The sequence below is a fragment of the Ahaetulla prasina genome, chromosome 6, assembly GCF_028640845.1.
Source record: "Ahaetulla prasina isolate Xishuangbanna chromosome 6, ASM2864084v1, whole genome shotgun sequence".
In the NCBI taxonomy this organism is placed as follows: domain Eukaryota; kingdom Metazoa; phylum Chordata; class Lepidosauria; order Squamata; family Colubridae; genus Ahaetulla; species Ahaetulla prasina.
In genome coordinates, this window is record NC_080544.1 from 60,038,339 (window position 1) to 60,110,427 (window position 72,089).

General features: G+C 40.6%; 1 protein-coding gene across 1 annotated transcript; it reads left to right on the top strand.

Annotated features, from left to right (window-relative positions):
• Positions 1-35,601: 35,601 nt before the first annotated feature.
• Positions 35,602-53,431, top strand: TLX1 (T cell leukemia homeobox 1). The gene is made up of 3 exons (XM_058189096.1): positions 35,602-36,085; positions 41,088-41,289; positions 53,169-53,431. The coding sequence occupies exons 1-3, from the start codon at positions 35,602-35,604 to the stop codon at positions 53,389-53,391; spliced, it is 909 nt and encodes a 302-aa protein (XP_058045079.1). The 3' UTR covers positions 53,392-53,431.
• The last annotated feature ends 18,658 nt before the right edge of the window (positions 53,432-72,089 follow it).

A 72,089-nucleotide genomic window follows, 5' to 3' on the forward strand; every position in this document is an offset into this window, starting at 1 on the left:
CTTCTCTTTCTGTGTCATTCTCCTCGGTGCCTCCATTCATCACACTGTCACTGTCCGTTCTGGCTTCCCCTGGTGTTTAACTTGCCTCAGAGCTGATGGCACAAATTTAATTTGTTACAGGCAAAGGAGGGGTGATTGGAGCCTTGCCTGGGGCCACCATAGCTATAAATGGTGTCAGGTGGATGTATTGTTCCTTAATGGTGGCTGGCTGGTGAAGATAGAGGTGGCACAAGAACCAAACTGATTAAATTAAACCAAATTGCTTCTTTTTTCATCCTGCAAGTAGGCAGCTTTTGCCAAAAAACAATAACTTTGGAGGCAGATGCTCTTCGGAAGCAGAGGAGCAATTAATATTTATTAAAAAAGCTCAACAGATAAAATGGCGTTCCTGCCCCAGTCTGGTGCCCTCCAGATGTGTGGACTACAACCCTCACCATCCCATCACCAACATGCCTATGAGGAAGCTGGCCTTTGAAGGGCAGCAGGTCAGGAAGGCTGAATGGAAGGATACAGCCATACTTTGGGAATAGGTGGAGCTCTTCGATTACCATTAGCAATGCAATTCTATGCATGTATTCTCAGAAGTGAGTTCCACAGGATTTCCTTGATAAAAGTCCATAGAACTTTTTTAAATTGCCCAATTTTAAATTATACTATGAAGCAGCTGCTCTCTCTGCAATAAGTGATTGGTTTAATTTAACGGAGGAAAGAATTTTGAATATAGAAGGTTATGACTTGCTATATGGATGGCATGCATATTTAATTTATGACAAAAAAGTGGATAAGGCCTTTAAAAATCATGTGTTAAGAATTGCTCTTCTGCGTGTTTGGAAAAAATACTTTTACAAACTAAATTATAAGGTTCCTATATGGGCAAGTCCTAGACATACAATAGAGAATATAAATATAGAACAGAATCAGGAAATGATTACGTATAAAGATCTTTTGTATACTGAAAGAGGTAATTTGCAATTAAAATCGCTGCACGTACTAAAAGAAGAAGGGAAAAATTATACTTGGTTTCAATATGAGCAACTACGTGCTAGATGGAAGGAAGATCAGAAAATTGGTATAGAGCAGAACGAGGGAAATTTGGTAAAGCAAATTAGAAATCAGTCTCAGGAGCATATAAAGAGATTGTATAATGTGTTACTTGAAATAGATTCTGAAAGGGACTTGGTAAAGGACTGTATGATAAAGTGGGCACAAAATTTTCAGGAGCCAATATTATTGGAAACTTGGGGAAAAATTTGGGTTAGAAATGTTAAATTCACGCAGGCACAGAATCTGAGGGAAAATTTTTATAAAATGTTTTATAGATGGCACTTAGATCCTAAGAAATTATCATGTATGTACCCAGATATGCAAGCAAAATGTTGGAGATGTAATTGTGATGATGCTACATATTCTCATATTTGGTGGACTTGTAAGGATATAAAGGCCTTTTGGATAAAAATTTGGTGGATTTTACAAAATGTTTTGAAAAAGAAGATAAAGTTCCTGCCGCAATTTTTTTTGTTGGGAATTATTACGGACTGTACAGTAATTGAGACTAAATTGATTTTAAATCTAATAACAGCAGCAAGATTACTAATAGGACAATACTGGAAGAAAAAAGAAGTACCTACAATAGAAGAATGGATATTGAAAGTTGCCAATTTGGCTGAGATGGCGAAGATATCAGCCTTTTTGAAAGACAATACGCAAGAAAGATACTTAAAGGAATGGAAAAAATGGATTGACTATATTCAAAGTAGATATCAGACTAAGAGTTATCAGACTGTTTTTGAATGATTATGATGTATTATTTTTGATTGTTTTCGGGGGAAGTTAGGAATTGATGATTGTAGGGGTATAATTAAGTTGGGACGAAAATTTTTTAGCATATGTTTGTTTTATTTTTAACTATACCTTGTGCTCGTTCCGGGAAATCGGGGAGGGGTTGTGAAGGAGGGGAGGGAGGTGGGGGAAAGGGGGAAAAAAATTTCTGTAAAACTTTTTGAATAAAAAAAAAAAAAGTCCATAGAACTGTGCCATAATAGTTTCCCTTTTATATTTAACTCTTGTCTATGTGTTAATGCTGGTTTTGAAACTTGGTATTATGCCAAAGCTTCATCAGCTCTCAAAAGTAACTATTTTATTATATTTTATATTGTATTGTTTATATTTTATTGCAGAAAACTCATCTCTATCCTGTTTACGCATTGGTCCATTTTATCTGTTGTTAATTTTAATGTTTTATCTTTTAATACTCAATATTTTAATGTACTTAACCTCTTAATTTTTATATGATTATTTTTGACATTATAAGCCACTGAGAATCACTTGATGCAGAAATAAATGGCATATAAATAAAAATAAAATAAATAAATAAAAATTGCTATTTGGAATAAAGTGTTTTTTTTAAATGGTGCTTGTATCTATGGGAGTAAAACAATATTAGTTTTAAAAATTACATAAACTTTAAAATATACTCACCTTAGGCATATAGGGAGAAATTTTCTCTTTTCCATCACAGAAAATATGTGAGAGGGTACCTTTATTACATGCTGGCAATATCCTAATAGTCAGATGACACTAACGAAGTCTCTGACTTTATTACTAATTTCTTAGATTCCAAATCACATAGATCTGGTCCAGAGCAATATAAGAATGACAACCCCACGATACTCCCTTATTGGGTATAGCTATATTAATTGCAGATAAAATATATAGCAGTAGCAATAGCACCTAGACTTATATACCACTTCACAGTGCTTTACAGCCATCTCTAAGCGGATTACAGAGTCAATATATTGTCCCCAACAATCTGGGTCCTCATTTTACCCACCTCAGAAGAATGGAAGGCTGAGTCAACCTTGAGCCTGGTGAGATTTGAAGTGCCAAACTGCTGGTTGCTGGCAGTTAGCAGAAGTAACATACAGTACTGCATTCTAACCATTGCACCACCACAGCTCTTGATAAGATCCTGGGGGGCTGTAAAGATGAACACATTCATTATAGCATTTGTGTTATTGGACTCTGCCATAATAAACAGATTCAAGTTTAAGATGAACATTCTAACTTGAATGTTTTACCTTCTCATCTGTTGCTCAGAAGGCACATTTGCAAGATTAGGGATGGCCAGATCATCTCCTTAAAAACAGGCCAAAATCAAACCTCCAATTCTCAGACATTGTTTTTAAATTAAAATAGCACCTCTCCATGGCGATTGGAACTATTGAAAATAAACTCCTTTGTCAGTTGACAGGTCAAGTATGTTGTAGACTTTGTAAAAACAGCAGCTTTTGGTTTTTTTTAAATCTATCCAAGTGAAAACTTATTCTAATTCTACTACCATATTGAAATGAATTCATAAATCAGATTTACTGTTTGGAAAAATACAATGACCAGTAAAAGTGGTGTTGCTACCAAAAACCAAATTATCTGTTAACTTTCTAATTTGGAAACTGTAGTTATACAATGCATCCTGAAACCCTTGAAAATCCTGTATAAGTAAGTTACTCTGTTGTTATTTTATTACAGACAGTTGATTATTGACCATTATGTTTTTAACTAAAACAAATTTTAAAAACTGACTTAGCTCAAAGTAGTTCTTTAACATTCTGTAGTGGAGATTAGGCTAACTGGACCAGGTTATTTAGTGAGTTATGTGATAGGGCAAAGTTAAAACTTAACAAATCTTGAAGGACATTCCCTACCTTGGGAAACTTTGGCTTAATTTACTCTATATGGCAGAACTGGGCATTTTACGGCTTGTAAGACACATCCAGCCTATATGCTGTCTCTGTGTAGCCTGTGGCATTGGTGAAATTGATGGTAGCAGCCATAGTGGGGCAGCAGCATTGGGAATCTGCAGGGAGCAGGACAGTGGTAGCAGTGGCCCTCAATGGTCCCAGTTTCTCATGCGGCCCTTTGGGAAAATTGTCCATCTCGCTGTATGTTTTGTTTATATGCTAGTGTTGTGTCCGACCCGGCCATCAGCGGAAGAGTGGAACATGACATCTATTCACTATCATACCCAGTAGTAGATTTCAAACCCCGTTGCTATTAGTTTGCTCATGGGTGCGCTTGCGCACGTGCGTGACACTTCTGCACATGCGCAGAGACATCCGGGCAGGTGGGCAGAGCCTCCCACCACCACTAGCAGTTCGCCTGATCCGTGGCAAACCGGTAGCAAACCACCACTGATCGTACCTCATGAATGTTGGTATGCGGTTTTGCTTTAAGATTCCACAATAGTATATAGAATCTGTGTTCTTTTATATAAATAGCTGAAGTTTTGATTAGACCATACCAAGATGACTTTGTTTGATTAAAACTCAGCTTGTAGATTAAAATCTATCAATCAGATTTTAGTTTGTTGACTCTTTATCAAGTTGTATTTCGAATCTCCCCAAAGAAGGAGGGGAAAAGAAGCCAAAGACCAGTCATTTTGTGCTATTGGTTTCAGCTCAGGGTGACTTGCGTCCTTAATCTTTAAGCATCATTCTGTGCATATAGAACATGATCTTCATTCTATTGAAGAGGTGAAGATATACTGCAGCCTATCCTTTAGATATATGTCCACAGTATATATATATCAACAATAATGTACGGTACTATTTTATATATACTCAAACATTAATTAAGCATCTGTTCTGAAATTAAGTGGCTAGGGAATACTGAAGTAAATGCCTGATGCTTCTTCCCTGCATTCCCAAGAGATGATGACTCTTTTCCCCTACTTTGCTTTTCGTTCGGCCATTATATACTAGTATAGAAGAAGGCCCAATCCTTCTGCTTGCATTTCCCATTCAGTTGTTGTTGTTTTTTTATTTTGTCACAACAGTATACGTAAACATCAACATACAACAACAACACATCATAAAAGAAAAACATATATATATAAGTAAAAGTATGCAATAACTATATTAATTTGATATAATGAAAGGGAACAATAGGACAGGAACGGTAGGCACTTTTGTGCTCTTATGCACACCCCTTATAGTCCTCTTAGGAATGCAGTGAGGTCAATAGTAGACAGTTTTTGGTTGAAGTTTTTGGGATTTTGAGTAGAGACTATAGAGTCAGGTAGTGAGTTCCAAGTGTTAACAACTCTGTTACAGATGTCATATTTTCTGCAATCAAGTTTGAAGCGGTTGACATTAAGTTTGAATCTATTGTTTGCTCTTGTATTATTGCAATTGAAGCTGAAGTAGTCTTTTACAGGAAGGATATTGCAATAGATGATTCTGTGTGTTAAACACAGGTCAGGTTGGAGTTGTTTAGCCACAGGGTAATAGTACCTAAAGTCATCTCCATTCTTATTTATCTAACAAGTATTTGTAATGACATCATTTTCTGTGTGGATTGCACCAAAGCACACTTGCAAAATAATGTTTTCTTAGATTCCATCCCCATAAAGTTTTGATCATTTAGTAACATAGAGAACCAATTAACAATTTGTAACTATAACTAGGGAAAAATGGTGTTTGGTCAGGTTCTTAAAATCATGCGTTTAGTCCCATCTCTTGAGCACAAGGCTCTTTATACTCATTAAGAGCTCCAGAGTGCTAAGTCATTATTATAATAAGGATATATGCTGAATAAAAGGAGCCATGCTTCAGGCTCCATAAATTACAACTGTCAAGAACAGTATTCAAGGGATCCACAGAGCTGGGAATAATTATTTACAGCATGCTTTATAGAGCAATTAAAAATTCCCCAAATGGTGTTAATTGCTTTTAATGTGCAGAAAGCTCTGTCTAGGCTCCAAGAGGATACACTGAAAAAATGTTTCTCTTTTAAACTGTTTATTTTTGAAAAGAAAATATTACTTTCTAAAGTACTAGCTCTTATAATTTCTGTCATTTTAAGCAACTGTGTCATTAGTGCTTGTTAAAACAATATTTTTGTTCTGAATCCACCTTCATCTGGATTTTCTCATTCAAGCAGATTGATCAAACTAATTAACATATCAAATTGAAATTTATAGGAATACAGAGCTTTAGAATTGGAAGAAAACGCCAGGCAATAAAGTTCAAATTTTATTTTTAACACCTGTGTAAAACAGCTATTAATTTGACATATTCTCCTCAGTCATTTCACTAAGGCAACTCTGAAGCTTGACAGTATATTGTTAAAATTCAACATCAGAAACAATTTAGATTTCTAAAAGGAAAAAAAAGGCTTCTCCAGCACTACAAATTATTCTATTTTGTCTTTCCTTATAGTTTTTTCCCTAATAAGGAAAAAGGATAAAAAATTATTGGAAAATATGAGCAAACTATATGGAGTAAGCAATATCACCCAATGTCATTTCTATTGTCAAATAGGAATGGAAATGTCCATTGTCAAATTCTATGGACTTCATGTACTGATAAAATAAACCTGAAATCACAAAATCTTTGTTTTGTTTTCTGAATGAAAATTAACCAAAAAACCGAAGCAAAACTTGGCAGCAGATATGAATATATCAGCAGGTATGAATATTTCAGAGCATAATTTCTACTTGACTAGATTAAGTGATGGGCAAGTTATCTTTGATTTGATTCGGAACTGGCATACAAAATTCTTGCTCACAAAATTCTCAAAACCATGATTTCCAAAAGTTGCATTCCAGTTCACAATTTGGTATAAGCTTGGCTAGTGTCTCCAAGTGGAACTGAATTCTACTCATTAGATAGTCCCAAATTTTGTAAGATCATTTCTTGCTGGACTCATTGAAAAGACTATGTCATGTTCTACATCAACAATAAATCACTTCAAAATCACACAACTTCAATAATCTCCTCCTTCATACATTCTAAAAAATGTTTTTGCAGAATTTGTCTTAAACCCAGCCTTGTAAAGGATGAAAGACTGGCTCAGATTATCCACATCAATAAAGCTACAATACCACCACCATTCATGTGAGCAACACATTGTTCTCTTCTTTATCTGTCAGTCACTAAGCCCTGGCTGTTTTGCCTTTCTGTTGCTAAAGCAGCATTTCTTTCTATACCTTTCCAAGTTAAACTTTGTTCTTTAGAATCTCTTTGTAACCCTTTTCTTCTTTTGTCAATATATGCATACTTGTATGGATGGTTGAAACAAATCGTACATATTCAATCTTCCAAACGAAATCCACACTTTTGGCTTTGGCAAATCACAGTTTTCTTCAAATTGCTTTTTCAGATTAGCAACAATTCACTGTTGGTATTAGCAAAAATCCCTATACACTGTGCCCAAACCTACAAGGATTACTTCTCTATAAATAGGAATTAAGAAAGGAGGTGTTTCCATTGATGAAAATAAATGTATGAAGCAACACTGTACACTATGCTCTGATGTCATTCCAATTAGATAACCTCAGTATATTTGAAGAAATTCAGAAATATCAGTTGATACAAGCTTGGCAGCAAAATTATTAACTATAACCAGTGATGAGTAATAGCAGAATTTAATGATTTCTACTAGTTTCCTGCATGTTTCCATACAATCAAAGACATGTGGCTATCTTAAAAAAAAAAACAAACCTGCTGCTAATATTAGGATCTTTGTGAGACCTGCTCTATTGCTCCTGTGTTTTGAGTTTAGGCAGATGACTATTGTAGACCATTTTTCTTGGGAAATTGATGCTGCAATAATTTCTTTCTAAGCATGTTCAACACTCTTTTAATTTTCAGGTTTTAAATATTCTCTTTAGGGGCTTAGCCTGAATGGTTCTGGTAAGCCATTCATTTGTCACTCATTTAACACAATGCATGTATCGAAAAATGGTTTACAGGCAGAGGTGGGCTGCTGCTGGTTTGCACCGGTTCAGGCGTACCGGTAGTTAAGATTCTTTGCAGTTCGCTGCATTTTGTTCTGGGAAGTCGGGGTGGGGGGGGTGGGGGGTAAGGGGGAGGGGAACTGGGGGGGTTTGAGGGTAGAGATGGAGTGATGGTTAATGTACAGGGATTATTGAAGAATTAATGTAGGGTCGGGTCTGCCCAGTTACCATTTTAGAATGGTGGGGAGGGAGAAAAGAGAGAGTAGGAGGTAGAAAAGAGGAGAAGAGGAAGGAAGAGGGGTAGAAGAGGGAGAAGGAGTGGAGGGTGGAGGGAGGAGAGGATGTAGATAAGAGAAGGAGAGGAAGGTTTGGAAAGTAAAAGAAGGTAGAAGAGGGAAGAGTGTTAAAAAGGGGGGTGGTGACTGGGCAAGCCCGACTAATTGTATATACATTGGATGAATTATTTGATATGATTGTAAAAATAAAACTTTTTTATAAAAAAAAAAAAAAAAGATTCTTTGCAGTTCGCCAAACTGGCAAATGCCACCACCGCCCAGCCTGCCCTTCCCAGTCACTCCTTATCTCGCCTCGCCTGCCTTGGCCTAGAATCACACCCGAGGCATAGCTGCTGCTGCTGCACTCTGGTTCCCTTGCTTGCCTCAACCACGTGGCTAAACTGATCTCTGCCTGGTGAGCCTTCCTTCGCCAATCTCCATTCCTTGTCCAGCTGTCCCCCACGCGGCCCAGCTCTCTCTGCCTGGTAAGTCTTCCTTTGCTCCTCACCCAGCGGCCCAGCCTGTTCACCTGCCTTCCCCACGGCCTACCACGCGGCCCAGCCTACTTGCCTGCCTTCTACGTGGCCTACCACATGGCCCTTGCAGCCCAGCTGACTTACCTTCCTTCCCTGTGGCTTCCAGCGCCGGAGAGGATGGGGAGGGAAAGCGGTCAGGCTTTCATTGGGGCACATGTAGCAAGATGGAGCTCCTCTTGCTGTCTCTTCTCCTCCCCACACCAGGAATGGCAGGGCTTCCTGCCCCTCACTTAGCCACCTGCCCCCTTTTTCAATGCAATTTGGGAGTGTGACAGGTGGAGCTGGGGAGAAAGGGTATTCCTGGCTGACTCTTGGGGCGACTGGCTTCCTCCAGGCAGCTCTTGCTCTGCCTTTTGGTATCATCCATCAAAGATGAGGCTTTTGTGGCAGAAGAGCTTGCCCCACCCACCACTGCCCAGGCCCTCGCTTTCCCCAAGCATTTCTTTGCCTACCTGATTTCCAGCTCCATTTCGTTTCTTGCCATCGTGGGCAGGGAAACAAAGTTTGTGGGACTAAGAAAAAACGTCAATCAATCAAATTCCGACTTCTTGCAAAAAAAAAAAAAAAAAATCTTACGAAGTTGGAATTGATTGATTGAAGGTTTTTTTTAGTCCCACAAACTTGTTCCCTGCACAAGACGGCAAGAAGCACAATGGAACAATGCATTGGAGGGGAAATCAGGTAGGCAAAGAAATGCTTGGGGGAAGCAAGGGCCTGGGCGGTGGTAGGAGGGGTGCTGAAATGGAGAAAAGGGCAACAGAGGAGCCACCATGAGGGAAGGAAACCACTTTTCTTCTTTCCTTGCTGCTTGTCTTTTCTTCATGCCCCTTTCTCATTTGCCTACTGAGCGCAGCGCCCAGGCAGGATCCTCTTTGATAGCAAGGCGGGTGGGGGAGGGACGACAGAGCAGCCAGCATGAGGGAAGGAAGCCACTTTTTCTCCTTGCCTGCTGCTTGTCTTTCCCTAGCTCCAGCAGCTCTCCTTCTCATTTCTCTATTAGTGCAGCGCCCAGGATCCTCTTTGATAGCGGGGGGGCGGGGGACAGATTTAGCAACCGGGCTCACATTGGATGGAGCAAAAACCAGAGGTGAAATTTACTTTACCTTCCCTACCGGTTCAGAAGTGTCACATGTGTCCACCGACCAGGGGTGAAATCTAAAATTTTTCCCTACCGGTTCTGTGGGCGTGGCTTAATTGGTGGGCGTGGCTTGGTGGTCAGGTGACCGGGTGTGGGCATGGCCAATAACAATAAATAATAAAAATAATAAACAAAGTACACAAAACAATAAGAGGTACCAAAAACCAAGTTTCACACTTTACACATACACACACAACACAACACAACTGACTCGCACACAATGTAAAAGCAGCTGCACTTCAGCTAAAATGGCCCCTGCAACAAGCAGGAACCTCACACAGCCACAAAAGCTCAAAAACCAACTTTTACACTTTATACACACACACACACACACACACAACACAACACAACTGACTCACACTCACACACAAAATGCCACATACAGCTTTGTGAGATTTTATGTATTTGTGTAGTTAGAGTGAAACACTACAGAAGCACACCAAATCTCAGAAAGCTGCACAAATATTTTATTTTATTATTTTATTTTATTTATATTTTTAGACAAAAGCAGCTAAATTTAAAACTTCCTTAACTTTAAATTGCTATGTCTAAAAAAAAAAAGCTCGTAAAAAACCCCCAATTAACTATTTTTTTAAAGCTCCCCCCCAAAACCAAACCCCAGTTACTTATCCAATTCAAGGGACAAGGCAGGCAGATTGAATTGCTCACCATGAGATGGATTGCAGGCAGGCAGATTGAGTTGCTAGCTGATGCAATTGATTGCAACAGCCAAAGCAAAGCCGGAATAGTGAGTGAGCCCGAAAGAAGCAACAAGCTGCCAAGCAGGCAAGTGGGGACCAGGCGATTGGGTGGGCATGGGTGGGGGGCCCAGGGATTTTTGCTACCAGTTCTCCGAACTACCTATCCCCATCGCTATCGGATCACCTAATCCGGTCTGAACCAGGAGCATTTCACCCCTGGCACCAACCCTCTGCGCATGCACAAACCCTTCTACACATGCACAGAGGGTAAAAAACAGGTTACTTCCTGGTTAAAACCAGGAAGTAATGACAATCAGGTGGGTGGGCGGAGCCTCAAACTACCAACGCTACAGTTCTCTGAACCACCAGCTATAATCGCTACCGGCTCAGCCAAACCGGTCTGAACCAGGAGCATTTCACCGCTGATAAAAAGGCCCTGATCTTTACACAGGAGGATGATAAAGGAAGGTTTTTTGGAGTAGGAACATGCTTGGCACCCCTTCACTCCCCCTTCTCCACCTGTTTGTGGCCGACCAACTTCTCCCCTCACTGGACATTAGCCAAGGGGAAGCAGCCAGAGTAGAGCATGGCGGGGAAGCCTTGTGCAAAAATGCATGGGCCAGGGAGGTGAGTTGGCAATGGAAGAGGGGTGGTCCAGGAGGATCTCTCTCTCTCTCTCTCTCTCTCTCGCCATCCCCGGTTTATTAGGGAGATGGAAGGGGAAAGAAGCAGGGCAGAGAAGAGAGTGGAGTGGCCGATCTCCTCTTCCATGGTTGGAAGCAGCTGAAGTCTGCTTTCTTTCTTCAGCATCGGCATTCTGCCTGCATTCCAACATCCGGGGGAACTGAGTCCAAGAGAGCTTGGCAGTGCCCTGAAGCGCAAAATCAGTTTTTATTTGTTTGCATGAAAGGGCATCCAGGATGCAGACCTGCTAATGCACAATCCCCAAAGGGCCAGATTGCAGGATGGTTCAGACCTCTAAGCCAAAACGGATGGTTTCCCAATGTTTTTTGAGCTTAGCCTAACATGCGAATACAGGCGTGAAGCTAGATCAGCTGCATATCTGCCTGGCTGCGGTTAGGAAACCAGCCAGGGCTAGCTGTCTGTCCCCAATGGGGTGCCTTCCAGTGGCAAGGAGCAGCTGAAAGGGGCAAGGCCAGGTGAGTGATGTTGAATTGGCCACACCCACCTAGTCACATGACCACCCGGCCCTGCCTGCCCAGCCTATCATTAGAGCAGAGAACCGGTTGTTAAAAAATTTGAAGCCCACCACTGCTTACAGATGGCAGGTTTGATAAGGATGTGACCCCAAAGCTTCCAGTTTGAAAAGAGTCATAGGAAAACAACACTGAAATGTTAAAGAGAAATGAAGACAAGGAAGAAAATAAGCAATCTTGGGAATTTACTGGGTGGAAAATGAAACATACATTTTCTTCCTACTCACATACAAATACAAGTTGTGTCTGTGCTGCTGACATAGCCAGCAGCACAGAGAGAAGGCACCTCTCCCACTACATGCTTGTGGATTTCAGTTTAGGATTTTAGGCAGTCTAACCCACATTTTATCCTCCAAATATACTGAACTTCAACACCATCCTCCTTAAGCAACACAGTTTAGGAAAACAGTATACATCTTCAGACATTAAGTATTTTGGTAAACATGAGTTTTGTTGATGAGAGGAATATGCAGAGTTTGCATTTAATTCACAAAATGGTTTGCTATACCTAACAGAAAAGTTATTGAGGGTTACATGTTAACCTTCAAAAGTCGGATGTGTGTGTGTTTGCCAATCACTTTCTCTCAGCCCTAGGAGGGAAGCAACAGCAAACCAATTCTGAAACACTGCTAAGAAAACTGCAGGGATTTTTCCAGGAAGTCATCAGGGGTCAACTGATGTTGAGAGTGTGGTGGCATATCAGTTACCCCAGTACCTGGATGAATCTGTCTATCTAGACCCGTTCCAGTCCGGTTTCCGGCCCGGGTACAGCACGGAGACGGCTTTGGTCGCGTTGGTGGATGACCTCTGGAGGGCTTGGGACAGGGGTTATTCCTCTGCCCTGGTCCTGTTAGATCTCTCAGCGGCTTTTGATACCATCGACCATGGTATCTTGCTGCGCTGGTTGGAGAGTTTGGGAGTGGGAGGCACTGTTTTGCGGTGGTTCTCCTCCTATCTCTCTGACCGGTCGCAGACGGTGTTGACAGGGGGGCAGAGATCGACTTCAAGGTGCCTTAATTGTGGGGTGCCCCAGGGGTCGGTTCTCTCACCTCTCCTGTTCAACATCTACATGAAGCCGCTGGGTGAGGTCATCAGTGGTTTTGGGGTGAGTTATCAACTGTACACTGATGACACCCAGCTGTACATTTCCACCCCGGACCACCCCAATGAAGCTGTCGAAGTGCTGTCTCAGTGTCTGGAAGCCGTGCGGGTCTGGATGGGGAGAAACAGGCTCAAGCTCAACCCCTCCAAGACTGAGTGGCTGTGGATGCCGGCATCCCGGTACAGTCAGCTGCAACTGCTGCTGACTGTTGGGGGCGAATCATTGGCCCCAATGGAGAGGGTGCGCAATCTAGGCGTTCTCCTGGATGGACGGTTGTCTTTTTAAGAGCATTTGGCAACCGTCTCCAGGATAGCCTTCTACCAGGTACGCCTGGTTCACCACTTGCGCCCCTTTCTAGACCGGGATTCCCTATGCACGGTCACTCATGCCCTCGTCACCTCTCACCTAGACTACTGCAATGCTCTCTACATGGGGCTCCCCTTGAAGAGCACCCGGAGGCTCCAGTTGGTCCAGAATGCAGCTGCACGGGTGATAGAGGGAGCCACTCGCGGCTCCCATATAACACCTCTCCTGCACAAGCTGCACTGGCTACCTGTGGTCTTCCGGGTGCACTTCAAGGTGCTGGTTACCACCTTTAAAGTGCTCCATGGCATAGGACCCGGATATCTACGGGACCGCCTTCTGTTACCATATGCCTCCCACCGACCGGTGCGCTCCCATAGAGAGGGTCTCCTCAGGGTGCCATCAGCCAAACAATGCCGGCTGGCGACCCCCGGGGGAGAGCCTTCTCTGTGGGGGCACCTACCCTCTGGAATGAGCTTCCTCCTGGACTCCGTCAACTTCCTGACCTCCGGGCCTTTCGCCGCAAGCTGAAGACGTATTTTTTCTTCCGAGCAGGACTGGTATAACATGGGTTTTAAATTGGATTTTAAACGGGGTTTTATATCATGTCTTTTATAGTTTTAATTTGGCCAATTGTTGAATAAGTTTATTAAATGGGTTTTATTGTATATCGTATAGTATTTTTATCTGGCTGTTAACTGCCCTGAGTCCTTCGGGAGAAGGGCGGTATAAAAATTAAAATATTATTATTATTATTATTATTTATTATTATTACTGTCTTGAAAACTCTCTCTCTCACACACACACACAAAGCCTCTTCAGAAGACAAGAACCCTGTGGAACTTGAGTGATATTTATGTTATATTGTGGGTTCAGGTGCCGGCAAGGTGTAGGCAGGACTCTGGATAGCAGGTAATTTACTTTATTAACCTTAACATAGCTAACAGCAGTGACAAATACAAATGAACAAAAAACTCCCTCTCTCTCTGTTGACAGCCCTTTTATACCTGCTGTCAACTGGCTTATTATTTATTATTATTTGATCAGATTTGTATACCGCCCTATCTCCCAAAGGACTCAGGGCGGTTTACAGGCATTTAAAAACACATAAATACAATCTAAAAACAATTAAAAAACTTATTCTAAAAGCCCAATAATTAAAAATATAAAAGTAAAACCAATTTAAAACCCATAATTTAAAATCTAACTCAGTCCTGCGCAGTTAAATAAGTATGTTTTAAGCTCGCGGCGGAAGGTCCGAAGGTCCGGAAGCTGACGAAGTCCTGGGGGTAGTTCGTTCCAGAGGGTGGGAGCCCCCACAGAGAAGGCCCTTCCCCTGGGCGTCGCCAGACGACATTGCCTCGCTGACGGCACCCTGAGGAGTCCCTCTCTATGAGAGTGCACGGGTCGGTGAGAGGTATTCGGTAGCAGTAGGCGGTCCCGTAGATAACCCGGCCCTATGCCATGGAGCGCTTTAAAGGTGGTCACCAAAACCTTGAAGCGCACCCAGAAGGCCACAGGTAGCCAGTGCAGTCTGCGCAGGATGGGTGTTATGCGGGAGCCACGAGGGGCTCCCTCTATCACCCGCGCAGCCGCATTCTGGACTAACTGTAGCTTCCGGATGCCCTTCAAGGGGAGCCCCATGTAGAGAGCATTGCAGTAATCCAGGCGAGACGTCACGAGTGCGTGAGTGACCGTGCATAGGGCATCCCGATCCAGAAAGGCTTAGCCAATCAACACAGAGAAGTACTATCCTCATTCTCCACTAGGGGAACGGAGGGGGGCAGGGAAGAACTACAATTTAGATACCAGGAGGACAGGATGAAAATTAGAATTACTCACAATTACAATTACAATTGAATTGAATAGGAACAAAAGGAATTTTAATATTGTGAACGTTTGACTTGTATACATATAAATAAAATATCCAGTACCTAATCTTAGGAAAGCAGAGGCCTAAATCAATGCTTACACTTTAGAAGGTACCTTGCTTAGATCATTTAGGTGTGAAAGAACAAGGCGGGGGAAAGGGGGAGGTTTTGTGCAGCTTCTGCAAGACAGCTGCATAAAGCTACTGCAGTCACACATTTATAGACACAAATGCCATTATGCAGGAATGTTTTTGTGTGTGTGTGTAGTGTAAAGTAATTCAAGGAGACTGATTTGTCCACAACATCTTTAGCATTTCGGCAAAACAAATTGTCCCTACTTTGCAACATTCTTCATCTGCAGTGGAAAATTCATGGAGAGCCCTTTCATGGTAGCCTTAAATCAAACTGATGGATTTCTCTCCAGTGTCTTTATTAATCCAGATTGAAGGAGGGACTCTAAACGCCCCCTTAGGAGTTTAAGGGGGGGGGATGAAAAGAAAAGGGAGCTCGGACCTTAGCCGATGATTGACTTCCACAAGAGCTGATAGGAACTAATAAATAAAGAGGCCAGCAATGGATTGCTCTTGCCAATAGACACACTTTCAAAGAAGGTACTATGCTGATGTGAGGCTCTGCCAAGCATAGTCATTTATTAGAAGCAGTAAGGCAGATTGTTACTAGAGTTTCAAATACTTGTCCCACTCAGATTGGCTATTGCCCATTGGCACCCTAATACTGAAGTCCCCAATTATGCAAGATTGCCTGTAGATTGTCTTATTCCATATTTAATAGAATTGATTACTGATGGGTGGTTTGTAATCTAATGATAAGATGACCTACCTGCCCATGACAGTAGAAGTCAATTGCTTTTCCTAATGGCCCATTGTTTCTTTGTATAAATGATGCGGGTTGCTTTGATTGTTTGAGCAGCCCTTCTGTGAACACAATGCCCACTAAAGGTTTCCAAGGGAACATCCATGAGTTAATGAACATTTGAGTTTTATTCTGAAACCCAAATTCACTTTCATTAAACATGTTCCAATCACACAATAGGGAGACAGAGTCAATCTGTCCAGTGAAATCATTGTCCTGGCTTCTAACCAGGCAAAGTGCCGATGGGCAATTAATTCCTATCATCTCTTCTGGTTTTGTTTTTCCAATTCTGTTGGGGAAAGTTGTAGGTGTTAAGATTAGAAAAGTCAACCATCTCAAGCCAAAGAGAGAATTTTCCTTGATAGTATGGCCTTTATTGTCATTGTACATCATATATACAACGAAATTGGTTTTAGCATCACTAGTGCAATCCATGACAAAAATACAAACAACATAAACAGTATAAAGAATAATCCCTATGCAAGTAATTAGGGGGGGAAAAGAAAAACTAGTCATACATTTCCACATATGCGTAGAGTGATTATAGTTGTGTTTAAGAGTCTGACAGCCCAAGGATAAAAACTATTTTTAAATCTATTTGTTCGGCTGGCTATGCTTCAATGTCTTCTGTCTGATGGTAGAAGTGTGAAGAGACACTGACCAGGGTGTGAATCATCTCTGAGTATTTTCCTTAGTCTGCTAAAGCAGCGAGATCTGATAATGTCATCCAGTGGTGTTAGAGAGCAACCAATGGTTTCTTGTCCCGAATTGATCACTCTCTGTAGTGCCTTCCTGTCCGCAGAAGTTAAACCAGCTTACCATACTGTAATTTAGTATGTGAGGATAGTTTCTATCATGGACCAATACAAAGAGGTCATCAGCCATTATTCCACCTGATTTTTTTGCAGGACTCTAAGGAAATGAAGTCTCTGTTGGGCCTTGCCAATCACCAGGGACGTGTTGTTTTTCCAGGTGAAATCTTGACTAATAAGCACTCCCAAGAATTTAAAAGAGCAAACCCTCTCCACACAGCCCCCCTCGATATACAGTGGGGCAGGTTCCTCTCTGTACTTCTGGAAATCTAGCACCATCTCCTTTGTCTTACTAGTATTTAGATGTAAGTTGTTTTTTGAGCACCATTCGGATGGATACCTTCTGGACTTCTTCCCTGTATGCGGATTCGTCCCCTCCAGTTATGAGACCCAGCACCGTTGTGTTGTCTGCAAACTTTATTATGATGTTGGATGGATCAGAGGATATGCAGTCATGTGCATACAGCAAGTACAGGTAGGGGCTGAACACACAGCCCTGAGGGGAGCCTGTGCTGAGCTTCAGGGTGGAAGGTGTAAAGGAACCAACCCTTACTGTTTGTGGACAATCCGTCAGGAAGTCTTTGATCCAGTCACAAGTGAGGGGAGGGAAATTCAGGTCAGTCAGCTTTTCAATGAGAATGCCTGGGAAGATGGTATTAAAGGCCGAGCTATAGTCTACAGAAAGAATTCTGACATAATTCCCAGATTTCTCAAGGTGGCTCAGTGCAATATGTAGAGCAGTGGCAATGGCATCCCCTGTTGACCTGTTGCTTCTATAAGCAAACTGGTGTTGATCGAAATTTGGTGGAAGACAGGACCTGAGGTGTTGTAGGACCAGTCTCGCAAAATATTTCATCACTATAGATGTCCATGCAATGGGCCTATAGTCATTTGGGCTGTTTATGGCTGCTTTCTTCAGAACTGGGATAATTGTGGCTGCTTTCAAGCATGATGGGACTCTAGCCTGTTTCAGGGAGATGTTAAAAATCCTTGTTAGTACCCCTGTTAATTGGTCAGCACAGGTTTTTACTACTTTCCCCAGCACCACATCTGGACCTGCAGCTTTGTTGGGAATTACAGCCTTCAGCACAGTTCTCACTTGATGTTCATCCAGGGTGAGTGGCTGGAGGTTAGAGGGCCTTTGGGCTAGACCCACAGTCTTTTGACCTCAAAGCGGGCAAAGAAGCTATTTAGCTCCTCCACCAGCAGGGCATCAGCATTGGCTGTTTTTTTCATATTGCCCTTATAGTTGGTTAGATTTGTAGCCCCTGCCACACCTGTCTTGAATTATTATCTTCCAGATGCTTCTCTACCTTTTGTTTGTATTTCTGTTTAGCCGCCTTAATGCCTCTCCTCAAGTTTGCCCTGGCCTCGTTATATTCATCTTCATTTCCTGCCTTGAAGGTGGAGTTTCGGGCTCTCAAAAGTGATTGTACCTCTGCTGACATCCAGGGTTTACGATTACTTTAAATTCTGATGCACTTATTCACTGTTACATTGTCCATGCATGTTTTAATGTAAGATAGTACAGCAGTGGTAGTCAACCTGCTCCCTACCGCCCACTAGTGAGCGTTCCAGCTTTCATAGCAGGCGGTAGGGGTTTTGTCCGATACTGAAGCTCTTTCCTTTTTTTCATTTAATTGACTTTTTAAAAAAATTTCATAGCATTATTTAAAAATATTTTCATTAGGCTTTTATAAAATTCCCTGTGACAATTTAAATTTCTGAAAATATACTATTTGTATCGCTTGCACGTAAGTTTACTTCATGTTACGTAAGTGAAACTAAATAGCGCTATAGTGCGACCGCAAACAAAAGACCCTCATCCCAGAATAGCTCGTGCATCTCCCCCCGAACTGGTGGAGAGTTAGAAAATTTTACTACTAACAGAGATACAAAAGTGGGTGGTAGGTATAAAAAGGTTGACTACCCCTGGAGTACAGCATCAGTGAATTCTTACAGCTCCAAATGTTCAAATATACTCCACTCGGTAGTCTCAAAGCAGTCCTGCAACTGGCAGAATGCTCCCTCCGGCCAGATTTTGACAATTTTCCTGACTGGCCATATCCTTTTCCTATGGGAGATTTACTATGGGCACAGTAGCAGAGAGATGTGGTCAGACATACCCAGATGGGAGAGGGGGATTGCTCTTCATGTCTTCAGTTTGAGCACATATGGTCTAGAGCAGTGGTCACCAACTGGTGGTCTGCGAACCACTGGTGGTCTGTGAGAAAATTTTGGTGGTCCGTGGTGCACCCGGGTGGAGGAGCTGCTCCGGGATGAGCAATGGCCAGTCCTGTGGCTAGAGCTCTGGAATATGGGACTGGCCAGGCAGCTCATGGTGGGGTTGTAAAATTTGTGCAATTTTACAACTTTGTGCAATTTGCAACTTTGCAGCTGGAATGAGGTAATGGTGCAAGGGGGTGGTGGCTGTGCAGGCAGGCCGAAGGAACAGGTGGTGGCAACCCCAGGCTGTTTCTTCCCCATGCTGCGGCTTCCTGTCAGCTGAACCCACCAGTGTCTGTCCCCGCCCCTCGCCCTCCCTTCCCAGTCACTCCTCACCTGGCCTGAGAAGGGAAGGGTGGGGGATGGAGATTTGCTCCATATTCCAGAGCGGGAGCGAAGCTTCATCTCTTGCTGGATCTCACTGGTGTTTCTTCCGGACCTTATTGGTGCTCCGTGCACTTCAGTCTCTCAGGGAGATGCTTGACTTCCTCTCAGCCCCAAGACACTGGCTAGCCCATGAGATGAGAGAGAGAAAGAGAATGAAAGAGAGAGAGAATCAGAGAGAGAATGAAAGAGAAAGAATGAGAGAGAGAGAGAGAGAGAGAATCAGAGAGAAAATGAAAGAGAGAGGAGAGAGAAAGAAAGAGGGGGAGAGATATGAGAGAGAGAAAGAGAGGGGGAAAGAGAGAGGGGGAGAAAGAGAATGAGAGACAGAATGAAAGAGAGAGAGAATGAAAGTGGGGGAGAGAGAGAAAGAGAGAGAACGAGAGGGGGGAGACAGAGATGAGGGAGAGAGAATGAGAGGGAATGAGTGGGAGAGAGAAAGAGAGAGGGGGAAAGAGAGAGAGAAAGAGAGAATGAGAGAGAAAGAGTCAGAGAGAGAGAGAGAAAGAGAGAGGAGGAAAGAGAGAGAGAAAGAGTCAGAGAGAGACAGAGAAAGAGAGAGGGGAGAGAAAAAGAGGAGGGAGAGTGCCTGAAGGACCCCATCCCATCACTGGGAGTCCAGGTGCTTCAGCAAGTGACATGCTGGATTCGTATTAGTGGTCTAATTAATTATAAAAAAAAAATTTCCATGCTGGTGTGCTCATCCAGGGATATTATTAGTACTTCTGAATAAATATTTGCACTAAGTATATTACTGTTATAAATAATCCCCAATTATCTTATTACATAAGCTGCTACAAATAATTCCTAGCTATGTTATGAAATTAAAAACCATTAGATTGATTATTTTTATATAGCACCTTTTCTCCAAGAACTCAAGGCATGGTATTCTGTTCTCTATTCTCTCCCTAATAACTCTGTGAGGTAGGTTTTCCTGAAAAATAGTAATTGGCTGAAAACTGCTCATTGAGCCTACCACCCCCTCTCCAAAAGAGCTATAAACCAAGAGAAATATCTGAAATAAAAAACCTCTGTCTTATTCAGTTGTGCTGTAAGTGTCAGTTACCTACAGTATGTACTGATAATCCCATTGGCGGGAAAATCCATTTAGGGTTAGGGTTAGGCCCCCTTGAATTTGGACAGAAAAATGGAGGTCAGCAATGAATTCAGAGAACATGGATATGTTTAGGAGGGTACTGACTTTTTGAGTCGGGCTTATCTACATTTCCTGGTAAAATACATGGGAAAATCCCATTCGCGGAAAATCCAGGTAGGATGAAGCTTAGGTCTTCATGATTCAGAGAGCAAAATGGACATTGCCAATAACTTTGGAGCCCATGGGTTTGGTTAGGAGGGTGCCTACTTTTTGTTCCTGCCTAATCTACATTTCCATTTTGCTCTCCGAATTCATCAAGACCTAACCCTAAAAAGTGGATTTTCCATGAATGGGATTTTCCCAGGGGTGAAATGCTCCCAGTTCGGACCAGATCACCCGATCCGGTGGTTTGGAGAACCAGTAGCAAAAATCTCTGCCCCCCCCATGCCCATCTGAGCCTCATGATCATCAGACGGGTTTTTTTTAACTTTTAAAAGCATTTTTTTTTCGGCTGAAAAAATGCTTTTAAAAGTAAAAAAGCCGAAAACCTCTCATGATCGCGCGGCTCAGCTGGGATTGTCAGAGGCTTTTAAAACCTCTTTGGCCGAAGAGATTGTAAAAAAAATGCTTTTAAAAGGCTCCTCTGGTGATCAGGCAACTCAGCTGGGATTGTCAGAACCCTTTAAAAGCTTTTAAAAGGCTCCTCTGATGATCCCAGCTGAGTTGCCTGATCATCAGAGGCTTTTAAAAGCTTTTCTTTTACAACCTCTTCGGCCAAAGAGGTTATTGAAAAAATGCTTTTAAAAGTTTAAAAAAAAAGTTGGCCACGCCCACCCAGTCACATTACCCCACCACCACCAAGCCACGCCCACAAAACCGGTAGTAACAAATTTTACATTTCACCCCTGGATTTTCCCACGTATATTAACTGGAAATGTAAATAAGGCAGGGCCAAGGAGGAGGCACCCTACTAACCATATCCATGGGCTACGAATTTTGCTTTCTGAATTCATGCAGACTTAACCCTAACCGTAACTGGATTTTCCACAAATGGGATTTTCCCATGTATTTTTCCTGGAAACATAGATAAGGCAGGCTCGAAAACTAGGCACCCTCCTAACCATACCCATGGGCTCCTAATTCATGTCCATTTTGCTCTCCAAATTCATGGAGACCTAACCCTAAATGGATTTTCTACGAATGGGATTTTCCCATTCGCACCTGGCTTATTTCCATTTCTTGACAAAATACATGGGAAAATCCCATTCATGGAAAATCCAGTTAGGGTTAAGGTTAGGTCTCCATGAATTCAGAGAGCAAAATGGATATCACCAATGAATTTGGAGCCCTTGGGTATGGTTAGGATGGTGTGTACTTATTGGACCTGCCCTATCTACATTTCCTTGCAAAATACATGGGAAAATCCCATTCAGGGATGGTAGGCACACTGGTGTGCTTATGCACACTGCCTTAGGGACCTCTTAAGAAACATGAAAGGTCCACGGTAGACAGTTTATGGTAAAAGGTATGGGGATTAGTGAGACTAACAACAGGATCAGGTAGATTGTTCCAGACATTTATTTCTCTATTGCAAAAGTCATGAGTTCAGAGCCCTTGGGTACGGTTAGCAAGGTGTATACTTTTCAGGCCTGCCTTATCTATGTTTCCTGGCTAAATGGGGAAAATCCCATTTGCAAAAAATCTATTTAGGATTAGGATTAGGTCTCCATGAATTCAGAGAGCAAAATTGATTTTCCGTGAATTTTGTGGATTTGCCCCACAATCATTTCCTGTATATTTTATGAGGAAACATAGATAAGGCAGTCTCAAAAAGTCTGCACACTTTTAAGTAATAAGTATAATAATAGCAATAGCACTTGTATACTGCCTCATATTGCTATACAGCAGTCTCAGTGTTTTACAATGTCAGCATATTGCTACCAACAATCTGGGTCCTCATTGTACTGAACTTAGAAGGATTGAATGCTGACCCCTTCAACTCCAGGCTATGGGCAGAGTTTACCTTCAATACTATATTCTAACCACTATGTCACCAGGGCTCCTAAGCATACCAGTATGCTACGAATTTATTTGTGATGTTCATTTTGTTTTCTGAATTTATAGAGACCCAACCCTAACCATAAGTGGATTTGCCTACCCAATGAAGTTTTCCTATATATATTTCCAAGAAACGTAGATAAAAAAGGCTCAAAAAATCAGCACCATCCTAAATATATTAATACGCTATGAATCCATTGGCCATGTTCATTTTGCTCTCTGAATTCATGGAGACCTAACTATAATCCCAAGTGGATTTTCCCTGAAATGGGATTTTCCCATGCATTTTACCAGAGGACATAAATATTGCAGTTTTGAAAAGTCAGCACCTTCCTAAGCATACCAATGCACTATAAATCTTTTGGAATTATTCATTTTGTTGTCTGAATTCATGCAGCCCTAACACTAATCTTAAGTGGATTTGCCCCTCAATGGTGTTTTCCCATTTATTTTCCCAGGAAACCTAGATAAAGCAGAATTGAATCATCATCGTTCTATGCATACTGTGGCTCAGGGGCAGTGTAGTGGCCCATTGCCTGTTGGGTTTGTTGGCTGGAAAACTGACAGCCCTGGTTCAGGACCTAAGTGCCGTGTGACGGAGTTATTTTCTGTTCTCGCTCACCTCCTGCCAACCTAGCAGTTTGAAATCATGTAAATGCTAGTTGATAAATATGTACTATTTCAGTAGTAATGGTAACAGCACTCCGTGCTGGCCACATGACCACAGAAACATCTTCAGACAATGCTGGCTGGCTCAACTACTCTTGATATGGAGATTAGCACTGCCCCCTACAGTCAGCAATATCTAGCCAAACAAAATCTGCAGGGATTCTTTTACCTATTTTTAAGATAAGAGTAAAAGATGTACCTACAAAAACACTCTCCCCATGCATAACTATTGTTGTAAATCTTACAAAGCACTGCACAAGAACTTAATCTTATTAGCGCATTGGAAGGTGGGGCTGAATCAGAGGGAGAAGCTTGCTAATTTGGACTTCAGTAAGGCATTTGATAAAGTAGACTACAACCTACTATTCGAGAAGATAGAAATATGTGAGTTAGAGAGCATCACCACCAGATGGATTCATAATTGGCTGACCAACTGTACTCTACATGTAGTCTCTAATGGATCTGCATATACATGGAGGAAAATATGCAGTGGGTACCCAAGGCTCTCTCTTTGGCCCAGTATTCTTCAATATCTTCAACAATGACTTAGATGAGGGGATAGAATGGGAACTTGTCAAATTTGCAGATGACACCAAGGGGAACTTGTCAGATTTGCAGATGACACCAAGCCAACGCTCCTGAAGATAGACTCAATATACAGAAGGATTTGAACACTGGGCTCTGTCTAACAAAATAAAATTCAAGGATAAGAAAAGTAAGAAGGCAAGAAAATCCAAATGCACAAGTATAGTATACATGGTACCTGGTTCAATAGCAGTAACTGCAAAAGGGATCTTGGAGTCTTAGTGGACAATCTCTTAAGTATGAGCCAGCTGTATGCTGCAGCTGCCAAAAAAGCCACTACAGTCCTAGACTGCATTAACAGAGGTTTAGAATCATGTGAAGTGTTAGTGCCATTTTATAATACCTTGTTAAGACCACACTTGGAATATTGCATCCAATTTTGGTCACCATGATAAAAAGAAAAGATATTGGGAGTCTAGAAAGATTGCAGAGAAGAGCAACAAAGATGATTAGGGGACTGGAGGCTAAAATAAATGAAGAACGGCTGCAGGAATTCAGTATGTCTAGTAGTTTAATGAAAAGAAGGACTAGGGGTGACATGATAGTAGTGTTCCAATATCTAAGGAGCTGCCACAAAAAGAGGCAGTCAACATTCTGCAAAGCATCTGAAGGCAAGATAAGAAACAATGAATGGAAACTAATCAAGAAGAGAACCAACTTAGAACTAAGGAGGAATTTCCTGACAGTTAGAACAATTAATTAGTGGAATGACTTGCCACCAGAAGTTGTGGGTGCTCCAACACCTGAAGTTTTTAAGAAGAGATTGGATAACCATTTGTCTGAAATGATATGGGGTTTCCTGCCTGAGCAGGAGTTTGGACTAGAAGACCTCCAAGGTCCCTTCCAACTCTGTTATTCTGTTATCAGGTCACCTGAAATATTCAATGTGTTAACCAGATTCAGATTGGAACTGTCATTATTTCTCTTTAGCAAACTTGTACTAGACCAGTGTTTTCGAAGTTGGTAAATTTAAGATGTATGAACTCCAATTTGCAGAATTTCCTTTGCCTGTTCACTAGCCAGTTTTGGGAATTGAAGACCTCACATCTTAAGGTTCTCAAGTTTAAAAAAAACATGTATTAGACTTAATCATTCTTAAAGGAATTGAATTACTAATTCAATGAAACTTCAAGTAGTTATTTTACACCCCCCCCCCATGGTATTATTAAAATACGAACTATTAAATAATTCTTAGAAGTCCTATGCCACACTTAAAGAGGTTGAGTGAGACAGCCAACCTGCCATGCCGAATATAACCCGGTGTGCCTCTTTTTTGGAAAAGCAACAATATTTTTTTGCCTAATGCCCATCCCCCTGATCTCGCAGTAGCCCATGGGAGGGCCATTAAAGGGCTCTCTTTCTTGAAGCAGTCATCAGCGCCTTCCTTTCTCTCCAGCAAGCGCCCACTCTCCCAAACAAATCACAAGGACTTTGGATGATGGAGGTGGCGCCGGCAGATTCCCTAAAGAACTCAGAAGAACTTTAGGTAGGTAGGGGAGGGGCAGCGGGGGAAACCCGATCACCTGCAGACAAGGCACGCCCCGGGAAGAAGGAATCCCGGGAGACCACGGAATGCAGCAGAGTTTTTTTCGCAGAGCCGGGAAAAAGGCTGAGTGAATCTCTCCGGATTCTGGCAGAGTCCCAGTCTCTTTCCCGGCGCCCCGCGGAGAGAAGCGCTTCGCCGCGCAGCGCCTCGTAAAAATTCAACAGGCGTGGTCAGGAAAACCTGTAAAAAGCTGACCCGGTTGAACTTCTGTTGTCAAATCGATGTGAAAAGTAAGTGCACCCGACGGTTGTGGCACAGCACTAGGCCAGACAAAGAGGAGAAAGCAGATGAGTCCAGCCGTTAGGCCAGTGTTCTCTGCTGTCGCCCAAGTACATAAACTGGATTGGAGTTTCAGAAATATACAACGGTCAAAGGTAAAGTTGAAAGCAATATAGGGTAAGATAGAAGGGGCCCTTAGATGGTCCTTGGATGAACCCAAAGCTGTCGTGTGAGCTTGAAGAAAATCCGCCGCCCCAACACTCCCTGAATATACTGTAGTTATTGCATAACTCATGATTGGCAGGTCTTCCAGCAGCCTCATTCGCTCCGCCTAATGGTAAAGCTGGAGGAGCGGAGCTCTGCGGAAGGAGTGGAGTATCTTAAGCCTGCCTCTGAGCCTGCTGGGAATGCCCCGACTTGGAGTACATGGGCAGCCGCCATCGCCCCGGTGCAGAGGGCTCCTCTCGGCGCAAAGTGGCGCGCTTGCCTCCTTATATGTGTCTCGTGGCAAGGCATTCCTCTAAAGGCTACGTATAAATAAATGACCCTTTCAGACATACTCCTAAACTGCGAAGATTCGATATAGGGACCAAGGCACCAACTTCAACTTCCCAGTGGAACTTTATTTCAAATAAATAAACAAACAAATATGTGGAAACTGGTAGGAGATAACGTGCATATCTACTCCTACATCCGGACAGCAGGGCAGTTTTGAGCAAGAGCTTAGAAGAATTCAGAAGTTAAGATAGTTTTCATCATAGTAAAAATACTGTATTGGCATCTTTAACGATGCTCTAAGATTTTAACTTTTTTCTATGCATTATTTTGGCTCCAATTAAAAAGCATCTAGAAGCTGGAACAATTTACACTTTTACTGTGGAAGCGAGCCCGTATTACCAAACAGCGCATACGTGAGGTGTATGGTAAAACTCCACTTCTTCAAACTGTGTTGACAATTACAAATGTAGTTGCCACAAGTGGAAAACTTTCGCTATCGAGTAAAAAAAGGGAAAGAGTACAGTTGGGTGGGGGGACCAATTCAACGTGGAAAAGGATCTTAATGAGTATTTCTCTCTCTTTTCTCTCTTCTTTTCCACCTTCTGCAACCCACCCCTTTCTTCCGGGGCCGGAGGAATCTGTGCATTGGGAGACGCAGACTATGCGCGAATATAACCCGGTGTGCCTCTTTTTTGGAAAAGCAACAATATTTTTTTGCCTAATGCCCATCCCCCTGATCTCGCAGTAGCCCATGGGAGGGCCATTAAAGGGCTCTCTTTCTTGAAGCAGTCATCAGCGCCTTCCTTTCTCTCCAGCAAGCGCCCACTCTCCCAAACAAATCACAAGGACTTTGGATGATGGAGGTGGCGCCGGCAGATTCCCTAAAGAACTCAGAAGAACTTTAGGTAGGTAGGGGAGGGGCAGCGGGGGAAACCCGATCACCTGCAGACAAGGCACGCCCCGGGAAGAAGGAATCCCGGGAGACCACGGAATGCAGCAGAGTTTTTTTCGCAGAGCCGGGAAAAAGGCTGAGTGAATCTCTCCGGATTCTGGCAGAGTCCCAGTCTCTTTCCCGGCGCCCCGCGGAGAGAAGCGCTTCGCCGCGCAGCGCCTCGTAAAAATTCAACAGGCGTGGTCAGGAAAACCTGTAAAAAGCTGACCCGGTTGAACTTCTGTTGTCAAATCGATGTGAAAAGTAAGTGCACCCGACGGTTGTGGCACAGCACTAGGCCAGACAAAGAGGAGAAAGCAGATGAGTCCAGCCGTTAGGCCAGTGTTCTCTGCTGTCGCCCAAGTACATAAACTGGATTGGAGTTTCAGAAATATACAACGGTCAAAGGTAAAGTTGAAAGCAATATAGGGTAAGATAGAAGGGGCCCTTAGATGGTCCTTGGATGAACCCAAAGCTGTCGTGTGAGCTTGAAGAAAATCCGCCGCCCCAACACTCCCCGAATATACTGTAGTTATTGCATAACTCATGATTGGCAGGTCTTCCAGCAGCCTCATTCGCTCCGCCTAATGGTAAAGCTGGAGGAGCGGAGCTCTGCGGAAGGAGTGGAGTATCTTAAGCCTGCCTCTGAGCCTGCTGGGAATGCCCCGACTTGGAGTACATGGGCAGCCGCCATCGCCCCGGTGCAGAGGGCTCCTCTCTCGGGCGCAAAGTGGCGCGCTTGCCTCCTTTATATGTGTCTCGTGGCAAGGCATTCCTCTAAAGGCTACGTATAAATAAATGACCCTTTCAGACATACTCCTAAACTGCGAAGATTCGATATAGGGACCAAGGCACCAACTTCAACTTCCCAGTGGAACTTTATTTCAAATAAATAAACAAACAAATATGTGGAAACTGGTAGGAGATAACGTGCATATCTACTCCTACATCCGGACAGCAGGGCAGTTTTGAGCAAGAGCTTAGAAGAATTCAGAAGTTAAGATAGTTTTCATCATAGTAAAAATACTGTATTGGCATCTTTAACGATGCTCTAAGATTTTAACTTTTTTCTATGCATTATTTTGGCTCCAATTAAAAAGCATCTAGAAGCTGGAACAATTTACACTTTTACTGTGGAAGCGAGCCCGTATTACCAAACAGCGCATACGTGAGGTGTATGGTAAAACTCCACTTCTTCAAACTGTGTTGACAATTACAAATGTAGTTGCCACAAGTGGAAAACTTTCGCTATCGAGTAAAAAAAGGGAAAGAGTACAGTTGGGTGGGGGGACCAATTCAACGTGGAAAAGGATCTTAATGAGTATTTCTCTCTCTCTTTTTCTCTCTCTTCTTTTTCCACCTTCTGCAACCCACCCCCTTTCTTCCGGGGCCGGAGGAATCTGTGCATTGGGAGACGCAGACTATGCGCGATCTTTGGTTTAAATTGGATCTGACATCGAACAAAACAGCCTTGCAAATATTTATTCGGAGCTTGGGTCCCTGGGACATTTGAGCTCATCCCGAAGAGAGCTGCGGGCAACTGGAGAGGCGGTGTGGCTCGGCATCCTAAGTGAAGATGCGGGGGAAGGGTGCCTGAACAGATGCCCTTCCCAATAAGATCGTCTCCCAATCACTTAGCGGCGGCGGCAGCAAGGCAAAGGCCATCTGGCCTGTTATTCTATAGCGGGGAAGGGCTATATTTGGGGGTCCCGGGACCAACTGGGAATTGAAGCGTTGTTACAACAGAAGCACTGGATACATGTATGTATTAAGCGCACATGGGGAGGGAGGAATAATATTAATTTTAAATTCTTTCTGAAGGATTTGCAAATATTTTCACAATCACAAAAGAATGAATTGCGAATCTTTTGCTCCCATATTCGGGTTCCTGGTTAGTCACCACCATTACATTTTCTGGCCCGATTATTTGATTCGGAGCAAAAACATCTCTCTCACAGTAAGTATTGAATGCTTTCTGCTACTACAACTAGAAAACTTAAAATTGGGTATTTATCCCTATAGTAACCTTGTCCTCCCTAGGTAAATTGGCTTCTGTAGATAAATTGCACTACAGTTCCCATTATTCCAGTTTTTGGCCATGTCGGCAAGCAATATGAGATTATAGGGGAAAGCAGTTAGGAGGCCAGAGGCCTCTAGGGAAGAAGAGGACTCCCTTGTTTTTAAGTTTACATATATTTTCGACAATTTCAACTCACTGCATATTTGAGAATATTTCACTAAAGAAAACAATGAAAAAAACACAATACATTACAGTTTCCTTTACACCTAAGAAAACATTATGGATTAAGTGCTCACAGGCTTTCAGCAGAAAGGACAAATCGGATGTATTACACTCCCGTTTATAATCACATTCGATGCCATGAATAGTTGATGGATTACCTGATTGATTAACAGATGGATCCTTCCAGCATTTTTAACTGAAAAGTCTATTAATTCTGTCACATATCAAACTATACAGCGGATAGATTCATAATAGTTTAGCAATATAATCGCTAATTTGCCCACGAAGGGGATGTTTTTAAACCCAATGTCTAAATTCGTATCCTTCCTTCCAAACGCTGGATTCCTCTGAGTCAGGTAATGAAAGGGCTTCAAGTCGAACTTCCTAAGGATGCTGAAAAAAAAACGGAGCCGGCATTATACAGGTGTCGCCTCAGCGCCAACTATTTCTCAGACGAAGGATTAAATTGATTTCCCTCCTCAGCGATTTTCATCCGAAGGATATCGCCAGCCACTCATTCTTGCTCTTTTTCCAAATTTCTGGTTGGTTGGTTGTGGATTTTATTGCAAGATCTCCCACAAACGAATTAAAAACACTCCAAAATAACTCTGAAGCGAAAGATGGACATTCTTTGATGGACGCTCGTTCGGCCACCAGCCGCCCCGGAAAGTTACGTTGCGTTCGGACCCCGTCGGGATTTAGCTCATTCCCTTGGCCTTGGTCCTTCGGCGGCCTGCCCAGTTCGCCCACGAATCTTCTCCAAATAATCACCCCGACCCAGTGGGGGGAACATTTCATTTTAATTTTTTACCTGTTAGTGAGAGGGCTACATCCCCATTTTTCAAGCTCCCCCTCCCCCTCCTCCCCGCTCATGGTTCTGTTCCTTTGGGCCGACGAGCCTTCTAAATCTGGCCAGCAGATCATTTCATTAAAATTTAATGCCCGTCAATTGCCTGACATAAAAAATATGGATCCCATTTAAAATATTAATACTTTAATGCTTGCAGTGAAATAAGCTAGGCCCCCGAGGGCCCCAAATCAATTCGCCAGAAGGCTCTCCTCGTTTGGCCACCGGCTCTGAGACATTTTTCTTATGCCGTTATTAACTTCTGTCAGTTGCTTACCCAATTAGTGCTCACGAGAGGAGGAAAAGTCTTCAAAGAGAGCAAGCGAGGGAATCGCTCTGCTCCTGAGAAACCCAACGATGAAAGCGAGGCCCGCCGCGAACTTTGGATCGCAGGAGAACTCGGGGCAGTGATGGCCGGCCAGCCAGCTACATAGGACCACTGGAGGATAAGAGAAGGAAGGAAGCAGTGGCGCTCACATCTCTGGCGTCCAAGAATAGCTTCGGTCGTCTTCCACTCCAATTCCCACCACCTTAGCCTCTGCCTCTGATCATGGTGAAAAGGAGTACTAGGACTTGAGCCCAGTGAATGTTCTTGTGATAGGGGTTGGAGGAGGCTGTAGTAGCTTAAGCCACAAAAATGTGGTAGCATCTCAAAGTAGGTCTTAGGAAGAAGTCTTAAGATGCATCAGTTCGAAATTTACACCCCATGTAAAAAATCTGTTATAAACTAGAAAGCCAGGAGTCTGACTGCTGTGCAAGGGTTTTGCCTAAAGAGTTCAAAACAAAAGCCACCAGTCTTCAGTATGCAATGTATTATACCACTGGAGTTTTCCCACTTGCGGTATGATCCGGGGGAACAGCATGACACTTCACTACCCTGAACTCATGTACTTGGAAGAAAATGCTCTTTCGAAAGAGCTTTCCTTTGGGTGAGCACTCTCCCCATTTACTGGGTGAACAATTGACAGTATTGTAATATCTGGGGTATTATTGTAAAATCGGGTATATCTGGGCTTCCGCTGACTGTACCTTGAACTCGTGGCCCTTGGCAGGCTGCTCTGACCAAATGAAGCAATGGAAAAGTTGTTTTCACAGCAGAAAACGAATAAATATGTGTTCTTTTAATATTATTAAGACTCACTGCAGGGGATTTATGTCCATCTGTGCTCTCTACCTGATTTCAAAATAGTTTGAAAAATGAACCCTCTAACCATTCTTCAAAAATAAAAGAGATCACCGTCTCAACTCAATGTTTTCCAGACTTCTGAAACCCAAAGTCCAGGTGGGAGACTCTTACCAAGCAACTTTCCCTACTTCCCGATTCTTAACTGAAGATGAAATAGAAATGGAATGAAAGCAGCTCTTGTAAACTGGGCATCTTCCCAGCAAAGGTGAAAATGCTATCATACTGGGATTATTTACACACGTATATCAAATACAGGCACAATTGTATTGTATAATGACAGATAATTTGAGTGCCAAAAGCATGTCCTACACATGGCACTCAACCTTGCTCCCGGTTGCTGAGATGAACTTCTACTTACTTTCTGCTTTTCAAACTTACAATATGCTTCCTCCCCCACCCCCCAAACAGATACAGTTTTGCAGAAGAGAAAGAATATAGTTCTGTCCTCAGTCCTAATCAGAAAGGCTTTGCTTGCGCTACTCTAATATTCTGAGTATTAAAGTAGTCTAATCTTTTCCATCATAAATTTCTTGACATGCTAATTTAGCAGACGAAACACACAGTTTTTTATAAAATTGTTTTATCTGAAACTACCACAGCATCTGATCAATTTTAAGTCAGCCAAAAGTTCTTTGGCAAGAAAGATGGGAGCTGAGAGCAAGCATGCTGTGTGCTCAAAACAAAACCTCTTGTGTTGATGTGTTGAACTGAAACTTCCTCCATTTACCACCACCAACCCCTTTTTGACTAATCCCCCTTTCGGAACACAGCGTTTACAAAAAGAAAAGAATTAAAAGTTAATTCAGGTGTGTGTATTCATTGTAGAAGTATCTATGGCTTGTTTTAAACATTGCTGCAAAAAAGAACAATTTTGGAAGCAGAGAGCTACTAGATAATGGTATTGAAGAGCATACTGATACTGATAATCATGCTGAATAATATTGAGACTTCATATGCGAACCATGGGAATATATTCGCAAGGAAAATTGTATTTTTACTACCAAAACCACAAAAAAGGCATTTAGTTTGGAACAAACATTTGGAATTAAACTCATGGTGTAACAAATTAATTTGTTTCCATAACAAATAACAAACACAGTAATATAATTACAATTTGAGAGGAAGGCATGAGTTGCTTTTAAAAATTAGTTGGATTGAAATGATGAGAAGTTTGTCAGACATTTGAGTCCCAATCCTGCCAATATCAAACCGAGTCTTTACCACTGTTAAAGGTGGTGAAAATTCCTCCAGACTAAATAAGGCACATTGTACAAATACTTTTTAATTTAAACATACAGTTCTACAAAGGCACTAATGAATCCATGTGAGTGCTGGGGGAATCTCTTGGGCTCAAGTCAAATCTGTTTCTTCCGTCTGGTCTGCTCTTGTTGAAGCAATGCTAAAGTTGAGCCACCCCACTTGGGAATTTGGTGCCAATTATGTTTCAGCAATTGCAGATGCCTCTGAAGATAGAATTTTGGATAGAGTAGAATTTTTTAAGTCACTTTGTCAACTCTGTTAAATCTTACTTGATTATAATTAGTGCTATTATTATTATTATTCTAAATAATATTCAGGCATGGCACAGTTCTACAGGATTGAAAAAGATATAGTAAAAAATGTTTTGATTCAAATTAGCTGAATTTTCTATCTTGCTTAGCTCCCCTACCCCCAAAACCAATTAATTAATGTCACATAGCTGTATATCAATCCATAGATTTCAAAAACTTGCCACCAATTTCCTAAGGGAAAGTGATTCCAAACAAATGCTTAAGGAAGCTGCTGCAACCTTATGGTATAAAGAAGAAAAATTAGAGGTGACAAAATAGCCATAGGAAGAGTTATGGTTGCAACGAACCCCCCCCCCCACCTTGTAATGCACCCAACTAAGCAAAGTGCTGTGAACGCTGAACATCAGTAAATCCAAAAAGGGTTGCTTTCATCCAATTATAGAAAATGATTCAGTGCCTATACTGTGTATGTCTCCACTTATTTTGAAAATAAAACAGATCTACTTTGCCCTCCTTCATTTTAAAAACAAATATTATGTGTATGTCACTTCAAATTACAATGTCAGTAATTTTGACTTGTGTTCACTCACTTGAAGGTTTGTGAGTTGTTGAAACCGGTGGGGGAAACTTGAATAAACATGGGTGAATACTGTACTTACGGAAGGACCTACTTTGTTGATTTTGAAATTGTTTGATAATCTATCATTCAATCTACATAAAATGTCAGGGTAATTGATGTGTGCGAATGTGTGTGTGAACGTCCCAAAGTCAAATGTGTCAAATGACTTCTGGTAGCCGTAGCAGCTGTTGAACATAGACCAAATTTCCATCAGAGCTATAGAAAAAGAGCTTCCTGGGTACTGTTTTAAATGCTTTTAATCTAAAATTAAAAATAAATGCAAAATTTTTCCCACCAGCTTCTTAAAGAACATTGTATGAGGGATTGATTGTAGAAGGGACAGCACATTAAACAGTATATATTCACAGCTCTGGGTGATGAGGATTCTAATTTATCTTTAAGTATTGAAAACACTTCCAGAAAATCCTTGATAATTATTTTATCAATAATTTGTACCAAAGGTCTTCATTTGCCTTCGGCTTTATTACTGAAAGAAACTGCACACTGACTGTAGGGAAACAACTAAGAAAGTGAACACCAAGGCCCAGCTCCTTCTCCCACCTGCTTTCCTTTCTAGTTTTCACCCTTTCCCCACGAACATCTTCTGCTCCTTTCAAAAGCTCCCCATACAAACAATTCAGGCTGGAAGTCCAGAGCTCACTCGCATCCCTCTCCATGGAAAGCGCTGTCTATTAATAGAATTGCACGCAGCTAATGAGCAAAGAGGGCTCTGGGGGCTTGGATAGCAAATGCTGAGGGCTGACGTTGTTTGCAAAATGGAAGGGTGAAGGTAAGCGAGGATTCCTGAATTTGCAGTCAGCCAGCCCCCAAAGTCTGAGAGAGCTTCATTTTGCTGACTCCAAAGGAGACCAAAAGGATTTTCAGGATTTTCCAATTTTGGCACCTGTTATTCAGAGTGAGAACCAGAACCGAGTAACTTCTGGAGATCATACACTCTACTATCTCACTCTTGATGAAATTTTACTTCCACACTTAACACATAGTCATATGTGACTATTAGGTTAGGTAGTTGAAACACAGTCATTAATGAAGAGTTTATACTCTCTGCCTCTGAGTAGACACATTCTCCTAATCAGATCAGAAGAGATTGGTAGGATTATGTAAAAAGGAGATCACTATCATAATTTGCTTTCCTCTTCTCTCTTTGTTCCCCACCCCATAATCTTTGTGGATGAAGATGGGGATTATGAATAGTATAGTAATCTTTTGGCTCCTTACATTTTTGTACAGAAAAACCATTCAATATGGTACTTCTTATAGCCAGCACAACTTTGTGAAATTTCTTCCTTAATATTTTTATATCTATTTCCTTCCTTCCGAAGAGTCAAAATATTAAATGGGTATTTTTCCCTTTTTCTTTTAGCTAAAAGTTGAATGAGGTGTGGGATAAAAGTGCTGAGATGTTCAAAGCATACCAATTTCTAGAGAAATTTGTCCCAAAAACGTTCTTAAAATACTGTATATGCTTTGGAAAGGTTCAATCAATTAAAAGAAAATGGTTCTCTATTCTGCAGGGACCAATCTAGGCAGCAGCCAGGAGTCAACAGTAAATTGAAGGCTCACATGGAAGATACACACTATTCTTGCCCAGTATTGAAGACACTTAATGATAAGCGGTTCTAGCCCAAATTAAATTCAGGGACGGTGATTATGATCTTTTAGACTTCAGGATTCTCCCTAATCAGTGTGGGTCGAAAAGAAAAAAGGGAAGGGAAAGTGAAAGCGAAATGGAAAGGGGAAAGGAAAGGTCGAAGATAATTGGTAAAGAAGGAAGATACAAAACAACAGCTAAAACGAAAGAATTCCTTTTTGTTTTTATAGGACCGAACACACGTGGCGCTCAAAGGTTCAAAACACCGGAGCGAACGCTTCAGAGGCAACAGTTTCCGCGGGGAATTAGAACAGAGAGCCCCGCAGTTTCGCTGCCCACCTGGACCTTGCTTTCAGCGCGTGGCCGCCTGATTTGCTACTGCCGGGCTCCCGGGTTAGATTTTTGCTAGGGGAAGCTCCTTGGCCTCCGTCTCTTCTCCTCCCTCCTCGCTTCTCGGGGCTCCACCAATGGGGGAGCAGGGCCTAGCAGCGCCAGGCTTTGGGCCAACATGATTGATGCCCTCGGAAAGAGGCGAGAGAGGGAGCCCACGGGCGCGCATGTTCCCCCTCCCCACCCTCTCTCCTCCACCTCCTCCTCCTCCTCCTCCTCCTCTCCCCGCTTTTCCTTCCTCAGCTTCCGGCCGTCTTTTTACCTCTTCGGGAGCAAGTGAAGCGAGACCAGAAAAGCTGCGCGTATTTTTAAAAAATCTCTAGCACTGAATCAGGAGGAGGTGGTGGTGGCGGCGGTGGTGGCGGTGGCGGAGGAGGAGGGGGGGAAGTCACCCTCTTTGGGGTGGCTCTCGGCCCAGCATGGATCATTTAGGGGTGCACCACCTCCACCAGAGCCACGCCGAGCCCATTAGCTTTGGAATCGACCAGATCCTGAACAACCCGGACCAAGGCAGCTGCATGATCTCCAACGCGCGGCTGCAGGACGCGGCGGACTACGGCCTGGGAGGATGCGTGGTGAGCAGTGCTTACAACCCCATGAGTGGCCACTACGGCTCGGCCCCCGGCGGTGGAGGGTCCTCCTCCGTCGGGGGCTACGGTAACGGCGGCGCCTGCAGCATGGCTTCGTTGGCGGGTTCCTACAACCTCAACGTCGGGGTCGGAGCCATGAACGGAAATAACCTCAACGCGGCCGGGGGCGTGATCCGAGTGCCGGCCCACAGACCCATGGCCGGCGGCGTCCCCCAGCCACTCCCCACTGCCGTGCCCACCGTGAACAACCTGACGGGGCTGACCTTCCCCTGGATGGAGAGCAACAGGCGCTACACCAAGGACCGCTTCACGGGTGAGTGAGAGGCTCCGGGGCTCTTTCCGCCCCGCGCGAGTTGCCGGCGCCTTCCAGCGCTGTCTCCCCGCTGTCTCCCCGCTCCTGCCTCCGCAAGCCAGTTGGCTGGATAGCCTCCCTCTCCTGCCCTCCAGCGAGAGACTTCCGGCCGTGCTCGCATTCGATTTGCAACTGCTTTAATTGAATCGATTGGTTTGATTTATAAACGGCGTTGACGGATGTGCCTTAGCTGTATGGCCCGAAAGAGCAGCGGTGCCAGAAATTCAGAAGGTTAAACATCAAGTAGCAAGCGTTTCCTAATACTTTTCATGGCGACTTGATTATCCTTATTAAATTAACGGTATTTTATAGCATAATTAGTAGGCGCTTTCACATTGATTAAAACTTCTACGGAAGAGATACTATACCATCTTTCTGAAACTCATACCGCTTCTCAGAAGCTCAAATCGGCGGGCAAATAATCTCGTTGCCTTCATGCAACTTTTAGAAACATTTAAACATTCAATTTTACTTTCTTGGGTCAAGCATGTTATTTCAACATTTTTAAATTAAACCTTGTTCCCGCAATGTAGGTTCTTTTCCAATTTTCTATACTTCGTTCACGAATAGATATATTTTGACCACCTCAATTCCTCATAAAACGCGTCCAACGGTAACAACATCTCTTAGGAACATTACAGATATGGCTAGAAACTATACTATAATATAATAATCCTATAACAATCACTAGCCTCGACATCATTATCTCTCTGTGTGTTTATGTGTATGTAAGTATACACATACTTATGTACACAGAGAGACATACAGTTATCAAACGATTTCATATACATAGTTCACTAACTTTTGTTAGTATATATAGTCCAAGTTGGAAAATAACTAGGTTTTAAAAATGTATCATAACTAGAATTCCAAAACTTAGAAATCATAAATTGAACAAATAATGCGTCTGTCTACATATTCCCTGATCGGGTTTATTCTGTATAATTGTGTGCATCCCTCACAATTACTGTTATAAATTATGGAGCATGGAAATGCGGATAAAAATACTCATATAAAAGAAATGTATCTTTCAGCCAGACGGTACAAAAATGATATTAATACCGGTAGCGCTGAAAGGGAGAGTGGTAGAAGATGATTTATAGTTGAATCCAAGAAACCCTATGCCGTTTTCCCCCCTCCGGCCAGGTTCATCTTTTCCTAGAAGTATGGGGCATGCATGACCCATAAATTGGCAACTACATTATTCGACGTACCTTAAAAAGGGCAAGGGAGGGTGAGAAAAGAGAAAAAAATGTCAATTCATCGTTTAATGGCAGATCTATTGGAAGATAAATTTTAGCAATTCAATGCTCTTTCCGAATCGCCCAGATTTACGTTCATCCCGCTCCTCCCTCCAACCAGGATGCCACAAACAATAATTATATTTCAATTTTAATTTCAACAGCGAGCCCAACCTTCATCAATAAAGGCTCCCATTATCTGACGCTTCGGAGCAGGATACGACCTCCCGTCCCCAGGGCTAACCCTTTACCTGGCTTCCAGCCGGCGCAGAGAGATTATTACATGCAGATTAGAGTAATGGTTGCTGCGATGTCCCCGGCAAGACGGGCGAGCAGATCGAGGCTGTGGCGGCGCGATCTTGCTCTTTGACGCTCTGCTCTGAAGGGAGACCCACGGCGTTCAATGGCAGCAGCTCCCGGCCTGCGATGGTAAATCCAACCGGGAGTCATTACCACTGAACAAGGGGTGGGGGGTGGGCAATTTCGGACTAGACGCGGCCAGGAAGGAGGAAAATTTCCCTTCGGTTGTAGGCAGCCGCCCTCCCAGGATGGGACGCGCCTCGGTCCGCGCAAAGAGACCTGTAGTCCGTTTTGCACTGAGTTTTGAATTGCCCGCCACGCCTCAGTTTCTATGGGAGTTGGCTGGTTTTACTTGAACGGCGGAGACAAATCGTAAACAGCCGCGGAAACTGGGGAGAAGGGAGACCGGCGCTTTTTGGCAGCGCGGCCGATGTCTGAACCCGAAGACTCGACGACCCAGGCGGCCGCTTTATTTATTTATTTATATATTTTTTTATTTTATTTTGTCACAACAGTATACACAAACAATTGTCATAGATAAAACAACATGTATTGAAGAAAATATATAAGTAAAAAATATGCATCAACTATATTAATTTGATATAATGAAGGGAACAATAGGACAGGAACGGTAGGCACTATTGTGCTCTTATGCACGCCCCTTATAGTCCTTTTAGGAATTTCGCCTGGCCGTCGTCAGCCTGGGATGGGGTGGGGGTCTCTAGGCCTTCTGGATTACACCGTCATCACCGCCAATAGCAAAACCGGACTAGAGGTGGATCTTTCGAAATTGCCATCCGCGAGGGCGCAGACGCGGCTGAAGGCCTTGCAGCCCGAAAAAGCCCTCGCCTGGGTCTCCACCCTGCCGAGGGCCTGCTTGCAAATGAGGCTGGGTCGTTTTAGATCGAAAAAAATCATTCTCCGGCCCGTCCTCATCGGGCTTTATATATAATATATATAAGATAATTTTTTGTTCGTTCTTCGGAAAGAAGAGATTCTGTTCTTGCTACAGAGGCCTAACCTTGGCCTTCTCCCCCCCCCCACCTTCCGCCGAGGGCCTCTGCTGGGGAAATGCGAGCCATGTTGGCGTGGAGAGCGAAGGCTGTGCGGAGCTGTAGGGCTATTTGTGGCAAAATCAGCCTCGGCACGGCCGAACAAGGTTCGTAGAATTTCCCTCCGTTCCTTGTTCGGTTGGGGACCCAGTACCCAGCTGAGATCTCAGGTGAGATAAGGGGATGTTGCTGGTAAATTAACCAAAAGTCGCCAGTTTCAGTTTTGGCATTATTTGCTATGTTCTCAAATGGATTTGCTGCCACTAAACGAGATACAAACAAAATCAGGTATCTAGGAGAGTTGGAGATAGATTGCAGTGCTATTCTATTTCAAACACTATTATCAGCTTCCTTCTATTTCTTCCCCCAGTTCCCAGTTACTTTTTTCTATGCCTCTCTGGTATCTGATTAGTATTCTCCAGAAAATGCTCAGCCTTAGAGGGAGGGGAAGAGGGTACAGCTAGATAACTCCCCCCCATTTGATAAAATAAAAAGACCAAAATAAAATCCCTGCAAGAGAGTCTTAAGTCAGAGTCCTTTTTGTTGCTGTTGTTGGTGATTTTGGTGTCAGTAATAGAACTGTAAACATCTTCTTAAGCTAGGAAGATTTTGGAAAATAGGTTAATTACAGCTGTCACAAGTGAAATATAGTCTTAGAGAAATTTAAAAGGAGCCTTCTTTAATTGCAAGAGGGGCTTTATTTAAGGCCCAAAGGACCCAATACTGTAAAAATAATCCCCTCGTGCAGAATAATTATATAAAGCCATCTAACTAAAACAAAACACTACAATTGTAGTGGACAGTACAGTTATCCTGATAGTTTCAGTCCAATAATGCTATAAGATTTATACCAAGTTACATTTCCTAGATTTAAAATTAAAGCCATAAATGAAGGAATTCCAAAGAATGTCAAAGTAACTCAGAGCAATTATATCTAGAATAATTCTTGGAAAGCATTCCCCTGCTGCTTTTTTCACTTCCTGCTTCCTTCAATAACACTTTTCTTAGTTTTATTACTTAAAACATTTTCCTTAGTTTTATGATTTCTTGGGAATATGTTCAAGTGAGTGAAGTTGGGAGGCAATCTATTTAAGGTTATAAATAAAATAGCAAAATATATATTCCCATAAGCATTATTTCAATTGGTAATTGCATGGACATTTATGAATAAATCAAATATCAAAAGCAGATTTTGATAATGAGAGGGAGAGATGCATCCCACTTCCATATACATTTACAAATAATTGCACTCACTGTAATTGCAAGCTGAGTTATGTGACTGTGACGTACAGAGTCAGTTCCATTGAGTTCAGTGGCACTTAATTCTGAACAAACTGGACTCATCTTTAGCATCAAGAGTTAGCCCAATGCATATTTACTTAGACATTATTCCAATATTTTAAAAGCTGTTTTCGTTCATATGAAGATTATTGTAATTTACAGGCTGTATGATACACATCTTTTATCTAGAAAGAATGGCTCAAACTTCAGAAAGAACTGCCTGTTTAATTAGGTTTATTTTGAATTAATTCCTGTTGATTTTTCTAAGAGTACGAACTTTGCTCGGGTTATGGACTTCAATAAAAACAATCTTCAACAAAATAAAAACACATAAAAATGAAAAATGAAAATGTACTTTGATTATTACATAACTACTAAGGATATGAATAATCATCATAATTTAAAAAAGGTTGTCAAAACAATGAAAAGGGGGGTGAACAGGAATCCCAGATTTGGATTTTTTATAGGGAAGGGTTTCAAGTTCTCTTTTGTTCCAAAATCTTAAATAACAGCAGCTCAATAATGCTCTTATTCAGGCTGCAGAAGTCTGAAGCTTTATTTTTACCGGAATTTCTCCCAGATAACATTCAAATGATTGGGCTATACAAGTACACAGTTTTGATCGCTCTGCTCCTAGCTTGCAAGGTAGATTTGGTGCTCCAAACAAGGATTTCTCCCCTCCCCATTCCTGCCCCCTGCCCACTTCGTATATGCCCTTCACTTGCTCCTCTGCCACAGAGCTCACTTCTTGCAGAGAGTCTGGTGCCTCCATATTGGGATCCACCTGGGCATATGGGAAAGCTCCTCCACAGCAGCCCGTGAATAAGGAAATATTGGTGGGTTCCAAAACAGAGGTTTGTGCTTGGAAAAGCAAGGAGGAGATTGTGAGCCCTGTGACCAAGCCTTCTCTGCGCCTTCCTACTTCTCTGTTTGACTCTTGGTGTCTGTCTTTCTGTCTCTCCTCTGCCGCTGCTCTGTGGAGTCCTTCCTGATCATATCACTGCTTGCTTCTTTGCCCCTCCTCCCCCCCCGCCCGCCCTGTCTCCCCTCCAGTGGCCCTCTCACCGTTCACTGTAACACGCCGTATAGGTCACCCCTACCAGAACCGGACGCCCCCCAAGAAGAAGAAACCGCGCACCTCTTTCACCCGTCTGCAAATCTGTGAACTGGAAAAGCGCTTCCACCGACAGAAGTACCTGGCCTCAGCCGAGAGGGCGGCTTTAGCCAAGGCTCTGAAAATGACTGATGCCCAAGTCAAGACCTGGTTCCAGAACCGGAGAACAAAATGGAGGTAAGCACACCAAGCAAGTGAGCTGTTGCTACTGTTGCTGTGTGGGAACATGTTTTTCAGCGGACTAGGTCACTTTCTGGGCCATCAAGACCAGACTCTACAAACTTCCAGTAGGTTTCTTCTCCCTCCCCCCCCCCCCCCCCCGCAAACTTCTCAGTGGGAGTTGATCAGGAACAGGGGTGATTTCCTAGGGTGAGCATGGTTAGATCTGGTCTGCCAAATGTGAAGCATGCCCCAAGGATCTACTGGGCACAGATCCCGTCATTTCTGGAAGAAGCTGGTCTCATTTAGGAATCAAAGAACTCATTTGGGTTCCTGTTTAAAAGTTCTTTGTAGGAGGACTTCCCCAACATGGTCCCTCCAAATGCTTAGCAAACAGAGTGGTGGAGCTCGTGGTAAATATGTGTCTTGCAATTTTGGCATATCTGGAGGGAAATTGATGAATGTTGTGCAGTTTTAATGTCAAAGGGATTGAGAGTTTTATCAGAACTCAGATTTTTTTGTATTTGACTTGATCCTACCACCCAATCTGATATTTAATATTTATTTAATTTCATATATATCACTAAGTGTTCATACTTCTTTTTGAATGTGTCCCTTTATATGTAATACATAGACATTTTTACTACTTTTACCTGATTCACCCACTTCTCCTCCTCCAATTAATGTACGTTATCTACTTCAAGCTAGCTCTTTCTTATTTCTGGGTAAAAGAGCCTCTGCCTTGACCTTTCTGATTAGTCAAAGTTATTCTAATGCTTAAATTAGGAATCTTTGTGTCTTATGTATGCCATTTCCCCCCAAAACATGACCAGTAGATGGGTTGGATATAAACTCCCATAATTCCTAGAAAATACAGTAGGAAATGGAGTCCATCTTTTTTAACCATTGAGATATATGTACAGGACTTCCTGTCCATCATGTGACTTTTGCTGTGGTGGAACATATTTCAATCATCATATATTGGCTTCTGTCTCCCATTTGTTTTGCTTTGGAAGCCAGCAATCTTTCTGATCTATTTTAAGCTTGGAACAGATGCTTTGAAAACTGATTGGTTAAAGCTGAGTCTTGGTTTATTGGCTGATGGACTGGAAATGGTGGGGAGGGACTGGTTCCTGTGAGTTGCCATTCAAAATGAAGACAGCCAGGTTTGTTGTGGAAAGACAGCTTCCGTTGCTAGAGCTACAGGAGAAACAAACCAAGAAAAACTTTTTCATAGTGAGGTCTGATGCATCCGGTCTTCAGTCTTTGGAAACAAGTAAGGAATTTCAGAGGCTGTACTATATGTACCATCTCTCATTCTGGGTGACTCTTCACCCATTTTACGAGCAGAATAGAGGTGGGGCTGACATCACCCACAGCAGAATCCCAAGCCATTTCCTTTGCTATTTTATGACTCAGCAACAGATGGGAGGGAGGTGGCTAGAAGTGGCTTAAACCATTAGTGTTCTGTATTTCTAGAAATGTTGTCTTTAAAATATTGGATAAGCTGCTCTGACATTTTTTGTTCCTTGTTCTACTTCTGATCTTTAAGTTGTCTAGGCATATGCTTAAAATATTGTTCCTGGGAACAACACAGGATTTAAGCAATATGAGGGGGTTTGTACTGAGAAGCCCACAGGTATTGAGGGCAAAATTTCATTGTTGGGACTGATCTAAAACTGGAGAGGTGAGCTTTCTTTCTATTGCTAGGACTGATACAAACTGTTTGGGCAGCAGAGGAGAAAGAATTTTCATGGCAGCTAAAGCAGGGGTGTCAAACTCCGTGTTGTTGTCATGTGACATATTGTGTCTTTTCCCCCCTTCCCTAAAATGGGGGTGGGGATGGCCAGCACATGATGCATCTGGCCCGCTGGTCTGCAAGTTTGATACCTCTGAGCTAGAGACACCTAGGAGCTAATCTTTATTAAAGCAGCTTCCGGATAGATGAACTAGAAAGGATTGAACAGCGTCCCTTAAAAGAATAACTCAAGGACAATCTTATTTTGCAGTTTCAATAAGTTTTAATGTAATCTGATCAACTAGATTGTCTGTGTATGCTATCATAAATATATAGCCTTGAAATTCATGAAGTTCCTAGTGGTTTTATTATAAAAAGTCTTCCAGACACCTACCATGAAGCCAGATATTAACATCCTGCTTAAAAATGACTATAGAGGCAAACAAGCTATTCTCCCATCTAAAATTTTAAATAGATAGTTTGTCTTTACCTGGACTTAAGGAGGCAATATAGGCAGCATAGTTGGTCTTTTCTCAGTGTAAGAAGAGGATAATCACTTCACAAGAAAATGATATGCTGTTATAGACATACAGTATATTACTCAGTTCTGACTTCTTACAGCCCTGAAAATTTGGTCCTTACATCCCCATAGGGAGTCTATAGCATTAGGATGGAAAATAAACAGTTTCACCTTTGAAAAAAAAAATCAACAAATATGAAGTATTTTCTCAGAATAGGGATATGGAGGGAGTGGGGACTAGTGATATTGAAGTTCAATAAAAAAAGAAAATGCTAACATCCTGAATACAAGTATTCCTCGACTTACAGCAGTTCACTTAGTTCAAAGTTACAACGGCAGAAAGTGACATGACCATTTTTCTTACTCATTGCAGCATCCTCATGGTCACATGGTTTACATTCGGATGCTTGACAGCTGACTCACATTTATGACGGATGCAGTGTCCCGGGGTCATGTGATTACCTTTTGCAACCTTCTGACCAGCAAAGTCAAGGGGGGAACTAGATTCACTTAACAACCATGTTACTAATTTAACAACAGCACTGATTTACTTAACAAATGGGGCAAAACTCACTTAACAAACTTCTCACTTAACAACATAAATTTTGGGCTCAATTGTGGTCATAAGTTGAGGACTACATGTTTCAAGCCATTATTATGTGTGTAATGCTAGGAATGATACATTAACATATTAAGGTAAGGCTTGTAATCATGGAATGGATACCAGTTATCTAGGAATACAAATATTAATAAATAGAATCTTTTTTTAAAAAAAGCTACAACCAACCATACTAAAAATAAAGACACCCAATGCATATATATATATATATATATATTTGCAAATGCATTCCAAATTAAAACAATAGCTTCTCTTTTTTATCTTTATTAAGAGATTTTATACACTAATAAAAATCAAGATACTATATAAATGAAAAGAAAAAGAATAAAGAAAGCAGAGCAAGTGAATAAGTACAAGACATACTGTAAATAAGGAAAGAAAAGAAATAGAAAAAAATACATCAAGCTTTGGCTTCCAACTTACTTTATAGCAATTATAAATTTTTCATCTATCCTTCTTCTTTATAATTACATCATAATTCCCTTCTTCCCATATTTTTCTCTTTCTAATTATCAAATCCATAAATCATTAGTTCATTTTTTCCCATTTTTAGCAAAAAGTCCATAAAGGTTTCAAGTCACTAATAAATGTATTTGTCTTCTTCCTAATCAAACAAGTCAGTATTGCATTTTTCAAGTTTTATCATTTTTACCAATCATTGCTCTGTTACGAGTATTTCAGAATCTTTCTGTCTTTGTGTATATAGTAGTCTTTCTGCTGTACCATATATAAAGAAAACAATATTCCAGGAGTTTCTTCAAGTCATACATTAAAAAAAATCAGGTTTCTTATGTATTAAACTTTAAAATTCTTTGCATTGTTGTATGTATTTGTACCCAATATTTTCTATTACAAATCCATTATGCATAGTAAAATAACCCTTTGTGTTTTTCACATTTCCCACCAGGTATCTTTATAGATTCTTGTTCTGGTATCATATACCAACAGTACCTCATTTTAGATTTGTCTAAAAGTGAGAATATTTAAATAGATGTTTAAATATTTAGTAGTTGACATTACAGTACCTCCTCTTTTATATTTATGCCCATAATTGATCATTGGAAGAATTCATGGTTCCAGATGTTATAATTCCATTTGAAGTACAGCATGTTAAACTTTTCTATTAATCAGTATGTCATAGGATATCTGGAGCTACATTTCTTGGCCCCTATTTAGTTAGCAGATTTATTAATAATTAGAACATTTTGAATCCTCTCTCTCTCTCTGGGTACATCATTCATTTTTTTAAGAGCAATAAAACATTATAAATAGGGCATTTGTGTTATTGGCATTTAATCATGAATGAAGAATACATTTCTGTTTTTTTTTTATTTGATGTGTCCATCTGTAATATCACTATAAGCTGTTTTATACTATAAATATGTCCTGAAAATGCTATTAAGGATGCAGTCCTATGCCAATATACATAGGAATAAGCCCCACTGAATAAGTAACATCTATTTCTAAATAAGCATGTGTAACATAATAATTAGCTTAAATTATATATACAGAGAAATGCATATTGTAAAAGAGCCAGGAAAGGTGTTAAAGTAAGAAGAAGCCCAGGCTTATGTCTGACCCCAGGCATGAAGGCTCACTGGATGACTGTGCCATTTATTGCCCGTCATTCCAGCTGTCTCCATTGGACTGCTGTTGGAAGAATAGGCAAAGGGAGTGTAAACTGATGGAGTAAAAGCAGAATTGGATATAAAACAATTAAATTAATTATTGTAAGTAGAGATTGAGGCAGAATTTTTAACACACTACCTGACTCTGTGGTCTCTTCCCAAAATCCCAAAAGCTTTAACCAAAAACTGTCTACTATTGACCTCACCCCATTCCTAAGAGGACTATAAGGGGCATGCATAAGAGCACAAAAGTGCCTACCGTTCCTGTCCTATGTTTCCTTTCATTATATCAAATTAATATAGTTATTGCATACTTTTGCTCATATATATGCTTATATGATGTATTGTTGTTTTATGTTGATGCTTGTGTATACTGTTGTGACAAAATAAAATTTAAAAAAATGATATTGAGTTTTGTAGGCTCAAAGGGTTTTATATCTCAATTTTAGAAATCGATGTTGAAGTATGCCTTCTCATAACACTTTAAATAGGTAACATATTCAGGCCCCAGAAGCATTTTTTCCCAGCTCAAGAATCTAATACCTTCCTTATATGTGGCTTTCAGCTCCCAGAATTCCCCAAATAGCATGTTTATTGCTGAGAATTCTGGGAATTTCCTAACACCCAGGTTGGAGAAAGGTGATGTATTTGGTAGGTCTTGGAAGTTTCCTTTTGAAATGAAAAAGGTTATGAAATAGCCTTTACCTATGAAAGCTTCCTGGCTTTATGTGTTATAATGTCACCAATCTGAATTGTTCTTAACTTTGCTAAATATCAGTCATAGCCTACTAGTATGTTGCCATACAGAATCATCCAAAAAGCCAAGGACTCAGCCTGTCTGAAAGCTGGCAAGAAAAAAGAACTTATTTTGCACACTTGCCACCAGCAAAGCCTAAATTATACACAACCAAGATAAAAGAATGCCAGGAAAATTATTGCAAGGAAAGAGACATGAACATGGTTGGTATAAATAATGAGTCCAGCTCTGCCAGAGACCAAGAATGGGAATCTGCAGGAATCCATTACTTGAGCTCTGTTTATAAATTTACTTTTGTCAGTGGATTGTTCTATATGAAAAACAGAACTATTATTGCAGAAATTGCTACACTGAACTTGGAAGACTTTATTCTCAGATAAGATTGTACTGTCTTTACAGTTGTGGAATAACACATTTTTAACACTGCATGTGCAATATTGGACACCACTTGGTTTGCCCATATATGATGCTTAGCAACTACTCCCTTACTTTGTCTTTCCAGTTTACAATTCAAAGTGGGGCTCAACATAACACAACAGCATGTTATTTTTGGGATTGCCTCTTCATGAGGTTAATCAGGTTAATAAGGATGGGCATGTTCCAGGTCTATTCCTTTAAATGGTGCCATCTAGTAGGACTTTGGAAGCAATAGCACTTAGACTTATATACCACTTCACAGGGCTTTACAGCCCTCTCTAAGCGGTTTACAAAGTCAGCATATTGCCCCCAACAATCTGAGTCCTCATTTTCTGACCTCGGCAGGATGGAAGGCTGAGCTGGTGAGACTCAAACTGCCTAACTGCCAAATTGCAAGCAGCCGGCACTCAGCAGTAGCAGCCTGCAGTAGTGCATTCTAACCTCTGCGCCACTGCAGTTCTTACCCCTGTCCCTTGCCCCTATTTTATGGAATACTTTCCCCTTAAGATTTGGCATCCCTCACCCTTTTGTCTTTCCAGAAGAGTGTAAAGGGTTAACTGTTCCCCAAGGCATTGGAAAAGGTAAGGTTAGAGCCTGAAGATTGTTCTGTTCAATGGATTGGATATTGTTGGCTAGGCACAAGGCTGTACCGTATTTGTTTTTTATTGTTATTGTGAGTCATCCAGAATTGGCCACAAAAGTGTCTCAAATAAATAACCACCTACCCAAACAAATGACTTCTGTGTAGATTTCAGGGAAGCATTCCTTTTCATATTAACTTGGACAGTCAGTGTGGTATAGTGATTAAGGTGTTGGGCAAGGAGCATGGAAACCTAGGTTCTAGCCTAATCTTAGTCATGGAATGCAGCTGCAGCCAATCTCTTCCTCTTATCACTGACAGGTTCGGCAACAAGCTAGGTGATAAACAGAACTTTTTGATAACTGTTATGTGAGAACTAGGCGAATACAGTGCAAAACAAGCAGACTCTGCACTTAATTGCAACAAATGCTGGGAAAAATAGTCCTCCTTCCGTATTTCCTTGGGCAGTTTTTTAAAAAAAATTCTCAAAAAGCCTGCTTATCTTCTATATCAGGCATACAACAAGTGTGATCGAGAGACAGCTCGTCTTTTATGGCTACAAAGTTTTCTAGAATGTTTGGTTCCTTTCCCTGCAGTTTGAGTTTGTGATGATTTTAAGAGATAAAATGGATGCCTTAAGCTTTTCTGATATTTATGAACCCTCCTTTAAGAATGGGCCTTTCCCATCAATGCAAAACCTGGAAAGGAAACCAGGACATCAGAAGAGTTCAAAGTGCAGCACTACTAATTTTGTCTTTAAAATAATAACTTAGGAGGCAGATTGGATTGGGAAAGGGTGACTGGCCCAAGTTACTCAGTGACTTCATTGGTCCAGTGAGGACATGAAGCTGGGTCTCATCAGTCCAATACAGATGGTCCTTACTTGTAACTGTCTTGTTTAGCAACCATTTTAAGTTGCAACAGTATAAAAAAGTCAGATTTAAGATCAATCTTTGCATATTTGACTATTGCAGCATCCTATAGCTTGCAGGACTACCGTTCCGGCATTTTGTAGCTGGCATGCATTAAGGACCATTACAGAATCCATCATCACATGATTGCTATTTGTGTGCTTCCCAATCGGCTTGTGTCAAGCAGAGTTAATGGAAAATGCGGAAATAAAATCATAAGTCGTGGTTACATGATGTTTTGCTTAAAGACTATGGTGACTCACTTAATAACTGAATGGGAAGTAAGATCATAAGATTTTTGTCTTAGCAGCCACAGATTAGCAACAGAGCTACTGGTCCCAGTTTTGACAGTTAAGCGAGGACTTCCTGTGTTCTAATGCACCAGGGTTTATTTCAGAGTAGGTGTGCACAGGATTTCATTCCTTTTGTAATTAATATATGCTGGACTGTACTCAGAAGCAAATATTTCTTTTCTTCTTCTTCTTTTTTTTTGACAATGTTTCCAAGGTCCCAGTGCAGTCTGGATGGAACTTTTCCCACGAGACATTTCTTCTCAGTGCCAGGAAAGCTTTACTTGAATTTGCATATTTCCAATTAAGGCAATGAAGGTCTGGCTGAAGAGCTGTAACTAAGCTGCTTTCTATTGCAGTCTTGAAACAAATTGAGGTGGGACGTGCTGCTTACTTTATTCTTTCCTTACTGCCATCCCCCAAGCCTGGGCTTTGTTTTTTGTTCTTTAACAAATTACTGCTTTTCTCTGCCAAGTGAACAACTTGGCTAACTGAGAAAAATATTCCATATTGAAATTAATAAATCTGTTTTCACTAATTACAAACACAGCTAAAGAGCAACAGAAGAGGCCCGATTACATTTCTCTGAGTCAAAACAATATTAAATATGCATCAGGAGTAAATTTGTAGTGGAAAGAAAACGGTACTTTTTATTCATGCAATTTTTTTTGTTAGAGGATGAGCAGAATATGGCTTTAGAATCCTTCTCCCAGTACACACACAGACCCTCGCATAGTGCATTTGTAGACACACACATATACAGAGGGCTGAATTTAAAACATATTATTTATATGAAAAATTAACACACATTTAAACTATTTGTTCTCAACATCCCCTTCAAGAAATATTGGATCAAGGCTCCCATCCTTCTCAATCATTGCAAATGCTGAGAACCGTAGTCCCAAATAACCCGAAGGTACCAGACAGGATGAAAAAGGCATAAGGGTATTTTTAGAGCATGATTGTTAAATGAATCACATGTCTATTCAGCACCCTAAGACAAATAATCCCCTTCCACACACACATTATGTCCTAGGGTACTGTATACAAGCCTTTCACAATACACACCTTCAGTTTTATGTTAATCAACTCTAAGGAGTTTTTTTACAGTTATGTGTGGATGTAAAAATTCCACAACCAAAGCATCTAATTGCTCATCTACTCCAAAACTGTTGCATGTTTATTTGAGCATGCAGTATTTTTTAGTTCTTTGAGCATGCAGTATTTTTTAGTTCTGGTACTTCCTTATCTATGGAGGTAGGTATATTCTTTCTCTCATGTTTTGGCTGCTGCAGTGCCTTGAAGGGATGAAGAGCCGTTGTGGCACAGTGGTTAGAATGCAGTACTGCAGGCTAACTCACTGCTCACTGCAGGAGTTTGATTCTGAGGTCCGTAAAATGAGGACCCAGATTGTTGGAGGCAATGTGCTGACTCTGTAAATTGCTGTAAAGAAGGCTGTAAAGCATTGTGAAGTGGTATATAAGCCTAAGTGCTATTGCTATTGGGTAAAATCAACTCACTTGCTCTCAGGAGCGCTGTTCATGGTTGTAATTTCAAATCTGCCAATCAGATCTGAAATATTTTTAATAGGCAGTTGATGGTTCTACTCTTAATACAGAAATGTTGGTCATGACCTAGTAAAAGTTAAATATTCGAAGCCACAATGAATTCATAAGATCAGGTTATAAACCTGCTTTGAAATCAGATTGATCTAAATGCTGTACCTATTTAAAGTTGTTTGTGTTTAGGGCTTGGATATTTTTTTGCATTTTCTTTTAGGTGTCATCTCCTGTAAGTTACAGTGATATCAATAGGGCATTTTTTGTGCAAAAAAAGCATAGTTTATATCTAAGCATAAATCACTTTCAGAAAGAGACGTAAACTTCTCAAATATCCTTGACTTAAAACTACAATTGACCCCAAAATGTCCATTGCTAAGCAAAGCAATTTTAAGTGAGTTGCACCTCATTTTATGACCTTTTTTGTCACAGTTGGTAAGCAAATCACTGCAGACGTTAAGTTGTTAAGCAAATCTGGCTTCCCCCATTGAGTTTGCTTGTTGGAAGCCAGCTGGGAAAGTTATAGATGGTGATCATATGACCCCAGGACAGTACAACTGTCATAAATACATGCCGGTTGCTTTGTGCCAAATTGTAAACATGTGACCATGAGGATGCTGCAGTGGTGGTGGGTGTGAAAATTGGTCATAAATCACTTTTAAAGTGCCATTGTAACTTCAAAAGGTCATTGAATGAATGGTTGTGAGGACTACCTGTAAGACAGAAATATTGTTTCTTTTCCCATCTCCACTCATCTTGAAAAGTATTGAAGTTTTTAGATTAATAATTTCCCTGTGCTTTAAGGAGTTTAACCTGCATTATGTACCACATTTCATTACTCTCTTTTTTGATAATTTTTTCAATAATCTTCCCAGATCCGATGGAATCAAACTAAACCAATATCCCAGGCAGAAATTGTTTTATATTATGACTAAAAGTCTGACAGTTTGTGAACTGCAGCAATGGAAGGAGATCAATATCAATAAAGATAATAAAAAGGAATCTCCTAGAGTTTCATTATAAAATAATTTTCAAAACAGTTTATTACCAAGTAAAGAGGAAATTAATAGTTTGATGGACAGTAAATCGGTCTCTTCCTAATTCCAATCAGAATGACTTTTTTTAAAAAAGGGTGTAGATTCTTGGAAATATTAACATTTGGGAGATTTCATCAGAATTTTGAACAGTGGAATGATCTTCTAAGAATGGTCTTATTAGTTAGCTTGTTGGCTTTAGCTTTGATCGCATTTGCTACATATTATAGGCCCTGGATTATTGGTTTCTGGCCTAGCTCAGCATGTTGGGAGATTCACTTCTTTGGGTATTATTTCACTTCTCAAATTTCTAAGTCTAAGTCAAAGCAAAAATGTTTTATGGGAATTGGGGAGTAAGGGTGCTTTCAACCTGTGATGATAACTGTAGATGCTGGTATGAAAGGGAGAGAAAAGTCAAATCTTTCCTGATATTAGCAATCTATAATATTTTTTCTGGATTTCTGTTTTTAAAAGGCAGAGTATTGTAGCATCTATTTTAAGATACCACAGTTTTATTGTAAACTTGTCAAAGCAGAATACTTGATGCATCTAATGACAGTGGCTCCAACAAGCCTGAAGTCTTCCGTTTCCTGTTTGAACACTGCTACTTGAGAGATAATTTCTAAAATCCAGAATAAATTCTTTATGAATCAGATTAGGATAAAGTGATTGAAGTTATAGAACTAGAAAGAGAACCTTTCATACTTCTTCCGATTCTGACAGTTTTCTTGTAAAACTTTTTATTTTTCTGCCTCTCTCAGTTTCTTTTTCTTGGTCCCTCCCTTGCCTTCCCCCTCCCCCCTGGCAGTGTCTTCTTGTGGACTTCTTTGCTCTTTTGATTATTTCCATAGTCCTTAAATAAAATAGAAATAAGGAAAGTTATTTGTAGCAAAAAAGATGAAATATGTTACGTATCTCTTTGGGCATCATACTGTGGCATGAAATAAATTCTTGTGAATTGAACGGCACCAACTTTAGATTATAATGGATTCTGTGGGATCTTTGATGGTCTCTCAGCTTGATTGTTTTGTTGCAGACTTTCATTACCAAACTAGGTAACGTCATCATGATGTTATCTACTTGGGTAACAACCAAGCTCAAAGAGTACCCAGAACCCCACAGTTCAACCCTGAGCCACAAATATTATCTTATTTATCTGTTTTTATTTTTTTGTTTTCATCTTCAATGCTTCTGATTATGACATGATTTCAGATACTGTTAGTTGTGGATGTGGACTAGATTAGTGTATAAATTTTCCAAGGATTTGAAGTGTTTGTTCTGTGTAATTGTGGTACAGTTTTAAAACAAGAGGCATTCTTTTTATGAATATGAAGTAAAACATTCAGTAAATGGAGCAATGTTTAGAATCTGTAGCGTGTTTTTCACATTTTCCACTCACATAAATGTGTAAGGACAGAATAGTCCGATACACACCATCACACACACATACAGCTGATCCCTCATAATTCTAAAATTTAGCATCAACCAAATAACATTAATAGTTAATGGATGGATGCAGGTGCTGCTTCAGACAACACATAGTTAAGCTATTGGCTGCCACTAGGATGATCATTGATTCAGATGGTTTGAAAGAAGAGCTAGGTCTTTTAAGGGATGTTCCCTTTGACTGTTCCATGGATTCTCCATTCTCAGTTATTTAATATAACTGGGCAGCAGGTTGCCTTAAATGTGACTTTTCATTTTGGCTATAATAGAAGAAAAAAATCCTTGAGCATAAGAATGTTCCAAAAGATGGGAAGATCTTGTGTTGAAATGGAACTTTTACAAGTAACGGGCATCTGTTGTCCTGCTGAAACATGACACACTCTGTGCATTTCTCTTAGGCGGCAAACTGCAGAAGAACGGGAAGCAGAGCGGCAGCAAGCCAATCGCATCCTCATGCAGCTCCAGCAAGAGGCCTTCCAAAAAACCATCAATCAGCCCATCCAAGCAGACCCAATCTGTGTTCACAATTCCTCCCTCTTTGCCCTCCAGAACCTTCAGCCATGGTCAGATGACACTTCCAAGATCACCAGCGTTACTTCTGTGGCCTCTTCCTGTGAGTGAAATCTTAACTTTGCCTATGCATGGACTCTTGCATTACAGAGTGGCTGGCCTTATTCAGCATCATCCGTAGAAGACACGGTTACCTATGAATGAGCCAGCGGCAGCAACCAGACAATATCCCCTTGCTAGCCAAAGCTCTGAAAGGTCATACAGTGCTGGTCTAGTGGTATGTTCTAATAAAAGGCAACAATTTTCTTCTTTCTTTTTCATCACCATCACCATCACTATCACCGTCTTCTTGAAAAGGGTGACACTGGAACATTTGAAAACTCTTTCAGAGAAAAAACAACCCAAGGTTCTCCCTTTGAGCCATTTTCAAGAAACAACTGCTAGATCATTTTATCTGCTGACAACACAGGAGTTGTTCTCCCATGTAAGTATTACAGGCTGATCATTTCAAGAAAAACCACAATTGCGATCTGAATGAAGAATAAGAACTCTTTTTTTTAACAACAACTGCATCTCCTGCTGGTGCCCTTTTCTTAAAAGACATTTAGATTTTACAAATAAATAAAATCTCGCACCTTTTTCTTTTGTCTTTTCCAAGATGAACTCCTTTGAGTTTTTCTTGCTTTATTTCTTTTCGTTCTGCTGAAGGAATGTTGATACTAGAATGACTGAGAAATGCAAAGCTTGCCTCATAAACTCTTGTGTGAAGGCTGAAATCAGTTTCACAGTTACCCACAGACTCTGCATTGATCAACTTATATTTTAATAACTCTGAGGCATCTGTGGCATTTTGCAGGGGTAATGCGGTTTTACTTGATAGATTATTTTGGTATTGTTGATGATATTGTTCAATATTTTATTTACTTTTGCTCAAGAAGTCAGCTCCACAAGAGGAGATGTGAACCAAATAGAACATCCTTCTCTTTCTATTTCTTGACCAGTAATTTCACGGTTTTCTTTTTATTGTATTGAGAAAAAGCTTGTGATTAATTTAAGCACTTCTTACAGCAAATTCCAAGAAGATACAAAATATCTAAAATATATAGGGTTTTTTTTTGAGTTACTTTTTAACCTATGCATCATTTATATTTAAAAAGAGATGGTACACATAGCCAATTTATCAAAAAGAAATATTTTACTGCGTTTCTGAGATGCATTTTTTGGTTTGTTTTTAAGTTATGCACTTATAAGAAGATTTCTCTTTTGTGTAATCATTTTCTAAAGTGTTTGTGTAATTTATGTGGAAAAATGAATAAAAGGGGCAAAGTATTAGTCTCAATTATTAGAAATAACTTTTTTAAAATGACATTTCTTCAGCTGACCTTTATGTTGATTTTTCTAGAGAAATCTTGTTTCAAAGATAAAACAGTAGTTGGCCAAAAGACCTACTTTGAGCTATGATAGAGAGGGGAATCTCTAATTTTTTAGTTTACTTCAATTTTGTATCCTAACAGCCATGAATTTAAGTATGTTCTTAATTTCAGGCATAAAACTTGAAAATTAACCAAGGCTATAGACATACATAGTCCATCCAACCAGTTTTTCCCACTCTGGAATCTTCAAAAAGTGCTAAACTATCCTCTCTTTTCTAGCACATTTGGAGATTTTCAGTTGGCTAAATTGAATTATAAAATATATTTAAATATTAAATAATAGGTAAATTTTAAATCTGAATGGTCTAGTCTTTTTATGTCCAATTTTTAAGAACTGTGGCTTCTGTTGTTTGTAATGAAAAGGTAATCTCACATTAAAACAGAATGATGATTCTGTTTGTGTTCACATAAACAATGAACAAACATTAATATAAATAAATGAAGAAGCCGAAAAACTTACCTCAGCACAAATTCCAGCAGCTCAAAAATGCTCCAAAAACTGTCCCCATGAGTGACAGGCAGATTAAGCCCAGGGAGAGGCTCATCGACTTCCAAAACATATTGTTTTTATATAAAGCCTCCTGCCCGCATATTATTTTTGTTTTCCTGGCATCATACCTTAGTATAAAAAATGCTGGACATTCATTTTTAAAACTTTTTTACTTTATTAAATGTTATTAATTTATTAGCTACCCACTCCACAAGATTCTGGCAGTTTACAAATCCAAATATACAATTGAAACTGTCAATTGAAACAGTCAAAAACATGGAACAAAATGGAGGATCCCAAACTTATAAATAGCCATAACAAAAACGTAATAGGGGCTCCACTAACAATTCCCTCAAGGCCTGGGAACATAATTAATCATTTTATCATTAATCATAATTTTAGATTAAGGCACAGGCTTGAATATCAAGTACCATTAAATATTAAAGTATTGCTTGGAATCACACCTTTGAAGGGATTTAACCTTTAAGGAAAACAGCCATCTTTATAGCCTTATCTGGAATATCACCAGTTGGCTTCATACAGTGCATCAAACCCTAAATAAATCTAATTAACAAAACACTAGTTTTGTGTTCCCACAACATGTTAAGCCCAAATAAACCATGTTAAATGATGGCCTGTTTCACATTATGTGCTAAATCAATGACTGAATTTTCACAGTATGTTGAATAACAATATAGGGTAATTTCATTTTATCATAGATTAGTATATGGCATGAACCTAGCCAATTCTATCTGAATATTATAGGTTTTAGAAAGGGGAATGGATGTGTATATCGTACATGGTGTCAAAAAGATGTGTTAATCACATTTTAAAATATGTGCCTTGTTACCCCACCCCAATAACTGCCAGCTCATTTCTGTACATAGAATAAAAAGGATAAAATTTTGTCCTTTGTCTCAAGTACAATTTAAATTCTTTGCCTCAGTTTAAATTCTTAAATGGATTGTTACAAGTTTTGCCGGATGATTAAGATGATTAAGATGGTGCAGTGGTTAGAGTGCAGTATTATAGGCTACTTCTGCTGTCCACTGGCTGCTAGCAGTTTGGCAGATCGAATCTTACCAGGCTCAAGGTTGACTCAGCCTTCCATCCTTCCAAGATTGTTAAAATGAGGATCCAGATTGTTGGGGGCAATATGCTGACTCTGTAAACCGCTTAGGGCTGTAAAGCACTGTGAAGCGGTATATAAGTCTAAGTGCTATTGCTATTGCTAATGGTAGAGTCATTGGTGCTCTCTGAGCTTGGTTGTTCGCTTGCAGTTGTTTGCTCCCCACGTTCACACTGATAATATTACCTACTTGGGTAATGAAATGTCTTCAAACAAACAGCCAAGATCAGAGAGCACCAACAACAGCTCCACAGTTCAACCCTGAGTTACATATATTCTCTTCTGTTGAGTTAAGATAATGGAAAATTATGTTGGATTTAATTCAATAGGTAAAATTATCATTCTGAGGTACTGTTACTCTGGCCATTCCTTTAACCTTCTTCAGAATTCTGCTATATTACATTTCTTATTTTGTATTCTTATGAATGCAGTTCATAGGACAGAGATCTGTAGGATGGCATTTCTCAGTTTTGGAAGATTAATGATGAATTCCTAGTTATCAGCCAGCATTATACAGTGGATGCTGTACAACAGGGTGATAATATATGTCAGCCTTCTGGGGAAGACTGGAAGATATTTTAAGAAGCTAGCAATTGTTGCTTTAATTCAGAATGTGCATCAGATTTGGCTAAATTCCAGATATTGAGATGAAGGGTATAATTTAGACCTAATTTTCAATGTTCCGAAGCAGAGTAGGCTAGTCTGAACTTGAGCTGTCCTTAATAAAGTGCCAGCTCCGATGTAATCTCTTGCAAAGTAAGCCTGGTGGCAAAGAGAGAAAGAGAATTTTCATTGTTCACCTGAAGCACCACAGTTGCGATATGCATGACCAAGCCACTGTTCTGCAGGCAGAAGGAAGATCACAAGCCTGTATCAGGTGCAAAGCTCCATCAGCCCCCAAGCCCTCTTCCAAAGAATCCTGCATTGGGAGAAGATAGGATGTGTTGCCCTAAAATTTTCAGGATCTATAGACGTTTATTTGTGACTCGATTTATTCTTCGCCACTTAATATTTTGGATTATAGCATAATTATCACGGTATGGTCAGAAAATTCAAGCGGTGCCACAACATTGTGATTGAGGCTCTTTGTTTCATCAGTGCATCCCCTCTCTCCGTTCAGAAGATGTGCCTCAAAAGATGTGTCTCCTTTCTGAGAAGCTACCCATGATGAACAAGCGAGGGCAAAGCTGCTCCATCTCAATAGACTTCACTGCGCTTTGGCTTTGCTCAGGTAACAGCTGAAGCTTGAGACAACTTGCTCTAACTGGCCTCCCAAGAATGTGTCAGTTTCTTGTCACCAGAGTACCAATGCTACTTTCTCTGCCTGCCTCTCTGAGGCCATTCCAGATGGAAAACAATAAGAATCAAAATATTTTAAAGACTGAGAGAGGGAGGGAGAAAGGAAGATGGGAATGAAGATGTGAAAACACATGGTGTCAAACAGAGACATTCGTCAAAATAGAGGGAAAGCGGTAATAGCCTCAGGGTAAACAATTTTGAGCGTTTCTAAAAAGTATTTCTTTTATGGATATACTTACAGTGAGTTTTTAATATATCCTTTAGACTTGCCTCCATTATAGTGAAGGCTTTCAGTAAGCAAGTCATCCTTGTCACTGGACGTCTCAAAGGCACAGCTTTCCTCAGGCTGAGAACTAGATTGCATAGCTTTTTTAAATGGCATGGGGGGCACGCTGAAAAATGAGGGAGGGGTCTCATTGTAAAAGAGGGTGGGGAAAAAAGATTTTAGAAGGCAAGTAGTGACTGATTATTTAATAATTATAACATTTAGCACAAAAAATTACACATACAAAGAACCCCGATTCCCAGATTTGGAATAAATTAGGAATGTATTAATTGAATGAAATAAATTAATTTCCTTACATTAATTTTATTCAGTTTAATGCAGTTATTAAAAATAATTTATTCCTGCAACCTTCTTTCATAGACATAATTTCCTGTGCATATCTACAGCCTCATAAATGCAGAAAAGGGCATATGTGCATGCACACAAGAAAATCTTGGTCATATTTTATTTCTCACTTGTAACACTGGAAGCAGATTGGAGAAAACTGCAGAAAATTATAGTCAAGGGATACCATAGATTGTGGGCAGCAATGACAGCATAGGAGATATACTGTCTATATTTGACCCCAGATAGACTAGTGAAAATGTATAAAGAGATTTCTAATAAGTGCTGGAAATGTAGTCAAAATCCAGGTTCATTTTATTATATGTAGTAGTCTTGTCTTCTAAAATCTTTTTTCCCCACCTTCTTTTACAATGAGACCTATAACATATAGGAGAAACATAATGACAATGCAGAAAATATTTAAGATACAAATATTAATGAAACCTGAAGTTTTTGTTTTAAGGTATTATAGACAAGCCAATTGAAAATCAGTCTGGGGTGCTATTCCTTCACATGTGACAACTGTGAGGATTTGCCAAACAGTGGAAAGAAAAAGGACTGTAGGTCGTTGAAGAATGGATTTTGAAATTGACTGAATAGCAGAGATGGCTAAATTAACTGCTTTGATTAGAGATAATGTACTAGACAGGTTTATAAGAAATTGGAAACTGTTTATCGACTTTCTATGCATTAAATACAACAACAAATGGTTAACAGAGGGATCTGAAAATTAGTGTAATGTTTAGCTTATCCTGTTGATTGTTTGACTCTGTGTGTCTGTGTGTGTGTGTGTGTGTGAGAAAGAGAGAGAGAGTGAGAAAGAAGAAAAAGCAGTCAACAGGTTAAGCTAAACATTACACTAATCTTCAAATCCTTCTGTTAACCATTTGTTGTTGTATTTAACCTGTAGAAAGTCTACAAACGTTGCTAGTTTTGAATGGTATGCTTTTGTTTTGTTTCACTTTGTTTGTTTTTCTGTTTGGTATTTTACTCATGATAAAACAATAATATAGAAGAAAAAAATATAGGAGGCTCTAGCAAATAATGTATTTGCCGTTTGATAAGTTTAAGAAACATATGGTAATTATAAGAGTTATAGCATAATGTTGCACAATAATTATCAGTGTTTTTTAAAATTTTCTCCCACATTTACTAATACTTCTACACTGTGTTACAATGTTGATTTTTTGTTTGTTTGGTGCCTTTTGATTCAGTCTTGACTCCAGGTGAATGGCTAGAATAATTCCTGAAGTTTTTTTGGCAAGATTTTCAGAAGTGGTTTACTATTGCCTGCTTCTTCAGGCAGAGATTGACTGGCCCAAGATCATCCAGCTGGCTTTGTGCCTAAAACAAAATTTAAATTTACAGTTTTCTGGTTTCTAGCCAGGTCCCGTAACCGCTACATCGAACCCCTTCACCAATATTGATTACTTTTTATTTAGGTGAGCTGGATAACATTTGACACCAGCCAAATCAATAGGTACCCTGGTTCTCAGCCTAAATAGGGCTATGAAATCTTTCTAGCATTTTTTAAAAATAGGATTTGCTTGGAAAAAGTTAATATACAGGTATTTTAGCTCTAAACTTAGCACTCAAAGCCTTTTGCCCAGGTGAAAAACCGGAGCTGTCATTTCCTTGCACCCGTATTTCTTTTATTATTTAAAATCACACATTCTTTCCAATCTTGTAACGAAGAACCAACATTCTGCTGGTAAGAGAAACTGCTACTGATATTGGGGTGGGGCCAGCATGTCATGCATCTGGCCCATGGGCTGTGAGTTTGACAGCCCTGCTGCATGGATATCACTTTAAGAATGACAACTCAGTTTTTTATTATTATTATTATTATTATTATTATTATTATTATTATTATTATTATTATTATTATTATTATTATTATTATTATTATTATTATTATTATTTAGATTTTTATACCGCCCTTCTCCCGAAGGACTCATACATCTGAGTAAGAGTATGTGCCAAATGTTGGGTTTGGGTATCATGCAAAACTACCTAATTCTGATTTAGTTTAGTTTCTGGTTCAATCAGTAAATTATCATCAAACAATGGCTTCATGAAATATTCAACAAGGCCTGTGAATCGCCTATGTTTAGCAACCCTGTGAGATGGGTTGGGCTGAGAGAAAGTGACTGACCCAAAATCACTTAGCTGGCTTTCATACTTAAAAGAAGAGTAGAACTTTTATATTTATTTACTTTTGTATTTGAGTATGTGCCATGAAAAATATATTTATTTGTTCTCTCTTCTTCCAATAATGCAAGAAAATACCGTTGTGTAAAGTGTTTGCATTGTTTAGAATATAAAATAACTTTCTTTGATTTGTTTTCTCCATGGTCTCGTGCGTGTCTGTATGTGCCAATACAGAGAAGCTGTCTATCAGTTCAGAGTTGAAGGCTGTGTGGAGCTCCTCTATTACCTCCCAAATCTCAATTATGGCCTTGGCTCTGTGAAGGTATTGGTGCATTACAAATAAGCAAGCAGAAAACGCTCATCCTGTAATGTCCCCCATTCTTTATCTGTAGTTTATTTACACAGAGTTGAAGGGAAGCCATTCATTGTTATACCTATTACTGTAACTGACAGTTTTCTCCAGGCAATTGCCAAGCAAAGGAGAGAAAGAAGAGTCCCAGCTTCTTAGAAGAGCTTGCAAGAAAACAGGTAAGCTTCTTGCACCCTCTAGTGGTCATTTTTGAAGTCACAGATAAACTAGCGCTAACTGATCACACATGCGTGCTCTCCCTCTGATTTCATTCTCTCATTGTGTTGCAGTAGTAAAGGTATAAGAATAAGACCAGGGACTCCCATATGCAAGACCATTTTAAGTCGGTTAAGTCTAGCTTGCCTTGCAGGATTGTGAGGGAAGATTGAAAGGAGTATTATGTATGCTGCTTCCAGCTCCCAAAGGAAAGACAGGATGTAAAATTAACACACAAACAATGCTAAACAGGAAGAGGACAAGTCACCAGATAAACTGTAGCACACGATGGCATTTATAGGGCCTCTATAGGGATATTATCAGTCACGTATCCAATATTACTGTGGGAATGCCTGCTAGGACAATTATCACAAGGTATGCTGACATCCCACCTAATAAAAGCAAAAGAATAATGAATATCCTTGGCTTTTATTTCTGTTTTTGTTGATGCCAGTTTTGTCATTTGTTTTCCCTTTGATCCCACATTTGCTGTTTCTGTTTACCTGTGAGTTAATATATCTGTTCATAAAAAAGTTTTATTTTTACAATCATATCAAACAGCTCATCCAATGTACAGTTATATACAATTAGTCGGGCTTGTCCAGTCACCACCCCCCTTTTTAACACTCTTCCCTCTTCTACCTTCTTCTACTTTCCAGACCTTCCTCTCCTTCTCTTATCTACATCCTCTCCTCCCTCCACCCTACACCTTCCTTCTCCCTCTTCTACCCCTCTTCCTTCCTCTTCTCCTCTTTCCTACCTCCTACTCTCTCCTTTCTCCCTCCCCACCGTTCTAAAATGGTAACTGGGCAGACCCGACCCTAATTATATTTATACATCTTCAATAATCCTTGTACATTAACCATCACTCCATCCTCTACCCTCAACCCCCCAATTCCCCTCCCCCTTACCCCCCACCCCCCACCCCAACTTCCCAGAACAAAATGCAGGGTATCAAAACTAACAATCATAATCCAAAATAATTCCTAAATTATAATCTCTAGTCACTCCACACATAATCACACTCTCAATTCCCCTCTCCTTCAGAAATATATCTAATACAAAATATTTCCTAAATTTACTCATATGCTATTTGATATTTTTTTATCTGATACTTATTTTGAATATAATCAATCCACATTTTCCATTCTAAAATATATTTTTCTTGTGTATAGTCTTTCAAGTAAGCAGAAATTTTGCCATTTCTGCCAGATTTGATACTTTGAGTGTCCATTCTTCAATTGTAGGTAATTCTTCTTTCTTCCAATATTGAGCAATCAAAAGTCTCGCGGCTGTTATTAAGTTCAAAATCAATTTAGTCTCTATAGCTGTACAATCCATAATTATTCCTAGTAGAAAGAACTGCGGAGTAAACTTAATCTTCTTTTTCAAAATATTCTGCATGATCCACCATACTTTAATCCAAAATGCTTTAACTTTTTTACAAGTCCACCATATATGGTAATAAGTGGCATCTTCACAATCGCATCTCCAACATTTAGCCTGTACATTAGGATACATACATGACAACTTTTTGGGGTCTAAATGCCATCTATAAAACATCTTATAAAATTTTTCTATGCTTACTTTTTAAATGAGCTGTAAAGAACATCTAGAAATCCTATTGGGGATGTCCACAAGGTTGGTTTTTTTTAAAAAAAAATCTAGTCGGTGGCCACAAAAACCAGCTCTGCTTATTTTTTACATGTCTCTCATGCAAAAAAATGGCCATACTCTGAAGACACCCATGGACTTAGTAAAGGTATGACTAAGGAATACTGATTTATTAATTACTTCCTTGAGGAATGGGATAGCAATGACTTCTGGTTTTAAAAAGAGATTAGACAAATTCATGGCAGGGAGGTCAACACACATGAGAATAAGTAGTGATGCAAATTGTCTAGGGTCAGAGCTTGCTGTGCTTCTGAATGCTGAGTTTTTCTATGCAAACAATCATACTGGAACTGCGCCAACTTTTCCGGCTTAATGAACATTTTGTGGCAACAGGAAATAAGGGGAGAGGAAATACGATAGAATTATAAACAGAAGAGTCATTTGAACCCACTGCAAAAGGTGGGTCAGGGTGAATTGAGTTTGAGTTGCTGATGGAGTGCTTGCCTTCACACACTTGAATCTGCCCACTGCTGGGTATTAGATACTGGGCTAAATGGGATATTGTCTTAATCGAACAGTCTGCTTATGTTCATAGATATGGTCAGGTTTCATTAATTCATTCTACAATTATGCAACACAATTGTCTAATTAGTCAATAATTGGGACAGCTCTATAAACAAAGTGCATGTCAACTTTTCTGAAGCTACATCTCTCAGTCCACAGGCACCTACCAACAACACTGCCCAATATATTGCAAAGATAAGCAACAAAAAAGAGGGATCTATTTTGTGAAGACCCAAACCATTAGGGCCGGCTAAGTGGTCAAGATTCACAGGACACAACTGGATATTTATACATTCCTTCTGGGAGGTCATCTGACAACCTGCACTGCAGTATCATCAATTTGCTGGTGATGCCTATCTATATATTATCACCTGAGTTTTAGGAGGATACTATCATTCTTGAAGTTTATAGAACCGACTGAAGTGCAGCTCATGAAAGACAGTGGTTCTACTTATTTATTGCTGTTCTATGCCAATATCTATTCTCTGGATGGGCAAGCACTAAGTTTGTGATTTGGGGTCCCTCTGGAGTCTGGATTCTCAGTTCCTGCTCAAGCCCCAGCTAGAGACTGGGGATATAGGGACCTTTGCCAAACTGGTGCACAAATTATGCCCTTACCTGGTGCAGGAGGACCTGTCTATAGTGACCTGTATCTTCATTACCATCCATATAGACTACTGAAATGTACCTAGAGCTATCTTTAATATTTCCTTAGAAACAGTTAATCCAGAATGAAGTTAATCCATAGCTAGTTGATGCTGCGAGTGTTAAGAAGTTTTCAAAATTGATTTCTACCTTATATCTTTTTACCCTATATCTTATTTACAGCCAATCATTTTTCCTTATGCCTCCTGTTGAGAAGTCTCCTAGCTTTGGAACTTGCTTTGATCTGCAGTTCTTTTTCTGTGAGCTATCTTCTGTCCCCTAATTTTCACCTGGAATTCCAACTGGAAGATTGCTAGGACCTTGGAGCAAGTAAGGAGAACACTCACTTCTAATGACAATAAAGCTTTATCAGTTTAATAAGAAGGGCACCCAGATATTCAAACATGCTGTCACCCTTATTCCCACCTCTTGCTACCGTGTTTCCCCGAAAATAATCTAATTTTTTTTGAACCCTGAAATAAGTGCTTGGCCTTATTGCCATGCACTCAAAAGCCTGACTGGGCTTATTATCAGGGGATATCTTATTTTGGGGAAAACAGAGTACTAAAAACTGGTCTAGTATCAGTATGAAAGAATGGGAAATTTTTGTCTGGATACGAAACATTTAGATTGACCTTCGACTGTCCAGAACATTTATTAGCTTGTACTGCAGCTAAGCAAAAGTTCACCATGTATAATAATAATTGAAACTTACAAACTTAGTAAATAAGTGCATTTTTTCCAATTTATAAATGCCTTTATATTTTTTGGGATATTGAAAAGCAGAGCAGTTTTAATCTTGATTTTAAAAGATCCATTGTAATGCCTGGAGTTGAATTGTTCTTGCCCCAGAGAAGACAGTATAAAACAAGATTGTAGTTATCCAAATTAGCCGGGTCCAAGGAGGTGGACCCGGCTAATTAGCTAACTAAGTAGCTAACTTTTTCAAAGACTCAATCATTTTGCTCCCCACAGCTGGACTGTAGTGGAAGTATTGAGGATGTAGATGATCACCTGCCCCATTTCAAATCCTCTGTCTACATCTTCAGTTGAAATTATGAAAATGATCTACAAACCTAGACTACATAGTGTTTGAGGCATCAAGACTGCATCAGATTCAAGGATTTCCACAAAGACTGAACATATTTCGCCTCTGGTGGCGCAACAGGCTAATGCAGCCTATTATTAACAGCAACTGCTTGCAATATTGCAGGTTCAAGTCCCACCAGGCCCAAGGCTGACTCAGCCTTCCATCCTTTATAAGGTAGGTAAAATGAGGACCCAGATTGTTGGGGGGCAATAAGTTGACTTTGTATATAGTATACAAATGGATGAAGACTATTGCTTGACATAGTGTAAGCCGCCCTGAGTCTTCGGAGAAGGGCGGGATATAAATGCAAAAATATATATATATATTGAACACTTTGTGATATCTTTCCCACAGAACAGGGATGCCTGTCCACCTTCAGGTAAGGATGAAAAAGTACTAGGTGCTTCACTAGGCAGGGAAGAATATAATGTCCAATTCATGGAAATTATTTCTGTTACCCATTCTTACTGCTCTGGAAGCTGTATTTCTACAAATACCTTTTCCCCTGAACTACAGACCATACAAGGAACTGACAATTCTTGATGAAGAATTTCGTGCAATCCAACTGCAAGTCTTCATATAAAGCCTTTGGGGATTTATCCTTGTTTTTTCCTTGTTTTTTCTGAACAACTGCCTGTTCCCATGGGGCTAATTATCAGCTCAATGTTGCTGCCTGGTTGAGCAAGATCAGCAATACTAGGAGCCCATTTGACTAAACATGCCTATATACCAGGGACCCTCCCATTGCATACTGAGAACGAGCTGTATGAACACAGGGACTCCTATTCATGGACACAAAACATAGCAGGCATCCCTAGTGCTAATCAAGCTCTTCTCTCTATTTCTTTCTTTTTCTTTCTTTCTTGCAAGGGAACACCAAGGAGAAGGCTGAAAACTCAGGGAGTGTCTTAAATGAGAGGACAAAGTACTTTTGAAGAAATGTATTATGTTGCCCAGATTGTAACATTCTAACCCCTTTATTCTATCTTCCCATGCATAATGTCAGTGGCCCAGTGGTGGGTTTTAAATTTTTTACTATCGGTTCTTTGGGTGTGGCTTGCTGGGCATGGCTTGGTGAGTGTGGCAGGGGAAGGTTACTGCAAAATCCCCATTTTCTCCCAATCAGCTGGGACTTGGGAGGCAGAGAGTAGATGGGGGTGGGGCCAGTCAGAATTTTTACTACGGGTTCTCTGAACTACTCAAAATTTCCGCTACTGTTTCTCCAGAACTGTCAGAACCTGCTGAAACCCACCTCTGCAGTGGCCCCATGCAAGCAAATATTGCCTCCTTGGAAGGTCCTCCCATTACTGGGTTTAGTGAAATGCCAAGTGGCCCAGAATAGCAAAACCTGGCCCCTTTTTATCAAGGTTGGGAAGCATGAGCCCTTGTAGATTATGTATATTTGTTACCTCTGGATCAGTGGAATTTTGGGGGAGCTAAGAAGTTGATGGTTGGTCAACAAACTTGATGTCTCCTTGGAAGGATCACTGACATTAGCATTAGGGCTGTGACTTGCTGACAGTCCTTGGAGTTAGTTTGTCAGTTAGCCAGCCAGTCAGTTGATAAGTAAAAGCAGGTTGGCAGAGATATCAAGATATGTAGCCATAGGGAAAGAGAGAAACATTACAACAACAGTATTTATAGCCTTGTCATCCCAATTCTAGAAACAGGAAACATTAGGAACAGCACATATTCACTCGTTGTGAATAATGGGGTCCATGGAGCTGATGATCTTAACTGATGATCTTAACAGCTGCAAGAAAACAATCAAGCTCAGAGAGCATCAAGATCTATGAATAATCTTAAATATGTGCCAGTCATGCCAAACATAGAATAAAGCTTGGTCCAAGGATCATACTGGATTGGTCTGCCACAAATGAACATTTAGAGAACTGCTTGCTGAGCTGAGATCCTAGATGTGTTGGCAGGGCTAGTCCAGATAGGTGTAACATTCCATCAGCACATGTCAAAGCAAAGCTTATAGCTGATATATTTCCATGTATAGAATGTATATACTCTCTTGCTTGAGCAGTGGGTTAGATTAGAAGACCTAGAAGGTTCCTTCCAACTCTGCTATTCTGAATAATGTTGCAAAATGGTACATTGCTTATAATCTGTATAATGTCTGTGGGAACTTCCTCCCAAAAGGGAAATCACCCCTTTTCAAGGAGCATTAAATTTGACTTAATTTGAAATTAAACTATTCCACTTTGGATGTAGCTTGAGATAAGAACTAGTAAGGTTGAGGAATGGAGAGTATGGGCATTGTGATGTGCTTGCAGGCTCTCAAGCCTGAATAAGCAAGCATGACTTTTAGAAGCTTTTCCAGCTTTGCTCTAAGACTGCAGCCAAGAGCCCAGGAGCTAGGGAGGTTGTCATCAGTCTTAGATATGGCTTATTGTGCTATCTTGTTCTCAGATTACCCCTTTTGTTTTATCTCCTCTTGTACTCAACAGCACAGTGCAGCACAGTTCAAAGTGAAAGTACTCCCAGACAATGCACAGGAAGAAGATATATCACCAGAGAGGTTTACTGCTGTCATCATATATAACAGGCTAGATCAGTATTTATAGAGCTACACAAATACAAATCAAAGCTGCAAATCCTTCCTGGAGCAGAGAACTAGATATAAACTCTAGAACGATTGCAAGCAATCTTTTAGTAGGGCTGCCCAGCAGCTCCTGTGGCAATAAATTTCACTGTAATGCCATAAGCATCTCTGCACATGGTGCTGGAGTAGTTCAAATGTTAGCAGTCTGCTCCTATTTCATTCCTTCCAGTCTGTGATTCAAGGCTGTTGAGACCCCTTTGGAAACAGGCAGCTCCCATCTGACTGACCTGCTTATAGGAGGTTCTGCAGGCTTTCCCATTTTCCTTTAATCGGATTCAGGAAGATAAAAAAAAGTTGGTCACACATATAAACCTGCAATATCTTCAGCAGATCATAGAAACATTTTAAAAAGTTGCCACATCAATCTTCTCTAGATTCCTCCCAATGAAATCCCAAGACTTACAGGTCCAAAAATAAAAGAGTAGCCAAAACAAACTTGAAAATATGGGATTGCCATATTTCAAAACATGCATACAATGCAGTACAGATTGAGTGAACGACCACTGAAAATACAGCTTTGAAAATATTGGTTCTCCAAGCTGTATATCTGCCAAGAAGATCCAATTGTTACTGACTCATCCCCAACAATGGAAAGTAAGAATGTTTTATGTAGCAAATATGCAATAATTTATTTGCAGAAGCAATTGTTGTTGTTAGTTGTGAAGTGTCTGACTCATCGTGACCCCATGGACAACATTCCTCCAGGCCTTCCTGTCCTCTACCATCCTCTGGAGTCCATTTAAGCTCACGCCTACTGCTTTAGTGACTTCATCCAGCCACCTCGTCCTCTGTCGTCCCCTTCTTCTTTTGCCCTCAATCTTTCCCAGCATTAGGCACTTCTCCAGTGAGTCCTTCCTTCTCATTAGGTGGCCAAAGTATTTCAGTTTCATCTTCAGGATCTGGCCTTCTAAAGAGCAGTCAGGGTTGATCTCTTCTAGGATTGACTTATTCGTTCGCCTTGCAGTCCAAGGGACCTGCAGGAGTCTTCTCCAGCACCAGAGTTCAAAGGCCTCAATTCTTTGGCGTTCAGCCTTTCTTATGGTCCAACTTTCACAGCCATACATTGCAACTGGGAAAACCATAGCCTTGACTATACGCACTTTTGTTGGCAGGGTGATGTGTCTGCTTTTTAGTATGCTGTCTAGATTTGCCATAGCTTTCCTCCCCAGGAGCAATTTCTTGGCTGCAGTCCCCATCTGCAGTGATCTTTGAGCCCAGGAAAATAAAATCTGTTACTACCTCCATGTCTTCCCCATCTATTTGCCAGGAATTGAGAGGGCTGGATGCCATGATCGTAGTTTTCTTAATATTGAGTTTCAAGCCAACTTTTGCACTCTACTTCTTCACCAGCATCAAGAGGCTCTTTAGTTCCCCTTCACTTTCTGCCATTAGAGTGGTATCATCTGCATATCTGAGGTTGTTGATATTTCTCCCGGCAATCTTAATTCCAATTTTTGATTCATCTAGCCCCGCCTTTCTCATGATGTGTTCTGCGTGCAAGTTAAATAGGCAAGGTGACAGTATACAGCCTTACTGGACTCCTTTCTCAATTTTGAACCAATCGGTGGTTCCGTGTCCAGTTCTCACTGTGGCTTCTTGACCCGCATATAAGTTTCTCATGAGACAAATAAGATAGTCTGGTACTCCCTTATCTTTAAGAACTTGCCACAATTTGTTGTGATCCACACAATCAAAGGCTTTAGCATAGTTAATGAAGCAGAAGTAGATCTTTTTCTGGAACTCCCTAGCTTTCTCCATGATCAAGCAGCATATGTTGGCAATTTGATCTCTAGTTCCTCTGTCTCTTTGAAATCCTGCCTGTACTTCTGGTAGTTCTCGATCCACATACTGCTGAAGCCTAGCTTATAGGATTTTTAGCATAACTTTACTAACATGTGAAATGAGTGCAATGGTGCGATAGTTTGAACATTCTTTGGCATTGCCTTTCTTTGGAATTGGAATGTAAACTGACCTTTTCCAATCCTGTGGCCACTGTTGAGTTTTCCAAATTGTCATCTCTTGGGTTGTTGGAAAAGAGTGTTTGCTATATCATCGTATTCTCTTGACAGAATTCTATCAGTCTGTGCTTTGCTTCATTTTTTACTCCAAGGCCAAACTTACCTGTTATTCCAGTTATCTTTTGGCTTCCTACTTTAGGATTCCAATCCCCCATGATGATAAGAACATCATTTTTTGATGTTAATTCTATAAGGTGCTGTAGGGCTTCATAGAACCAGTCAATTTCATCCTCTTCAGTACCATTGGTACTTGGATAACTGTGATATTGAATGGTTTGCCTTGGATTCAAACTGAGATCATTCTGTCATTTTGGGGATTGTACCCCAGTATTGCTTTTCCTACTCTTTTATTGATTATGAAGGCTACTCCATTTCTTCTGAGGGATTCTTGCCCGCAGTAGTATATCTGATGGTCATCTGAATTAAATTCACCCATTCCTGTCCATTTTAGTTTGCCGATTCCTAAGATGTCGATGTTCAGTCTTGTAATCTCTTGTTTGATCACATCCAGGTTGCCTTGATTCATAGATCTTACGTTTCAGGTTCCTATGGAGAAAAAAACTTTACAGCATCGGACTTTCCTTTCACCACCAGATGCATCCACAGCTGAGCGTCCTTTTGGCTTTGGCCCAGTCACTTCACTCTTTCTGGCGCTACCAGTACTAGTCCTCTGCTCTTTCCCAGTAGCATATTGGACACCTTCCGACCTGAGTGGCTCATCTTCCGGTGTCAAATCTTTTTTCCTTTTGGTACTGTCCATGGGGTTTTCATGGCAAAGATACTGGAGTGGTTTGCCATTTCCTTCTCCAGTGGATCACATTTTGTCAGAACTCTCTGCTATGACCTGTCCACCTTGGGTGGCCCTGCATGGCATAGCTCATAGCTTCATTGAGCTATGCAAGCCCCTTCGCCACGACAAGGCAGTAATCCATGAAGGGGGCAGAAGCAATTAGTAAAATACTAATATATTATACTGGTTCTCACTGCCCCAAATTAATTGAGCCTTCCTGATGTAAGGAGCTGGTTTGATCTAAGCAGCCCATTGGACCATCTTCAGTTCCTAGAGCTTTGAGTCAATGAAGTTTGAACTACGGGACTTCACAAAAATTGGGGAAACCCTTCCCTCTAATTAACCACTGGGAGACTCAAAAAAGAAAGCAACCTCCTTAATGTGGACTGAAACAGGTTTATTGTATTATTAATATTATTCTAACTGCTTTATTGAAATCAGATGGTTAAAAAAACCCTCCCTGTTAGGATTTATAACTGACCTCAGCAGCAGTTATACTTCTAGATAATTTATAGGACATAGACTAAAATAAGAAGGAAGGACAGCTCAAATGAATAGTAGTAAAATTTCTAAAATACACATCAGAGAAACAATAAACCCTGTTACACACTATAGTACACAGACCCACATCTAAACCCACACACAAATACACCATAAATCAGGACCTGTTGAAAAAGTTTAGGTTTTTTTAAGGCTTTTTGGAAACACAATGAGGTCAGGTCTAAGCAGACTTCAGAATGGAACAAGTTGCCACAATCAACTAGCTACAGGACAAGTTGCCACGGCCAACTCATCATAGGTAACTTGGCATGGGACAACTCACCATGGCCAACTGGCCACAGGACAATTCGCTGCTAGACAATTCCACAATTCAATTTAATTATTTAAAATAATTAAAACTTTATTTTAATTTTTATCGTTTACATTTCATTTTGTCCTTCCTTCCTTTAATTATTCTATTCTACTATTTCTTCGATACTAGTGTATTTCTTGTCCAGTATGGTGGGTTGGCCATGGCAAGTTGTCACAGACCCTGCAGACTTCCAAAGGATGGGACAGTGTTAGCCTTGTTAAGTAATCCAGACAAGAAGCACAGCTAGGAGTATTAGCTCAATTTTTATTATAAGGCTATAGATTAAAAGAGTTATTGAACCTGCTAATTGTCCCATCTGCAGCTCTCCCCTCTAACTCCTAGGATCAGTCCCTCGGTAGCAGTACATGTAGCCACAGAGATCCTACAAGGTAGTACTGCTTTACTGATGAGACCTGAAGCAAGATGACTTCCAGATCTTTTTGAATAGGCAGAAACAGTCAGAGAAAGATAGTTCTCTAGGAATGGAGGTCCTAAGCCCTGAAGGTCTTTATAGGTGTCAACTAGCATCTTGAATTGTCCTGGATGCCATTTGATTGTGCATCTTGCAAAGAATCACATGGATGAAACAAGACACCCACAGCTATTTCCATTGCTATATTATAGAATGTTTGCATCTTCTGAGTGGCCATCAAGGGCACCCTCATGCAAAGGGCATTGCAATTGTCCAAATGGAAGTTGACTATGGAAGTTGACTTTGGAATTGTCCAAATGGAAGTTGACTATGGCATATATTAGGATCTTGTCCAAAGGGAAGTTGACTATGGCATATATTTAGATATGAGCCAGCAGTGTGTAGCAGCTGCCAAAAAAGCCAACACAGTTCTGGGCTGCATAAACAGAGGGATAGAATCAAGATCATGTGAAGTGTTAATACCATTTTATAATGCCTTGGTAAGGCCACACTTGGAATATTGCATTCAGTTTTG

Coding starts and splice junctions, on each gene's coding strand:
- TLX1 (XM_058189096.1), top strand. CDS start 35,602: ATGGATCATTTAGGGGTGCACCACCTCCACCAGAGCCACGCCGAGCCC. Junction 36,086..41,087: donor CACCAAGGACCGCTTCACGG/GTGAGTGAGAGG, acceptor CACGCCGTATAG/GTCACCCCTACCAGAACCGG. Junction 41,290..53,168: donor AACCGGAGAACAAAATGGAG/GTAAGCACACCA, acceptor CATTTCTCTTAG/GCGGCAAACTGCAGAAGAAC.